Source organism: Oncorhynchus gorbuscha, linkage group LG16 (assembly GCF_021184085.1).
Source record: "Oncorhynchus gorbuscha isolate QuinsamMale2020 ecotype Even-year linkage group LG16, OgorEven_v1.0, whole genome shotgun sequence".
Lineage (NCBI taxonomy): Eukaryota > Metazoa > Chordata > Actinopteri > Salmoniformes > Salmonidae > Oncorhynchus > Oncorhynchus gorbuscha.
In genome coordinates, this window is record NC_060188.1 from 72,238,858 (window position 1) to 72,310,946 (window position 72,089).

The 72,089-nt window shown below is 42.6% G+C and overlaps 4 protein-coding genes across 8 annotated transcripts in view; 2 read left to right on the forward strand and 2 right to left on the reverse strand.

The window, feature by feature from the left end:
• Positions 1-631: 631 nt before the first annotated feature.
• On the reverse strand, positions 632-23,652 carry LOC124000321 (CUE domain-containing protein 1-like). 3 transcript variants are annotated; one of them, XM_046306597.1, is made up of 11 exons: positions 23,444-23,652; positions 6,531-7,247; positions 5,014-5,150; positions 4,272-4,434; positions 3,701-3,947; positions 3,328-3,399; positions 2,838-2,927; positions 2,245-2,338; positions 1,797-1,858; positions 1,562-1,631; positions 632-1,457 (listed from the first exon to the last, which is right to left on the reverse strand). In XM_046306597.1, coding segments are annotated over exons 2-11 (1,260 nt in total). In that variant the 5' UTR covers positions 6,855-7,247; positions 23,444-23,652; the 3' UTR covers positions 632-1,456. The 3 variants fall into 3 exon arrangements, with proteins under 3 accessions (XP_046162553.1, XP_046162552.1, XP_046162554.1); XM_046306596.1 differs by having other exon boundaries at positions 23,352-23,652; XM_046306598.1 differs by lacking the exon at positions 23,444-23,652 and adding an exon at positions 9,869-10,180.
• Positions 23,653-24,824: 1,172 nt separating this feature from the next.
• LOC123999939 (vascular endothelial zinc finger 1-like) lies at positions 24,825-41,550 on the reverse strand. 2 transcript variants are annotated; one of them, XM_046305986.1, is made up of 6 exons: positions 41,424-41,550; positions 31,406-32,160; positions 29,996-30,065; positions 29,429-29,591; positions 27,836-27,871; positions 24,825-27,275 (listed from the first exon to the last, which is right to left on the reverse strand). In XM_046305986.1, the coding sequence occupies exons 1-6, from the start codon at positions 41,454-41,456 to the stop codon at positions 26,926-26,928; spliced, it is 1,407 nt and encodes a 468-aa protein (XP_046161942.1). In that variant the 5' UTR covers positions 41,457-41,550; the 3' UTR covers positions 24,825-26,925. The 2 variants fall into 2 exon arrangements, with proteins under 2 accessions (XP_046161942.1, XP_046161943.1); XM_046305987.1 differs by lacking the exon at positions 41,424-41,550 and adding an exon at positions 32,486-32,782.
• A 4,577-nt stretch (positions 41,551-46,127) lies between these two features.
• Positions 46,128-52,193, forward strand: LOC124000677 (gap junction delta-2 protein-like). The gene is made up of 3 exons (XM_046307231.1): positions 46,128-46,246; positions 49,572-49,866; positions 50,024-52,193. Exons 2-3 carry the CDS (start codon positions 49,580-49,582, stop codon positions 50,850-50,852), a joined length of 1,116 nt encoding a protein of 371 aa, XP_046163187.1. The 5' UTR covers positions 46,128-46,246; positions 49,572-49,579; the 3' UTR covers positions 50,853-52,193.
• A 4,732-nt stretch (positions 52,194-56,925) lies between these two features.
• The window catches only part of LOC124000361 (unconventional myosin-XVIIIa-like), a 117,519-nt gene continuing 102,355 nt past the window's right edge, over positions 56,926-72,089 (forward strand). For both annotated transcript variants that reach the window (XM_046306667.1, XM_046306668.1), the window contains exons 1-2: positions 56,926-57,066; positions 58,318-59,462. In XM_046306667.1, coding sequence (XP_046162623.1) covers positions 58,467-59,462 — 996 coding nt within the window. In that variant the 5' untranslated portion in view covers positions 56,926-57,066; positions 58,318-58,466. The remainder of the gene's footprint in view (positions 57,067-58,317; positions 59,463-72,089) is intronic.

Here is a 72,089-nt window from a genome sequence, read left to right on the forward strand (position 1 = left end):
CGAGCTACACTGAACAAAAATATATAACGCAACATGTAAAGTGTTGGTCCCATGTTTCATGAGCTGAAATAAAAGATCGCAGACATATAACACAAGCACAAAAAGCTTATTTCTCTAAAATGTTGTACACAAATTTGTTTACATCCCTGTTAGTGAGCATTTTGCCAATATAAGGTGTGGCATATCAAGAAGCTGATTAAACAGCATGATCATTACACCTTGTGCTGGGGACAATAAAAGGCCACTTTAAAATGTGCAGTTTTGTCAAGCAACACAATGCCACAGCTGTCGCCCATGTTTTGAAGGAGCATGTAATTGGCATGCTGACTGCAAGAATGTCCAACAGAGTTGTTGCCAGAGAATGTTCATTTCTCTACCATAAGCATCCTCCAATGTTGTTTTAGAGAATTTGTCAGTACGCCCAACTGGCCTCACAACCACAGACCACGTGTAACCAGGCCAACCCAGGACCTCCACATCCAGATTCTTCACCTGCAGGATCGTCTGAGGGGGATGTGTGGGGAGATGCTGAGGAGTATTTCTGTCTGTAATAAAGCCCTTGTGTGGGGAACAACTCATTCTCCCCAGTGGGTGGGCCTATGCCCTCCAAGGCCCACTCATGGCTGCACCCCTGCCCATGTGAAATCCATAGATTTGGGCCTAATTTATTTACTTCAACTGACTGATTTCCTGATATGAAATGTAACTCAGCAAAATCTCTGAAATTGTTGCGTTTATATTTTTGTTCAGTATAAATATGTTCAAATCCATTCATATGCAAGTAAAATGCACTAGACTCCTGAGTCGTATCGGAATTACAACTCCAGCTTTCACTGTATCACCCAGAAATTATCAGGAATAATTCAAAATGAGTAATACATTAAAATAAAATCATAACATTATTCATATTCACCATCAATAACAATATATATTTTATATTAAAATGTCATTTAAATCATACAAAAAAGCATCTAACTAGCTAGTTTGTTGATTTCTGAAACAAGAAATCAAAAGACTGCCTTCAAATGCTACTCGGAATTGGGAAATACAGTGTTTCGACTGGGAAATAAGCACTTGAACGACCCTCCCAATTTGGAATTCGTAGAGGGAAAGTCGGAGATGGAGATGATACTCAATTTAAGAGTTGTGACGTTTCATCACTGACCTCTCACCTTTGATGCCGTCAAACTTATCAATGTGGATAATAGCTAAGCAAGCTAGCTAACTTTATCATTAGCAATATTAGCTCATTTTGCTAGCTAAAATGTCATTGGTTGAAGAATTGCTCTGACTTCCAAATCAGTCATGTTGGACTTACGACTTAAAAATTCCCAGTCCTGAAGAGCATCTAAAGGCAACAATATTCCATGGGACTTCGGACGGTCTGGTTCAGGTCCAGAAGTGTAGTGTGAACCATGTTGTTCTTCCATTGTCACAGGAGAAACAATATGAGAAATCTGTCAGAGAAATAGGTAAAATAACTGTTAGTTGAGGAAATCCCAAAAATACAAATGTACAGTTTAAGGCATGTTTTTTGTGGGTGGAGTTACTGCTCTCTCACCATGACAACACTTCCTGCTGGGGCACCTCCTCTTCCTGAGGGCCTGGTCTCTTAAGTTGGTTGTCCTTCTCTGTACAGACACATGAGTTGGTTTATACAAATAAGCATGTGGTCCACATTCATCTCCCCTCTTACAATTGGACTAGGCCTAAATGAAACAATTGACCGATCAATGTCTCATAGCATTCAATTCCGTTTCTTCACTAGAATGATATTAAAACATCGATAAACGTACCACTCAGGTGTCCGGCATCTTCGTCATCCAAGAGGTTGGCAGTGGAGGCAGCATTACCCAGTCTGATAGAGAATGTTAAGAGGACTGGCAGTGATTTAAACATAATACTAAGCCTGCTGGACCAGAGTCAAGGCCATGAGAGGACCTCCTAATTCAGCACACCCCTAATAAAGCCAGAATGGATACTAAATGGGACATTCCCTGGAATTCAAACCCACTAACATCAGAAACAAAAGGCAGATATTACAGCCACTCATCAACATGCAGGGATGTCTCTCAGGGATAGTTAATTACATCTTTACAATGCAAGCGCATCTGTTCAGTTCAATTGAAGCTCAAGGTCACTTCTGGCAAGGACAAAAGAACCATTGGGCAATGGAGGCCTGTCAGGGAGAGGAGGGGGAGGTGATGGGTGGGGTAGGGGACCACTGGTGAAGTGGAAGGATACGAATGGTGTTTCAAGAGGGCTCTCCTTTTCGTTTTTCTTCTTCTGGTCTTTTCAGAGAAAGCTCTAGCGACTTCAAAAAGCTTCTTCCGTGTAGCTGTGGAGGATTACAGGATCAAATAGAAAGTGGAGAGAAAACAGAATTGGTAAATTGAATAAAAATGTTAACAGTTTGGGCTGAGTTTGTTTAAATTAATATGACTGATTGGATTTGAGAAAGCATATGTCCATCAATACATACTTATATATTTCAGAAAACATCTTATTCTTAATATCTTATTTGCCGTTTTAAAGAGCAGGAATGGTGGAAACTTTTACTACTGTATACCTTTCAGGAGCACCAACTTTAAGAGGGTAATGTCCTACAAATGTATGTTGATTTCTAATAATGACCTTGCTGTATATAGACACCATCCCTCATTTCCAGTTCCATGCACTGCTAGAACCTTCTAGAACCATTTCATGCTAACTGGACATTCCCAACGTGGAAAGTTCTGATAACATTTGGAATTTGGGAGCGACAGAGAGACACATACATTGAGAAAAATATTTAGTTACGCCCCAGAGATAAAGCTAGAGATTGGGAGTGTTCTTACATTTGCCCATGTGCTTGAGTTTGTCACGGAACAAGGCATCGTCTGTAACATTGGTGCAGGCCTCCCCAGAGCCTGAGGCACAATTATCTCCTAAAACACAAACAAGAAGCGTGAAATAGACCCCACAGAGATGCGCAAGAAAAGAGAAAGACACACACACGTCTTATCAAGGCATGATAAGACGCACACAGAGACATGTGCTTCTACATCTGCATTGCTTGCTGTTTGGGGTTTTAGGCTGGGTTTCTGTACAGCACCTTGTGACATTGGCTGAAGTAAAAAATAAAAATAAAGTCTATAAATACATTTGATTGATTGAGTGATTGATTGACAAACAACGACTGAGATGCACACAGAGTCACACTTCCTCTGTGTGCCTTTAAAATAAAGCATTTCACTGCAGGAGCCTACATGAAACCTGGACCTTTTCAGAGCGAGAGAATACTAGGATGTAGCTGAATGCTATGGAGCGCAGATGAATGATATCTACCTGGAGTGGACATCCCCATGAAAGCTGTTGAATGATGGGACTTGGATGTCTTTGACTCATACTGCAGCCGATCTAAAACAGAGAGAGCCGATGTCTCAGTATCAATATGGTTATGGGCATAGAGGCACTTAGCAGGACAACCTGCAAGCCTTCCTTCATGCATTACTAGTACAGAAGTGGTGAAAATGAAGAGGAAAGCACTGCCATGACATAGAGACCCTTCTAATGACTCTTCATACCTTGATTGGGATGAAAGCATAGTGATATCATCACTTAGTACTGTAGAAGACATTTGGAAACGATGCAGAAAATAATCAGTGTGAGGATGTATTACTGAGTGTGTGCTTGGACGTGTGTGTGTGTGTGTGCACACCTCTCTCAAGGGCGATGAGGAACTCGCGGTTGCGCTGCAACTCCCTCATAAACTCCTCGTTCTGCAGGAAGAGTGCGATGCGCTCATCTCCCAAGTACTGCTTCAGCATCCTCTCCTGCTCCGTCTCCATGCCAACCTGGCCTGCCCTGGCCCCCGCCCCTGGCTGAACCTGCTGCGTCATGGACGACAGGGATGAGGAGGACGAGGGCTGGGTCAGACTACTCTGCATTAGGCTGGTGTATGAGCACTGCAGGGAGGAGGGAACAGAGAGAACATTGTTAGACATGTCAAAGTCCTATGTGGAAATACTCAAGTTTTTTATCAAATTGCACCATGAATTGAAAATAATATCTCGTTTTTTGGGTGGCGTCTTCATTTTTGGAAGACTACCAGGGAACTGATTATGTATAAATAGCTGAACTGTATTTTGCTTAGCGTGCAGCCTGTTGTAGAGGCTGGTAATTATCCAGCCAGTTGGTCATCAGAGCAGAGTGCCAGGCAGCCAGCAGTCTGTAAGTAATGGCAGTGTGGGTTAATGGTCCATTAGGTGCTGACCCATAAATCTACCTACTGGCAGACTATCCAGCTGCTGAGGCAGGATCCGCAGGAAGTCATCAGGGAGGTTGCCTAGTAACGGTGGGTTCCAGTTCCTGTAACTGCCAACCTGCCATTGACTGGCAGGGGGGGGTGGACAAGAAGGGGGCTGGCAGGGAGGAGTTTGACTGGCATCAAAGCTGGCAGAGAGATGGCAAAGGATATTGTTAGTTCCATTGATGCTACGTTCTGTAACAGTAAATATCAATCATTTTGTGTTGGTCATCTTCAAAGGATCCATCTAACATAAACATTACTGCTTTTCTTTCTTCTGAAAGGTTCTCTCCTTGGCACACATATACAACATTGTGGTCATATAACAAAACTATCACTAGTATTAGGTCTACAGATCTACCCAAAGTTAGAGCACAGTTAAGAATATGTACCTCGCATGGATTTCATAGCTTCTGCACTAGCATTCATTAGACAGCAGGTGGAGCATTGAATGCATTATGAACCTCTTAGCATTCAAAGCACTCACAGCATGAATCGCTGACGAGCCATATCATGTATTAGATATAGAGAAAGCACCAAAGAAGAATATGCATCTAAACACTCATGTAAATGATGGTTTCAGAGAAAATGTATTCATTAATTCACATTATCCCAACCATCTATTATTCTCCTTTAAGTGAAATGAGGTCAGAGCCAGCCAGGTGGCCCTGAGACCTCCCCCTTCCCTCCCTTCACTTCACTTCACTTCACTTCACTTCACTTGCCTGGGAGGTGGTGAGGCTGTGGGCAGGACCTCGTCTGGGTACTTCCTGTCGTAGATGTGCATGTCATAGGAGGGCGGGGAGTAGACCGGCAGGGGCTCCTCGTCAGAGCTGTCCGGCTCCAACGTCCTCTCCAGGATCTACAAGGTCAGAGGTCAGAGGAGACATTGAGAATGTTCTAAAGGACATGACAACCCCTTCAGATGGCACATATGAACACTTCAAAGAGCAGATGAAATGAATAATGACTCTGTATTATAACCGCTCATTGGAAATGCAGCTTGGCCTTTATGCCCTTAATAAGAGGCAATGTGAGGGCTTTCATTGGGCTGTTTTACTAACGTCAAGCAGCAGGTTTTCATCCTGTATTTAATCAATGTAAATGAACTTCACTTTCCAAATAACAGCCTAGCATGCGAGGTAGAACACGCTCCACTATAAATATTAAGTTCAGCTCTTCATCATTTATTAAGATAAACATTTCCTCCTCTCTCTCTGGTCATTCAGAGTGATAGAGGGAAATAAACTAAACAAAGTTCAATAATATCCTGTGTGGAGCATGGTGTCATTGGTGGAATACTGCCAGAGTGGACTGAGGCTAATAAAAACACAAAATATGGTTGGAATTGAGAGACCTGCAGTAATTGAATCAAATCCAAAGCGAACAGCTTGGCAGTCCAATAAGGCACTTGATACAGCCTTGTTACTACTCAGAAAGAGTTTATGCATCAGTACAAAAGGAGTTCATGAATGTCCAAAGGAATGGCTTGTCTTGGCTGTTCACAGCAGTCAACACATTGCTAGAGAGCATAACCTACCTCTGGGTATTGGCAAGCTTTTGAAGACCGCTTTAGACAGCCTATCTGTTGTAACTTTAATGTGTTTGAGTTAATGTTTAAGTTCATTCTTTGAGCTGAGATATTTGAGAATTCTTTAGATTTATTTGCATATGTAATTGTATTGGGTTGTGTTGAATTCTGTTTTTTGACTGCAAGTCCCAGAATGCCTTGCGAGGGGAATGAGTGATAACGCGCCAATTATGTGCAGGTGCGGGATTGTAGCTGACTTTCCGACAGCATCTTACCTGCATTGCTCTGTACCAAAACCATTGTTGTTAAATGTAACGTAAACAAGTATTCTTACTAAAAGAAGCTTTCGTATCAAAACCGACGTCCCGAGTCATTACTAAGAAGTTAGCAAATCTAATACTATCAAAGCTTTCTGTCCACAATAGCAGTGTATAATCACAGTGACCTCCAGAGAAATGCATGTCATCCACTACAACCGCATATTAAAAGCAACATCAAATACTTTTCCCTCCTCAGGAGCAACCATCTGGTTTGAAGAGGCAAACAAATAAATACAATGAAATAAGGTGTATGAATGAATATGGTGTGAAAAAGTAGCTTACAACTTTGACATGCATTTCATGATAAACTATAGTCTCAGACTTAGGTTGTGTTCATTTAGTTTAATCTGGGCTACCCACTAGTTCCTATACCAGTAGCCCCCAGACGTACCTCAGGAGGAAGGCTGTCCTCTGAGTCAGAGCTGTCGTTAGAGCCGTGTCCGTCTAGGCTCATCTGGAGCAGCTGGTCGATGGTGCAGTCCACGGCTCCGTGATTGGCCCGCAGAACACACTCTATCACCTCCTGTTCCATGCTGGGGAACATGGTCCTGAAGTCCTCCATGGCCTGGTTGAACTCCAGACGCCGCACCGTGCGCCCACTCCCACCGGGACGACTGTTGTTGAGTTCGCCTGGAGCAGGGCTTTCCTCGTGCGGCGCCACATCACCATGGTTACCACTGCTGTTGCTGTGGCGGCGGAACAGGCTGGTCATCATCCAGAGAGCCTCCAACCTCCGTACGGCGCCCCTCCTCCGCGCCGGCAATACCACCCGAGAAATGGTGGCTCCTAGTCCTTGGACGGTGGGCACCCACCGCCTGCCTCCCCTCCCCTGGCTTAACCCTGGCCTGCTGCTTCAACTGTGCCAGTCCACCTCAGGGCCCTCAGCGCTCGGCCCCGTTATCCCCTCATCATCACAACACCACAGACAGCCGGTCACACTTCTTCCTCTGTTTTTGAGCCAGCTGCATCCAATGCTGTGAGGATGTGGTGGCTGGTCTCCCCAGGCAGGCAGGCAGGCAGTGTGTTGAGGACACAGTGCTGCGTTCTCTCTGATCAGAGGTGGGCTAGCAGTGCCCTAGGACTTCCAGCCCACACATCCCTTCAGCACCTGCAGTGTTGGGAACAGGAAGAATTTCAGGAACAGCAGTCATGTTGTGGAGAAGCAGACAGACATCATGACTGAGCATCACAATGAGCAGCGGTGGAAATGAACATGTTCCTCTCGAGCAATAGCCGAGGTGTGTCCAAGGAGGCTATAGAAAGATAAGGCTATAGATTTCTGGGACACACACACACACACACACACACACACACACACACACACACACACACACACACACACACACACACACACACACACACACACACACACACACACACACACACACACACACACACACACACACACACACACACACACACACAAAGTGCGGTTACAATTCAGCTTGGGGCCGTCTCAATCAGAGTCACTGACTGATAACATTACTTCCTCAACAACGACACCCTGCAACAGCCCAGTCACCCTAGGTGTCCGCATTCCCACAGCAACGCTTATGTCCCCAGGCACCAGAAAAGCGTCAGCCAGTGCCAGCAGAGGAAAATGGTCCTCTATCCATCGTTTTTGATGCTCCCGGACTGTGTAGCTTTCATTTGGGTGATTATTAGCTAGCTGGACACAGTCAAGATATTGTATGAATGTAGGAGAGGCCATAAGAAAACATAATGGAGCACACAGGATGAAATGGGGAAGTGTGACGTGAACCTGTGAATCACAGTGCTGCACCAAGGACACAGTGCTCTGCCCTGTCCTATGGTCTGGCTGCTAAGAGTTTCTGCAATTTTTATTTATTTATATATTTTCTAGATGTCATGGCACGCCATATGATCTGACACAAACATACAATGCATTCAGAAAATATTCAGATCCCTTGAGTCCACCTGTGGTAAATTAATTTAATTGGACATGATTGCATGATTGCACACATTGTATATAGACTGCCCATTTTTTTTCTACTGTGTTATTGACTTGTTAATTGTTTATTCCATGTGTAACTCTGTGTTGTCTGTTCACACTGCTATGCTTTATCTTGGCCAGGTCGCAGTTGCAAATGAGAACTTGTTCTCAACTAGCCTACCTGGTTAAATAAAGGTGAAAAAAAAAATTGATTTGGAAAAGGCACACACCTGTCTATGAGGTCCCACAGTTGGCAGTGCATGTCAGAGCAAAAACCAAGTCACAAGGTCAAAGGAATTGTTTGTAGAGCTCAGAGACAGGATTGTGTCGAGGCACAGATCTGGGGAATTGTACCAAAATATTTCTGCAGCATTTAAGGTCCCCAAGAACACAGTGGCCTCCATCATTCTTAAATGGAAGAAGTCTGGAACCACCAAGACTCTTCCTAGAGCTGTCCGCCTGGCCAAACGGAGCAATCGGGGGAGAAGGGCCTTGGTCAGGTAGGTGGCCAAGAACTTGATTGTCTCTGGTCTGATGAAGCCAATATTGAACTCTTTGAATTGAATGCCAAGTGTCACGTCTGGAGGAAACCTGGCACCATCCCTACGGTGAAGCATCCTTTAGCTGCCTTTCCTTCCAGTTCTCTGCTGCCAATGACTGGAACGAATTGCAAAAATGACTGAAGCTTTAAGCATCAGCTGTCAGAGCAGCTTATCGATCACTGTAACTGTACACAGCCCCTCTGTAAATTGCCCACCCAACTACCTCATCCCCATACTGTTATTTATTTTTTTAACTGACAAGGCTCTAGAGTTCCTCTGTGGCGATGGGAGAAGCTTACAGAAGGACAGCCCTCCATCAATCAGGCCTTTATGGTAGTAGGCAGACGGAAGCCAGTCCTCAGTAAAAGGCACATGAGAGCCTGCTTGGAGTTTTCCAAAAGGCACCTAAAGGACTCTTAGACCATGAGAAACAAGATTCTCTGGTCTGATGAAACCAAGATTTAACTCTTTGGCCTGAATGCCAAGCATCACATCTGTTGGAGACCTTGCACCATCCCTATGGTGAAGCATCATGTTGTGGGGATATTTGTCAGTAGCATGGACTGGAAGACTAGTCAGGATTGAAGGAAAGATGAAAGGAGCAGAGATCCTTGATGAAAACCTTCTCCCGAGCGCACAGGACCTCAGACTGGGGCAGATGTTCACCTTCCAACAGGACAGCAGCCCTAAGCACACAGGCAATACAATGCAGGAGTGGCTTCGGGACTACTCTCTGAATGTCCTTGAGTGAGCCTGGACCACTCAAAAATAGCTGTGCAGCGACGCTCCCCATCCAACCTGACAGAGCTTGAAAGGATCTGCAGAGAAGAATGGGAGAAACTCCCCAAATAAAGGTGTGCCAAGCTTGAAGCGTCATACCCAAGAAGACTCAAGGCTGCAATCGCTGCCAAAGGGTGCTTCAACAAAGTACTGAGTGAAGTGTCTGAATACTTATATAAATGTTATTTCCATTTTTATACATTTGCAAAAAAAATGAAAATAACTTTTTGCTTTTCCATTATGCGGTGTGTAGATTGAGGATTTATTTTTTAATCCATTTTAGAATAAAGCTGTTAACGTAGCAAAATGTGGAAAAAGTCAAGGGGTCTGAATACAGATTAGCAGAAGCCAGAGACTGAACATACAAAAGACATAGCCTATCTTTACATTAACACTTACTCCTTAGCATAATAGATTCTATGCTAAACTGACTGAAAGAGAGGATTGACTTACAGCAACCAATCCACAAAGTAGAATCACTCGTTATGCTCTTCTTCCAGATACCTCTCTAGGAGAGGATAGGTCTTATCAAACATCCTGCAGGCAGACATCAATTGAAGCCAGTGAGCTGTCTGGGGGAGAGCCCACGTTGTCAAATCAATCATTGCCGAGCTGGCTGAATGATATTCCCCACACACTGATCCCTCACTTTTCACTATTCAACACTAATCTGTACCTAGCACCCAGCTATATTTAGCACCACAATCCACCACAGCTCTTTGTCCTCGTGTAGGCTGCATAGCTGGAGCTGCTTACCGATACGGGAGCCAGGGGAGGACTGCTTTGCCCTTGTGAATTACATAGAGCATAGGGCTTGCTTACGTCACTCATAACTAATGCCTGCTGGTCAGGCCCTGAGCTGATTACAGATACCGGGGGTAGGCAAAGGACAGTTTCATAATTCTCTGTGATGAAAGAGACAATGCACAACATATGGTGCTAGATACACACAAATATTATCATCTTTGGCGAGCTAGGCCTAGCTGTTTTGTATTTCACCAATAAATATGAAAAGAGGGGGTCTCTTCCAGGAACCTCAATTCTCCTGACTATGCTAAGGTACCATTGTAGGCAGCGATGTTATCATATCATAAGAAAATGACAACCTGGTATCACTATGTATGAAGTTATTTACAGTATGGCATCCTCTTCTGCAGTGAAAAGCTTGATAGAAATATGACACTTCCCCTACCATTCTAATCATTGCCAACCCAATAAAAATTCTGTCAGACCCCAGTTCCATGGCAATGGAAACGGAAAACAAACCTCCTGCCTGGTGCCGTAGGCGATGTCAATCTGATTTGTGCAAGTAGTCAGAGACAAATTCAAGACGCAGACCAGCTGTGAACATGCTTGATGAAAACAACGGTCTTACCTTCATGCAAAGCAAAGCAAAAAGGCAAATGCTATATACAGTGCATTAGGAAAGTATTCAGACGCCTTGACTTTTCCATGTGTTGTTATGTTACAACCTTATTCTGAAATTAACCAAATGTTTTTTTCTCTCCTCAATCTATACACAATACCTTATAATGACAAAGCAAAAACAGGTTTTCAGCAAATGTATAAAAAATAACTGAAAAACTGAAAAATACATTTACATGCAGTACCAGTCAAAAGTTGACACACCTACTCATTCCAATGTTGTTCTTTATTTGTTATATTATTATACATTGTAGAATAATAGTGAAGACATCAAAACTATGCAATAACACACTCTCAACCAGCTTCTTGAGGTAATCACCTTGAATCCATTTCAATTAGAAGGTGTGCCTTGTTAAAAGTTCATTTGTGGAATTTATTTCCTTCTTAATGCGTTTGAGCCAACCAGTTGTGTTGTGACAAGGTAGGGGTGGAATACAGAAGATTAGCAAATAAGGGCTAAAGACCAAATCCAAGAACAGCTCAAATAAGCAAAGAGAAATGACAGTCAATCAATTCTTTAAGACTTGAAGGTCAGTCAATCCAGAAAATGTCAAGAACTGCACTTCAAGTGCAGTCGCAAAAGCAATCAAGCGCTATGATGAAACTGGCTCTCATGAGGACCACCACAGGAAAGGAAGACCCAGAGTTACCTCGGCTGCAGAGGATAAGTTCATTAGAGTGAACTGCACCTCATATTGCAGCCCAAATAAATGCTTCACAGAGTTCAAGTAACAGACACATCTCAACATGAACCGTTCAGAGGAGACTGTGTGAATCAGGCCTTCATGGTCAAATTGCTGCAAAGAAACCACTACTAAAGGACACCAAAAATAAGAAGAGACTTGGGCCAAGAGATACGAGCAATGGACATTAGACCGGTGGAAATCTGTCCTTTGGTCTGTTGAGGTCAAATGTGCGATTTTTGGTTCCAACCACCGTGTCTTTGTGAGACATAGAGTAGGTGAACGGATGATCTCAGCATGTGTGGTTCCCACCGTGAAGCATGGAGGAGGTGTAATGGTGCTTTGATGGTGACACTGTCTGTGATTAATTTTGAATTCAAGGTACACTTAACCAGCATGGCTACCACAGCATTTTGCAGTGATACGCTATCCCATCTGTTTTGCGCTTAGTGGGACTATCATTTGTTTTTCAACAGGACAATGACCCAACACACCTTCAGGCTGTGTAAGGTCTATTTGACCAAGGAGAGTGATGGAGTGCTGCATCAGATGACCTGGCCTCCACAATCACACAACCTTAACCCAGTTGAGATGGTTTGGGATGAATTTGACCACAGAGTGAACGAAAAGCAGCCAACAAGTGCTCAGAATATGTCGGAACAGCTTCAAGACTGTTGGAAAAGCATTCCAGGTGAAGCTGGTTGAGAGAATTCAAAGAGTGTGCAATGCTGTCATCAAGGTGGCTACTTTGTAGAATCTAAAATATAAAAAACACTTTTTTTGGTTACTACATGATTCCATGTGTGTTATTTCATTAGTTTTCATAACAAATAAAGAAAAAACCCTTGAATGAGTAGGTGTCCAAACTTTTGACTTGGTACTGTAAGTATTGAGAGCCTTTACTCAGTACTTTGTTGAAGCGCCTTTGGCAGCGATTACAGCCTCAAGTCTTCTTGGGTATGATGCAACAAGCTTGGCACACCTGTATTTGGGGAGTTTCTCCCATTCTTCTCTGCAGATCCTCTCAAGCTCTGTCAGGTTGGAGGGGAGCGTTGCTGCACAGCTATTTTCAGGTCTCTCCAGAGATGTTTGATCGGGTTCAAGTCTGGGCTCTGGCTGGACCACTCAAGGACATTCAGAGACTCGTACCGAAGCCACTCCTGTGTTGTCTTGGCTGTGTGCTTAGAGTCTCTGTCCTGTTGAAAGGTGAACCTTAACCCCAGTCTGAGGTTCTGCGAGTAGGTTTTCATCAAGGATCTCTCTTTACTTTTCTCTGTCCATCTTTCCCTCGATCCTGACTAGTCTCCCAGTCCCTGCCTCTGAAAAATATCCCTACAGCATGATGCTTACACCACCATGTTTCACCATAGATGTAACCAAGATGGCATAGCAGTTCAGACGTCTTTTGTCCTCGTCTTGTCGTGTCCTGTATATATATATATTTACAACTTTTTTCACATACATTTTATTTTTCATCAACTCATCTTCAAAACACTCTCCTGCAACCCGCCTCACCAATTAATATTTATAAAAAAGTATTATTTACCTCAAATCTGTAATCCTCCAAGAAGCTAGCCAGAAACTAGCCAGAAGCTAGCCAGAAGCAGCCCAGACGCTAATCCAGAAGCTAATCAGAAGCTAGTTAGCTTTTTAAAGGCAAATCGTTTGTATTACGCTAACCACGGTTTGTGGTCATCAGCTATCCTTTAGCTCGAAAATCTATCGCCAATTTTGTACGGCGCAGCGCGGCTCGGAACGGAACATACCGGACCAATTTTTCTCTCCATGTCCCTGGATTTCAACTGATCTCTGGACATTCATACTCGGATCTTCTCACAGCTAGCTAGCTACTATCCGTGTGACTATCGGCTTTCGTCGATTCCGGAGATAGCCAGCTCCGTCAATCACTCCTGAGTTCCATCAATCACTCCGGGGCTGCAGTCACCTATCCGGACCCGTTTTACTGCCTACGCGGAGCCCCACCGGGCCTTCACAACTGGACTGCCGACGTTATCTACCCAAAGGAGATCCGGCTGGCTCCTCCGTCGCGACGTTACCTGAACGCCCATCTGCGGCCTGCTAACCGTTAGCTGTCTTATCGGCTGCTATCTGAATAGACAATCGGACAATTTATTTATTTTTTTATTATTATTATTATTATTATTATGTTTTCTTCTTGGGCCTCTATAACTATATCTATTGTTTTTATTTTTGTTGTTGTTGTGTGATTTGGATTAATCCCCTCTACCACACGGAACCCCACTAATCTACTGACGGAACGCAAGAGGTGGCTAATAACAGACCTCCATCCTATGCTAGCTTGCTACCGATGGCCTGGCTAGCTGTCTAAATCGCCGTGACCCCCAACCAACCTCTCCACTCACCGGACAATTTTGATCACTCGACTAAGCATGCCTCTCCTTAATGTCAATATGCCTTGTCCATTGCTGTTCTGATTAGTGTTTATTGGCTTATTTCACTGTAGAGCCTCTAGTCCTGCTCACTATACCTTATCCAACCTATTAGTTCCACCACCCACACATGCAATGACATCTCCTGGTTTCAATGATGTTTCTAGAGACAATATCTCTCTCTTCATCACTCAATACCTAGGTTTACCTCCACTGTATTCACATCCTACCATACCTTTGTCTGTACATTATACCTTGATGTACATTATACCTACCATGCCTTTCTAAGGTCTTCAAAAGCCAAGTCAACAAACAGATTACCGACCATTTAGAATCTCACCATACCTTCTCTGCTATGCAATCTGGTTTCAGAGCTGGTCATGGGTGCACCTCAGCCACGCTCAAGGTCCTAAACGATATCTTAACCGCCATCGATAAGAAACATTACTGTGCAGCCGTATTCATTGATCTGGCCAAGGCTTTCGACTCTGTCAATCACCACATCCTCATCGGCAGACTCGACAGCCTTGGTTTCTCAAATGATTGCCTCGCCTGGTTCACCAACTACTTCCCTGATAAAGTTCAGTGTGTCAAATCAGAGGGTCTGCTGTCCGGACCTCTGGCAGTCTCTATGGGGGTGCCGCAGGGTTCAATTCTTGGACCGACTCTCTTCTCTATATACATCAATGAGGTCGCTCCTGCTGCTGGTGAGTCTCTGATCCACCTCTACGCAGACGACACCATTCTGTATACTTCCGGCCCTTCTTTGGACACTGTGTTAACAACCCTCCAGGCAAGCTTCAATGCCATACAACTCTCCTTCCGTGGCCTCCAATTGCTCTTAAATACAAGTAAAACTAAATGCATGCTCTTCAACCGATCGCTACCTGCACCTACCCGCCTGTCCAACATCACTACTCTGGACGGCTCTGTAAACTCTCCTTCCAGACCCATATCAAACATCTCCAATTCAAAGTTAAATCTAGAATTGGCTTCCTATTTCGCAACAAAGCATCCTTCACTCATGCTGCCAAACATACCCTTGTAAAACTGACCATCCTACCAATCCTCGACTTTGGCGATGTCATTTACAAAATAGCCTCCAATACCCTACTCAACAAATTGGATGCAGTCTATCACAGTGCAATCCGTTTTGTCACCAAAGCCCCATATACTACCCACCATTGAGACCTGTACGCTCTCGTTGGCTGGCCCTCGCTTCATACTCGTCGCCAAACCCACTGGCTCCATGTCATCTACAAGACCCTGCTAGGTAAAGTCCCCCTTATCTCAGCTCGCTGGTCACCATAGCATCTCCCACCTGTAGCACACGCTCCAGCAGGTATATCTCTCTAGTCACCCCCAAAACCAATCCTTTCTTTGGCCGCCTCTCCTTCCAGTTCTCTGCTGCCAATGACTGGAACGAACTACAAAAATCTCTGAAACTGGAAACACTTATCTCCCTCACTAGCTTTAAGCACCAACTGTCAGAGCAGCTCACAGATTACTGCACCTGTACATAGCCCACCTATAATTTAGCCCAATCAACTACCTCTTTCCAACTGTATTTAATTAATTAATTAATTTTGCTCCTTTGCACCCCATTATTTTTATTTCTACTTTGCACATTCTTCCATTGCAAAACTACCATTCCAGTGTTTTACTTGCTATATTGTATTTACTTTGCCACCATGGCCTTTTTTGCCTTTACCTCCCTTCTCACCTCATTTGCTCACATTGTACATAGACTTTTTTATACTGTATTATTGACTGCATGTTTGTTTTACTCCATGTGTAACTCTGTGTCGTTGTATCTGTCGAACTGCTTTGCTTTATCTTAGCCAGGTCGCAATTATAAATGAGAACTTGTTCTCAATTTCCCTACCTGGTTAAATAAAGGTGAAATAAAAAAAATAAAAAAATGGGAATGGTGCCAGGTTTCATCAGACCAGATGATCTGGTTTCTCATAGGTCTGAGAGTCTTTTAGGTGCCTTTTGGCAAACTCAAAGTTAGCTGTCTGGTGCATTTTACTGAGGAGTGTCTTCCGTCTGGCCAATCTACCAAAAATGCCTGATTGGTGGAGTGCTGCAGAGATGGTTGTCCTTCTAGAAGTTTCTCCCATCTCCACAGAGGAACTCTGTCAGTTACTATTGGGTTATTATAGTCACCTCCCTGACCAAGTCCCTTCTCCCCCGATTGCTCAGTTTGGCCAGGCGGCCAGCTCTAGGAAGGGTCTTGGTTCCAACAGTCTTCCATTTAAGAACAATGGAGGCCACTGTGTTCTTGGGGACCTTCAAGGCTGCAGCCATGGTGCAGAAATATTTTGGTACCCTTCCCCAGATCTGTGCCTCGACACAATCCTGTCTCAGAGCTGTACGGACAATTCCTTCAACCTCGTGTCTTGGTTTTTGCTCTGACATGCACTGTCAACTGTGGGATCTTAAATAGACAGGTGTGTGTCTTTCCAAATCATGCCCAATCAATTTAATTTATCACAGGTGGACTCCAATCAAGTTGTCAAAACATCCATTTTAGAATAAGGCTGTAACTGAACAATGTGGAAAAAGTCAAGGGATCTGAATATTTTCCGAATGCATTGGATGATCAATGGAAACAGGCTGCACCTGAGCTCAAATTCGAATCTCACAGCAAAGGGTCGGAATACTTACTTAGTAAGGTATTTCTGTTTTCAATGTTTTATACATGTGCAAAAAAATATATAATAATAATGTTTTTGCTTTGGCATTATGGCATATTGTTCTTAGATTGATGAGGAACAAAATCATTTAATCAATTTCAGAATAAGGCTGTAAAGTAAAAAAATGTGGAAAAAGTCAAAGGGTCTAAATACTTTCCAAATGCACCGTATCAGTGATGAACTACATTCAGCTGCGGGCCAATTTTTCTTGAGCGGAGGCTCGGGGGGCCGGAACTACAAATAAACTACAAATAATTGTAGACAGCAAATTGACCGCAAGAAGCCCAAACAGATATATTTGACTAAAACATCATTTTAAATCTCGCTTACATTTGTATACGATCACATACATCTCTCTATTATGCTTTGGAACAAAAAAATTGCATATATTATTATATTATAGTAGAATGGACAGATACTGTTGAGGTTGTTGCCCTAAGCATGTGCAGATAGCTTTGATGCTGCTACCCTTGGGGTAGCTACTGTAGCATAAGGGGCATATAAGACTTCCTTGTCTTACACTCACAACTATGATGAAATAATAATCTGCAAAAAAAATGTCATGCCCAAATATTACAAAAGCCAATTATGATGAATTATGATGAATTAAAAGCTGATCATATTATTTTTCAAATTGTAATTTTCCAGGCTGACAACTTCCCATCATACCTCAGAGACTTTTGGAACCTGATTAAGACGGAAGTGGAGAGCAGCAAAATCCCTGTCAGAGAAATACAGTGTGTAAAGCAACAGAACAATGGCCTAATAGCAGTGGATTGCCTAAGCCAAGCTAACATGGGACCAGGCTACTGCTCTCTTCATACAAAAGTGCTAGCCTGCAGCACCAGCACCATCACTGGCCAAAATTACTGTGGTGTTCAGGTGAAACGGACATTGTGCTGCAGAAATAAGAAGAGCATTCTGAAATGAAGCCAATTTGAGCAGCTTACAGAGCTGCACTGGTCCTTGATATGAGTAGCGGACTAGCGGTCATCAATTCGCTTAGAATGATTATGATGTCCGCCTACACAAAGGACTGCATGTCTGTTTTCAGTTAACACAATACTGTAACCCTACGTAAACACACAGTCTAACACTGAGGTGCTAGGCTAGAGCTCAGTCCTGGACCAAAATGGGATTACCCTGACATTGAATATGTCCCTTACTTTTGTATTTTTCCTCTAACTTAGGCCTAGAGACAGGAACGAAAGCAACTCTGGCTCTAATAGGCTAATTAACGAAAATATGTCCTAACTCCAAAGACCTTGCATCAGTCTGTTGTGCCAGTGAGTGATAAAAGCACTTTACATCCAATAAGATCTTATGATGAAAAAGACCAATATTCATGATAGGTCCATATATTCTGGGCCTTCTGCCAAATGAGATAGAGAGCAGAAGTTTACTTCTCTCCCTGGAGAGGTTTAAAAAACACACACAGGAAATTCTTAGCTCTCCCATACTCAGGAAAACAGTGGGGACAGCATTCTTGCCCCTGTAGTCACACTTTCCACAACAACAATCCTAAAGCTCTCCCCAGGGCGCTTCTTAGTCGGGTCCCCAGCCTCTCTGGCAGCCAAGCACAGGGAGGAGACTTACTTCACTCTACAGTCCTACCATTTTTTGTTGTTCTGGCTTTGTACTCCAGCAATGATACAATGACTATGAGATTAAAGTGCAGATTGTCAACTTTAATTTGAGGGTATTTCATCCATATCGGGTGAAACATTTAGAAATTACAGCAGTTTATGTACATAGTCCCCACATTTTAGGGGATCAAAGATATTGTGACAAATTCACCTGTGTGTATTGAAGTAGTCAAAAGTTTAGTATATCAAAAATCCCATATTCGTAGCACGCAATGATTACATCTAGCTAGTGACTCTACAAACGGGTTGAATACATTTGCTGTTTGTTTTGGTTGCATTTTAGAATATTTTGTATCATTTTGGAGTCACTTTTATTGTAGAATAAGAATATAATATTTCTAAACACTTCTACATCAATGTGGATGATACCATGACTACATATAGTCCTGAAAGAATAGTGAATAACAATGAGAGAGAAATGTACAGATATACAAATATCATACCCCCAAGAAATGCTAACCTCTTGCAATTGCAATAACTGGTGAGGTTAAAACATTGTTGTTTTTTACAGTCAGCAGTCAGCAAGCAAGAGCTAGCTGTAGTAGTAAATATAATGCACAAAATACCTGTACAACACGCTGGGACTCCAAGAGCAAAATATTAATTATTAGGAATAATACTGCAGTGAATAGCCTATAGGCCTACACAATGAATTTACACACACCCATTCAAAAGTTTGGGGTCACTTAGAAATGTCCTTGTTTTTTAAAGAAAAGCAACAAAAAAAATTGCCCATTAAAATAACATCAAATTGATCAGAAATACCGTATAGACATTGTTAATGTTGTAAGTGAAGAGGAAACTCCGGGATGCTGGCCTTCTAGGCAGAGTTGCAAAGAAAAAGCCATATCTCAGACTGGCCAAAAAAATAAAAGATTAAGATGGGCAAAAGAACACAGACATTGGACAAAGGAACACTGCCTAGAAGGACAGCATCCTGGAGTCACCTCTTCACTGTAGACGTTGATACTGGCGTTTTGCAGGTACTATTTAATGAAGCTGCCAGTTGAGGACTTGTGAGGTGTCCGTTTCTCAAACTCGACACTCAAATTTACTTGTCCTCTTGCTCAGTTGTGCATCGGGGCCTTACACTCTTTCTATTCTAGTTAGAGCCAGTTTGTGCTGTTCTGTGAAGGGAGTAGTACACAGCATTGTATGAGCTCTTCGGTTTCTTGGCAACTTCCCGCATGGAATAGCCTTCATTTCTCAGAACAAGAATAGACTTACAAGTTACGGAAAGATTGTAAAGAAACGCTTACATGATTGTGAAAGCTGTTTTCATGAGTTACAGTCTGTGTAATTATGCGATGCCATGCTTGTTGGTGGTTTTAAGACAACTGGGAAAAGAGGTCAAGTCATGACTTCAGTGATCTTCAGGTCTTAAAAGTCTGAGCTCTAGAAAGATGCCAGAGCTTCCGACTTTAAATTACTAGTTACTGTTCAAAATGATTTTCCCAGTTGGCCCCAATTTTTTTTATTTTACCTTTATTTAACTAGCCAAGTCAGTTAATTAAGAACAAATACTTATTTTCAATGACAGCCTAGGAACGGTTGGGTAACTGCCTGTTCAGGGGCAGAACGACAGATTGTACCTTGTCAGCTCAGGGATTTGAACTTGCAACCTTCCGGTTACTAGTCCAACACTCTAACCACTAGGCTACCCTGCCTCCCCAAATGTTATTCTGAGTTCCTAGTTGTCTTGAACAGACTGAAGTTGAAGATTTCCGAGTTGCCAGTTGTTTTGAACACTTACTTCATCACTACAAGCACTGTTTGATTTACAAGATATTCATCACTACAAGCACTGTTTGATTTACAAGATATTCATCACTACAAGCACTGTTTGATTCACAAGATATTCATCACTACAAGCACTGTTTGATTCACAAGATATTCATCACTACAAGCACTGTTTGTTTGACTACAAGCACACAAGATATTCATCACTACAAGCACTGTTTGATTCACAAGATATTCATCACTACAAGCACTGTTTGATATTCATCACTACAAGCACTGTTTGATTCAAGATATTCATCACTACAAGCACTGTTTGACTCACAAGATATTCATCACTACAAGCACTGTTTGATTCACAAGATATTCATCATCACTACAAGCACTGTTTGATTTATTTCACAAGATATTCATCACTACAAGCACTGTTTGATTCACAAGATATTCATCACTACAAGCACTGTTTGACTCACAAGATATTCATCACTACAAGCACTGTTTGACTCACAAGATATTCATCACTACAAGCACTGTTTGATTCACAAGATATTCATCACTACAAGCACTGTTTGATTCACAAGATATTCATCACTACAAGCACTGTTTGACTCACAAGATATTCATCACTACAAGCACTGTTTGACTCACAAGATATTCATCACTACAAGCACTGTTTGATTCACAAGATATTCATCACTACAAGCACTGTTTGACTCACAAGATATTCATCACTACAAGCACTGTTTGATTCACAAGATATTCATCACTACAAGCACTGTTTGATTCACAAGATATTCATCACTACAAGCACTGTTTGATTTGCAAGATACTTGTTCTGGATACGCCAAGCACAAAGACTGATCAAACAGCCAATGGATAGGAAAAGTGAAATGCCCACCCATCCGGGCAGAAGGGTTGTACACCAAAGTTACAGTCTAATTCAATACGTAAATTACAAAATGCTAACAAACACTGGCATTTAATCTTTTACAAATAACACAACCTCCCCTGGACATTTAAAAAAAAATACTAAACCTCCCTCTGAATGAAATTGAAAAAGCCTGAACCTCCCCCATTTCCCCCCGGGTAACAATTGTGAAATTTCAACCGCTTGTCATGCCCTGACTTTAGTTATCTTTGTTTTCTTTATTATTTTGGTTAGGTCAGGGTGTGACAAGGGTGGTTTGTTTAGTTTTTGTATTGTCTCGGGGGTTTTGTATGTTTAGGGTTTTTTGTATGTCTAGGGGTTTATATGTCTATGATTGCCTCGATTGGTTCTCAATCAGAGGCAGCTGTTTATCGTTGTCTCTAATTGGGGACCATATTTAGGTAGCCATATTCATTGGGTATTTTGTGAGTTATTGTCTATGTATAGTTGCTTGTGTCAGCACTCAATGTTTACAGCTTCACGTTCCTTTTGTTGTTTTGTATAGTTTGTTAAGTGTTCTTCGTTCATTAAAAGAAGAATGTATTCTAATCACGCTGCTCTTTGGTCTCCTCGTTACGACGAACGTGACACCGCTCCCTTACATCATCAACATTTCAAGAATAAAGTTCTATATGAGTGCTAAAATGGCAGCCAAACTCTCTCTATATACAGTGCATTCGGGAAGTGTTCAGACCCCTTGACTTTTTCCACATTGTTACGTTACAGCCTCATTCTAAAAATGATTACATTGCTTTCGCCCATCAATCTACACACAACACCCCGTAATGACAAAGCAAAAACAGGTTGAGAAATGCTACAAGCTTGGCACACATGTTTTGGGGGAGTTTCTCACATTCTTCTGTGCAGTTCCTCTCAGGTTGGATGGGTAGCATTGCTGCACAGCTATTTTCAGGTCTCTCCAGAGATGTTCGAACGGGTTCAAGTCCGGGCTCTGGCTGGGCCACTCAAGGACATTCAGAGACTTGTCCGGAAGCCACTCATGCATCATCTTGCCTGTGTGCTTAGGGTAATTGTCCTGTTGGAAGGTGAACTCTCGCCCCAGACTGAGGTCCTAAGCGCTCGGGAGCAGGTTCTCTTTACTTTTCTCTGTTCATCTTTCCCTCAATCATGAACAGTCCCCCAGTCCCTGCCACTGAAAAACATCCCCACAGCATGATGCTGCCACTACCATGCTTCACCGTAGGGATGGTCCCAGGTTTCCTCCAGACGTGACGCTTAGCATTCAAGCCAAATAGCTCAATCTTGGTTTCATCTGACCAGAGAATCTTGTTTCTCTTTGTCTGAGAGTCCTTTAGGTGCCTTTTGCCAAACTCCAAGCGGGCTGTCATGTGCCTTTTACTGAGGAGTGGCTTCCGTCTTGCCACTCTACCATAAAGGCCTTCTTGCTGGAGTGCTGCAGAGATGGTTTTCCTTCTGGAAGGTTCTCCCATCTCCACAGAGGAACTCTAGAGCTCTGTCAGAGTGACCATCGGATTTTTGGTCACCAAGGCCCTTCTCCCCCAATTGCTCAGGTTGGCTGGGCGGCCAGCTCTAAGAAGAGTCTTGGGGGTTTCAAACTTCTTCGATTTAGGAATGATGGCGACCACTGTGTTCTTGATGATCTTCAATGCTGCAGAAATGGTTTGGTACCCTTCCCACTCCCACGTCCAACTATTCTCCACACATATGCCAACACAGTACACTAGGTTTAAATTATGCCCTGATCTTGTGCACTAACAAGGTACAGCCAGAACCGTACTGTCATATATGTATAATTTGTAATCAATTTAATTCTATAATGCACATCATATGATTTTTATAGTATTTTTCTGAAACACAAAAATGCTTTAAGATAATGCAATACAATTATAGGGGAAAAAATAAATGACAAAAATCAGCTGACCAGAAATAACATGATAGGTGATGGTATGCACCTGACATTGAAATAGAATTGACCCCAGCTATGGACATCTGTGCCAGGAGACCCTTGGGGCCTGGTGGGCAAGGCAGCAGCACAAGATAAATTGCACTGTGATTGCTCGTGCCCGTGGTACACCCGGCTGCGTGGCTAGTGAAGCACGCGACACCATTCACCAAAAGGTCGCCAACTTCATCTCATAACACTCTTCAGGTGACAGTTAGCTGGTTGGTTACCTGCTAGCCAGCTAAGACGAGTTAATAAACATAAATTGCAAGCAGAAACATGCAAACCTGTAAAACAAAAAATCTACAGGACAACTAACATGGAATAACTTAAGTATTTAAAACAAAAAACGACATTTGAAATGGTGTATTGTATTTGCGCCATTGAAATGTAGCTAACGTTAGTGAGCTAGATTTTAGCAAGCTACGTTAGCTTTGCTAGCTAGCATTTGTGATGTGTGAAATGTAAACTCCCAACCCTTACCAGGCAAAGAGCGGACGCCAACATCTGCAGCTAGAAAAGGAAGTAGCTACCCCATTCCTACTATCGAAATTCAAAAACAATGATTTGTTTACCCAAGGGGCGATGGTAAACGTTGACGGAAAGTGTTTTCTCTGGGCGCAAGTTGCAGTTGCGACGGAATACTGTGCTGTCTGTCATCCAATGATGCTCTTTCTCCCACTTCTCCACGACGATCAAGCTATTGCACGCAAATTCAGTCGAGCATGGATAGCTTTGCTTGACGGTGGAGTTGGATAACCTGACCGCAATCCGTCACTGTAGTTCGGAGTCACGCGCGGCGCAGACACATGGACACAGAGAGCCGCCTAGTGGAGAAATATGGGAATCACAGAGGCACAATGATACTTTCATGAGGTTTTTGTAAATAAGGATATTTTGATAAACGAAAACAGCAATTATGTAGCCTACATGCTATCATACACTTTTGTAATCCCCAAATGCTTTATTTTTCATAAGCAAAATTGCAATAGCTGAATAACTTGTCCTAAAGTTAATACATTTCTGCAAAATAATTGTATTCGTTCATGAAAACAAGAGGCAACTCATGTGCGACAGTGGCCTCTGACTTAATCCTCTTTGAGAGGAGGGGGGACAAAAGGCTCCAAACAAAAAACACCTGCTTCTTTACTAGCTTGCTTTTCCCTTGGGGTACTCACAATTCAGATCTAAACTGAGCCTCTAAGAATGGTCGGTCACGCTTGACTTAAATAGTTTTCAGTTGGATCTCATAAATAATGTTGGCAGCAATAGAACACTGATTTCATCCTCTCATTTGGTCAGATGAGATAGCCTAATACTGCAACACTGGAGAATGTTGGCCAACATTTAGTTACACTGAATTATTCAAATGAATATAATTTTCTTAATGAAAACACGCAATATCTAATATTCATCTCCTTTATCTCTTCATAGATTTTACCATTTTAAATAGGGTGCATCATCCAGCCACCTTGAACTGTGTACACATCAGAAGAGGATCAGTTGAAAAGGAGGGGGAAATTGACATTTGACCTGAATAAACAGCACATCAATTGTAATTTATTCTGCAGCAGGCCATACAGACTGGAAAGGTCATTTCCGTGACATCAGTAAATCAATAGAGCATCTATGGGTTGGTTTCACAGACACTGATTAAGCCTAGTCTTGGAGTAGGTAGTGATTTCCATCGTGAATCTCTGTTGACAAATATTTCTTTGTCTAGGACGAGGCTTAATCTGTGTCTGGGAAACGGGCCCTTGGTGTCTCTATCGCTGAAAAAAGGAACATTTTTTGTTGTTGCCTAAAATCCAATATGGCACAAAGCAATCTGACAAAAGATTAAACACTATTGCTGTCAATTAAGCTGTGGGTGAAAGTAAAAGCTCTAATGAGTGGAATAGTTAGCATCCCACTGCTGGCTGACTAATCAGGAAATGGCACACAGCCACCCAACCATCATGTTTTAGTCATTTTATTTAGACATCCCAAATAGAAGGCAAATAAAACATTGCGCATGTTTACATAATTTGACAAACATACATTTAAAAAAATGTAGGAATGTTTTACCTTTCTGCTAATCAGAAAGTCTTTATATATACAAAATGACCGCTGTTAATGTTCTAATACAAAAGATTATCTTTCACATGTCTAGTATTTTAACTACCACATCCTCAGAACTAAAATTGTTTTGTACAAAGATATACATTCAACTGCCTTCACAGGTGTCCCAATAATTTCCAAATCATTTTTTAAATTTTTTGTTAAAAATGCTGAAACGTTCAATTCAAAATATTCACTTAGTTGCATCTCATAAGTGTATAAAATTTGGCAAGCAGAATAGGCAATTACAGTGCATCTACTCAATGCATAAGAAAACACATCATTGGACTTTCTTTGAAAAAACTCAGAGGGAAATACAACTCACATGCATCTTGTGTGTGTGTGTGTGTGTTCTTTCAGGACAGAGTATACTATACCTCACACAGCACAAAAACCTTGCAATGGTGATATGGCATTCAACAAAGAAAACTGTTAGAGAGAACATCCTTAGGTTTAGCCAAGTAAGAAGTCTTATCTAGTAATGGTACTATGGGTCTTAACAGCCATAATGTCAGAGATGTGCTGCCCAGGACATGCTGGCCCGACTTACTGCAGCAACACTACAACATGATCTAGTAACTCATTATTTTCATACCCTTCTCAGAAATCATTAGTGTTTTGTTCTTCATACATCAGTCCATAAATCACCATGACAAGGTGGAGACTGAAATGGATTACAAAATTATTAAAATGGACGGCTATGTTAACAAAAATAAGAGTTCTTGGATCCCTAGTCTTTGAAGGACTTCTACTTTTTTCTTTTAACAAAGATATATGGTGAGTTAAATATTAAAAAGTAACATGGGAAAGACCAGGATTAAGTTAGACATGTATTCAATTAAAAGCTCAAATAAAGTTGACTGGGCTACTCTCAGCGAGTTTCCTGAGCAGAAGGTCCAAACTTTTGGGGTCCTCAAAAACAAAATTATAAAAGGTTACAAAATATTTCTAACAAAACTAATCGGTCACCAACATGATAATAATAGTTTAAGAAATAAACATTGGTGAACTTCAGGACCATTCCCTCAATGGCATTTGTAAGCCACTAGATGGCCCTGGTATTATGTAGGCTGGTTACCTAACACTCCAATTTGATCTTTGATAATACTGCTGTTTAGTTACACATGGGATATGCTTTCAGTGCAAGACTAGTTCCTTTCTCAGTTTGTATAAAACAATTGACATCAACTGATGACCAAATAAAAGAAACACCTCTGCCATCCCTAATAAAGAGAAAAATAACTATCCTAATTATACATATTTAACAGTCAACAGGGACAATGTCCAGATATCCACTTCAACAAAATACAGAATAAATTGTTGACGGTGATAATACATTAACATGACAACGTACCTCAAGAGCATACATCCAATTTGAAAAACAAGGATACACAGATGTGGGAAAAAATAATAACCTTCCGTCCAAATGGAAGTCTTTGTCCCTTTTGTTGATCTCATCTCCTAAAAACATTAAATACGGATTAGCAGGCTATAGATAAAACATAAGAAACACATTGTCTTTGCAAGATAACTTGTGGAACAATAAAACCAACAATTCATACTTATTGCATTAGTCCTTTTAAATGTTGATTTTTTTTCTCCCATTGCAAAGGTATGGGTGTTTACGTGAGGCTTGTGTCCCCCCCCCCCTTGTTAATCCTACTGTGACTGGAATGTTGACATCACTGTTTAACACTATCCGACTCACTACATCTAGGTTTGACATCCTTCAGATAGACAAAACCCTATCTAACTTGTACACAACTGTTCTGGTTCTCTCTTTTGTGATGTAACATTGGTTGGGGTGGAGCCATGTGACAGGGTAGTTCTCTCCGCTGCATGGCACAAGTAGGCTAAACGTTCATTTCCATGTCTGAGGAAGGGGCACGGGGTCAGGGGCCAGAGGGTTGGGGAAAGATGGTTCATTTTTCTCCTTTTCTCTCATCTCGTTTTGTTTTTACCAGGGTGGGGACGAAGGCAGGACCTGAGACAGAAAAGACATACTCTCCATGGATCTCATGGCGATATTGAGGGGCCCGGACATTGTCATGGACATGGGGGTGCTGATGGCCAGAGGGTGGGCGATATTCATGTGTGCCGTGGTAGGGATGTTGACCGAGGCGATGTTGACGGGCCCAGTGATGGTGACTGGGTGTTGGAGGCTGACGTTAACCGTATTGGTGGAAATGTTCATTTGCGCCGCTATTGTGACAGGGTTGTTGATGGAGTTGCCCCGGTTCATCGTGGTGGTGATGGGGGCGGAGGCTGTTACAGGTGTGGCTGAGGCAGAGTTGTGAATGTCATTATCTAGAGAACAGGGGATAGAGGATATAGTATTAAAGATGTCGTCCTTTCCTTCACTGCTAAACCAATCGAACAAAAGCTTTACACTGATAGTTATTGGTTATTCTCCATCATTAAGCAGAGGGAGGAATGCTCTCCATACACTGCAGAAAATTGATCTCCACTCTTAAATGTATGCGAAATAGTCCAGAGATTATTTTAGCAGTATATGCAATTGGAATTCCTCTCCATCTTTACTGCAGCACACTGACTGAACTAAAATAACCTTTATATTAATAACCATTAACCTTTTTAAATGCGGCAAATACATGTTCTTCTAAAACAAATACCGAAGCAGGTAATCACGTATAGGCAAAACATTAACTTGGTCATTCTTGCTGTGCAAAGTATAATAAAACAGTTTTAAAATTAGAACAGAAATCTACAAGACAACATTTCCATGGATGCAATGATGATGAAGTGGCACACTGGCATAAGTATTTATCCTTGCGTGTGTGTGTGATGTCACTGTATTCTTGGGAGGAGGTTAGGGTTAGATTCACACGATGCTATGTTATCATTACCTTTTCGTCCCCCTGAGGAGTTCCACTGCCAGTCCCCTATTCAGAAATACAGACACACATGGGTTATAATGGACTGTCTGCAGGCCAGCCAAGGCTGCTCCGCTAGGACACCTCTCAGTGCACTCTACAGGCCCCACTTCAGGTGGGTACACACTACCCGGCTTGCTCGTCCCCAGGGGGAGGGAATGGGCCATACGCTTACTGTGGTGACAAATAATATCCTACTTGTAGTTCTCTGTGCTGTAGGTGGCAGTGCTCATTCAGGTGGCAGCTAACACAGAGTGAAAACACAACACAGCAGTGAAGCTTTCCTTTCAATGGCCAGGGAAAGAACTTGTTGCATCTTCTGTCTATGTGTAACTGAAACAGGAAACTTAGAAATGTTGATTAGGTGGCCTGAGCTAGGCTATACTTTGTTATTGACTACACCTCTGAGCAGTGATCCATGTGTAATGGCGTTATGATGCAGTGTTTTCTGGATGGGAAGAGATGAACAGGGTTGTACATGTTCCACAGGAGAATCACAAAAACACATTGGCTTACGGCCTGAATCACCACAACTCCAATACAGCACTTTCACAAATGGAAATTCACAGATGAATAAACAAAACAGGAAATACAGACAGTAATAGCACGAGGGCTGAGGAAGAAGCCAGTTATTGGGCTGAACTTGACCGCCATGTTATGTATTATACATTTATAGTATATATTTAAACAGTTACAGTGCCAGTGATTTCTCTGAATGATTTACTGAGCAGTAATACAAAGTAAGAGTCAATACCACCAAATATATATCAATAACACTAATGAGAAAGACTAACGGAAGAGCAATACTCTGAGAAAAACCCTGCCCTCCCTCTTCTAATTATCTTGCAAGCTGCACAAATCAATTGAGTGGAGGAGCTGTAAGTTTGCTGTGGTTGGATCAGATATCATTGTCTATGTTCCACTTCTCTCTGCTCCAACACGAGCCAATTGCTGAAAGCGCTTTAAATTTAGAACATATTTCTGCCACAGGCCATTCACTTCTGTCAACGAGAATACATGTCATCAGATTACATACCTCAAGCAGAAGACCCACAAAAACCAGCACAGCATATACATCTCTCCACTCAGACAAACATCTAATTCATGTTTAAAAACTGAATGGTACTCAAGGGAATTGGGGAAAAATGTAACCAGCGAAGAAGACATGGTAATGCCCATCATGGACAATGTTCAGTGGGACTTTCCATGTCCTGTAGTGCTACTCTAACTACACAGAGACTGAAACCTGCCTGAGGATGAAGTCAGCACCAATCAATCAGATGATATTTTCACTGTCATGTAAGGTTTGCCCAGACACTGGCCTCTGGCACACTGTCTTGGTATGGAGTAAAAGACAACTTCTAGGAAAATGTCAGTTATGGATTGAAGAGTGTGAATGTTCAAAGTGTGTACAAAATAATTAAGTAAAATGACTTAAAAAGGCTTCAAAAGTTGTCATTTTAAAACAGTTTCTCACTTTTTAAATTTATTTATTAGGAATGTAAAACCTGAAACAATTTTATTTGAGTTGGGAGGGGGGAGGTGGTTGGTGAGATAGGACTGTACCTTTGTTACAGGAGTTAAAGTTGGTCTGGCCGTGTGTCTTTAGATGGCTGGTGATGTAGGCTGCGCTCAGCATCTTGCCGCAGATGTTGCAGGTGACCTTCCCTTCATGTCGGATCATGTGGGAGCGCAGCCTGTCTTTGGTGGCGAAGGCAGAAGTACAGGCCTGGGAGAGGACAGGACAGGGTCAGAAGGTCAGGCCAGAGGCACACTACTATTCATAGGACAACACAGCTTCGTGCTCCAGCTCGATGCCAAGTGAAGCCTGGATGGAACATGTCCAACTTTAAAGGCTTATAGATAGTCATAAATCTCTACTGGGGCCACAGGGTATACTGCAGTGTGGTGTTGTGGACAGACTGCCATTACAACACTATGACTAATGGGCTCATTTTAAAGACACTAGTCTAGCATAGGAAACTAACAATTACTGTCCGTGCCGACAGAAAGGAAAGTGCAAAGTGGGAGAACTGATGCTAGACGACAGACATGCAGCTCAAGTTGTCAATAATGAGCTGCTGACAAGTGGCCCTAATGAGGCCACACAGTACAGTTGTAACTCTTTCTTACCGTTACTTGGCATTTGAATGGTCTTTCTGAAGAGTGGACATGCTTCACGTGGCAGCTCAGGTGGTCTGGCCTGGAGGAGAGAAGAAAAGTTACAATCTTGCTGTAGAATATTAATGGACACACAACACACTGTACTTTTGACCTTTTCTTGACTCAAATGTTCACTCAGCCCACTCATCGCAGCACCCAGAGGTACCATTAGTTAGTTTGACTGAAAACCTGGACTACAGCAGACAGGCTGTGAACTAAATCATTTCATCACCGATTATGGTGTGGAGAACTATCACAGGCAGCTAGGCCAAAGCCAAACACTCACACTGGTAGTGGTTTTGTTACAAAGGAGAGGAGTCAATTAGAATATTTTCAGGAGTGCTGTGAACCGGAATGGCTGTTCTCCTCGTTTCACAGTTAACTGAGGAGGACAGCAGCTTCCAGACAGACAGAGTGCCTGTAGAACTGCCAGTGACTAAGAGTTGCGTTATTCTGCCAGCCGGCCTCTCACTTTTCAGTGTCCCGATAAACCTCTGCGTCACTGTGTTGGAACCAAGCCGGGCTCTGAGATTATAGTTTGGACAGAGAGCATAATGTTTACATCAGTTTGAGATAATATAGATGCTGGAATATTCACTCACACCAAACTTCTGTTGTTATTTGAACAAGTAACAAGCTGTAAGAGTTCTTTGCTTCTTGGGTTTTCAATGGTCATTTGTTATATATTTTGCCATTACTCATGCCAATGAATTGCACATATGACTAATGATGCATAACTGGAAGTAGTGAGTGGATGTTGCCGTAAATGTTGAAAGAGGCCATCTTTCAAGGCCACTGTTGGCTTTGCTTGGAAAGACAGGAATGCTCAGTCATTCCAGGTGGCTCAGACTTAAAACAAACAGGACCCTGTAAGCAGCAACACCCGAGCAGAGCGGGAAAACTAGGTGCTAGGTTAAAGGAAATCCCAGGCTGCTGCCTCCCAGGCCTGTTTTAATGGCATTCCCAGGGGAAGGGGAAGTGGTGACAAGCTGGCGGGAACCACAGCCCCCCCCCCAGCCTAACTCCTCTCCTTTGCCTGTCCTCGCAAGAGGGAACTCTGGGACACAAATTGAACTGCTCTCTAAAAGCGCAACTGTTTAAACATGCTGGGGACCACAAAGGCACCGAGTCAAGATTATTCAACACTCCTATAAATCTGTGAGCCTGAGGGCAGCTGTCAATGGGACATGTAAAATGTAACATTGAACAACAGATGGTCAAACACTCCATCTCAGTGCTCGTCTAACACCACACAGAAATTGTAGACTAAAAATTGGTTGATGTTGGAGTTCAATTGAGTTTGTAATAAATAGAAAGCACTTTTATTTGAAATATAAAACAGCTAGCCAGGGTTAGTGAAAGTGCATGGCTGGAGCCTACCTGGAGAAGCCTTTCCCACACACAGAGCAGACGTATGGCTTGTGGACTCCACCGTCGTGAGAGCGCACATGGTATGTCATACGGTCCTTCCTCTTGAAGCGCTGTTGGCAGATGGGGCACTGGAAGGGCTTCTCGTCCGAATGGGACAGCTTGTGACGGTTCAGGTGGTATACATCTCGGAAGGCCTTGCCACACATCTCACAGCCATGGTTTTTCTTCACAGGCTTGGCAGGCTTCTTGGGCTGGCTCTGCTGCGGCACGTTGATCATAGAGACTGGAGACATGATGCTGGAGGCTGAGGACACAGAGGTGGTGGCCGTGGTGAGGATGCCTGCGATGGTGGAGATGTAGGAGGGCTGCCCACTGTTCTCCCTGGGCAGGCTGGAGATGAAGGGCACCATGGTGGGGGCCGTCTGGGCCGTCTTCTTGGGCCGCGACACCATCTTGATGCCCGTGTGGCAGGACTCGTGGCGCCGCAGGTGGTAGCTGTCACGGAAGGCCTTGTTGCAGTAGCCGCAGATGAAGGGTGTCTTGCTCTTGTGCTCCTTCTTCACCACGGGCATGGGTCCCCTGCCGCCACCTGCCCCGCTGGCCACGTTGTCTTTGAGGAGCTCTGCGGCACTGGCGGGGGGTTTCTGGTCCAGGGGAATGGGCATCACAGGCTTCTGGTCCACTGGCTCATTTCCAGAGTTGAGCAGCGGCAGCAGGCTGTTCTGGGCCACCTGGTGCTGGTGGTGGAGGGCTTCATTGGCCTGCTGTAGAGACACAGCACAGCAAGTTTAAACACTGGTCAACAACATACAGTGCATTCGGAAAGTAGTCAGACCCCTTGACTTGTTCCACATTTTGTTACGTTACAGCCTTGTTCTAAAATGGATTATATTGTCCCCCCCCTCATCAACCTACACCCAATACATGATAAAGACAAAGTAAAAACAGGTTGAGAAATGTTGAAAATCTATTAAAAATAAAACATCTACATAAGTACTCAGACCCTTTACTAAATACTTTGTTGAAGCACCTTTGGCAGCGATTACAGCATTGAGTCTTCTTGAGTAGGACACTACAATCTTGGCAAACCTGTATTTGGAGAGTTTCCCCCATTCTTCTCTGCAGATCCTTTTCAATTTTCAGGTCTCTCCAGAGATGTTTGATCGAGTTCAAGTCCGGGCCGGGCCACTCAAGGACATTCAGAGACTTGTCCCGAAGCCACTTCTGCGGTGTGTTGGCTGTATGCTTTGGGCTGTTGTCCTGTTGGAAGGGGAACCTTCGCCCCACTCTGAGGTCCTTAGCACTCAGAAGCAAGTTTTCATCAAGGATCTCTTTCTACTTTGCTCCATTAATCTTTCCCTCAATCCTGACTAGTCTCCCAGTCCCTGCCGCTGAAGAACTTCCCCCACAGCATGATGCTGCCACCAGGTTTCCTCCAGACGTGACACTTGGCTTTCAGGCCAAAGAGTTCAATCTTGGTTTCGTCAGACCAGAGAATCTTGTTTGTCATGGTCGAAGAGTCCTTTAGGTGCCTTTTGTCAAACTCCAAGCGGGCTATCATGTGTCTTCTACTGAGTGGCTTCCGTCTGGCCACTTCCATAAAGGCCCGATTGATGGAGTGCTGCAGAGATGGTTGTCCTTCTGGAAGGTTCTCCCATCTCCACAGAGGAACCCTCAGAGCGACAATCAGCTTCTTGGTTACCTCCCTGACCAAGGCCCTTCTCATCCGATTGCTCAGTTTGGCCAGGCGGCCAGCTCTAGGAAGTCTTGGTGGTACCAAACATCTTCAATTTAAGAAAGATGGAGGCCACTGTGTTCTTGGGGTCCTTCAAAGCTGCAGACATTTTTTGGTACCTTTCCCCAGATCGATGTTGACACAATCTTTTCTCTGAGATCTTCAGACAATTCCCTTGACCTCATGGCTGGGTTTTTGCCCTGACGTGCACTGTCAACTGTGCGACAGGTAGTAGTGGTTAGAGCGCTGGGCCAGTAAACTGAAAGGTTGCTAAATCGAATCCTGGAGCTGACAAGGTAAAAATATGTCATTCTGCCCCCGAATGAGACAGTTAACCCACTGTTCCTAGGCCATCATTGTAAGAGTAGAACTACAGGTTGAAACTACCACGAGCCTTCCTCGCTCTGCCTGCTACAGGCTTGTTATAAGAGAGCGCACTGAAAGGTCAGGTTTTGTTTGTTACACAACACAGCCAAATGTACCTCACATCCTTGTAGCTCTGCCTTTCTCCTTTATGTAACCCGGCACTTTTTGGAGATTAGCCTATGTCTTGACATTCCTCCTTTATATAACCGCTCTTGCAGTGAGAAAATAGTTTGGGAGGAAATTAATTTAGCATTAGGCTCTTTGTGTTGTTTTACTGGCTCACACGGCCTACTGGGAATAGCCTAATCTGGGAGACATTCACATGCAACAACTAGGCCTATTGAGAACAGCTTAATCTCACTGCCATTCACAGGCCACGTTTTAAAATGATCCGGTGCTGCTAGGAAGGCTTTGCTTTGATGACTTGTCCGCCTCAGCCTTAAGCATGAAACACACAGAGAATCTCACTAACGATAGACTGCCGAAAGTTACTTATCACAGTGGGAGGCCGTTCCTTCTCTTGACAAAACAAATGTGATACCTACTGCGTGCCGATCCGGTTGCGACGAACCTACCGATTCTACTTGCAGACTCCCAATGCTAATCAGTGCACGTCCGTACATCCACAAATGAGCCAGTCGTCACACTTCATATGCAATGTAGGCTATGGGATGGTAGCTAGCTAAGTGCACAACATCAAATACTTCCTCCAAGCTAGCTAGCCACTGTAGCTAGCTAGTACTGACATAATTAAATCACAATGGATTAGCTAGTTTCCATGAAGCTGCTGCCTGTGTTAGCTAGCTAAGGACACTGCACTGTTGTGCTAGTTAGCGAAGATGCTAAAGTTCGATAGCTGGCTAAACCATTGGCTTTGGGAGGGCACTGGCAGTATGGGATTCTGGAGAGTCAATTAAATAGTTTCTTCATTTTGATAGCTAGTTGTGACCTTCCGGCTAGTATCAACAAGGGCTTTTTTTAAACTGCCGACACTGTTCAGATGTGCTAAATACTGTACTGGCAGGCAAACGTTCGACAATAGTAGCGTTGTCTGAGCTTTTAGCCTTGGGCCTCGTAGTTACATGTGTTTACACAACACATGGAGATTTAACACTGGCTTTGTACGGTGCCCTTTCTGACGTGATTTCACAGCTCTTCCACGGAATTGACGCTGCAAAGAGTTGAAGTGAAAGCGCGGCTGCCTGCCGGTGTGATTGCGAGGCGCAAGCCACTGCGTCTGAAGCCACACCGAAATAGACAGTGAGTCATTCTGGGCGCATGCGTAGCAGAGTAGACCACGGGAGCCAGAACAGAGCAGTGAGCAGACTGAAAGTATATCAGCGGGGGTTCTAGTCAGCACTTCCGCCCCTCTGCTGAATGACTAATGACATGCAAGAGAGACAGCCGAACAACACAACAAAGACAACCGGAGGAAATGCACTGGAAGATCTGAAAACATTTAGCCAGATAATCATCACAATAACCCTTTAGTCTAAAACCACACTGACTGGGAAAATCATTTGCTAAAAACCCACTGCAAGTAGTTGCTTGGCTCTGTTGACTTCCAAGTCCCATATAAAGAATCATCTTTGTGCCGAGCAACAAGTATTGACGTTTGAGGCATCTATTTGACGAAATACGCAAAAAAAAGCAGGGTCAATGACTGTGGATGTTTTACAAGGACAAAAATAGGCCCTGGCTGTGTCATTAGTGAGGCGGCACACAAACAGCCTGCTGCTGCTGAGGAATCTAAATCTGCTATATGAAAAATGATCCCTGTCATGGTGTTGCTCATTTGTCATGTGTGCAAAAGTAGTCTGCCAAAATAGAGACAGGCTTGGAAGAATCCAGCTTAGTGCCCCCAGCAGCAGCCTGTGCATGAGTTTAGCTAAACCAAACAAGGTGCTCCCCTGGTTAGCTAGTAGCGCAACATTAAAATGGACTTCATTCCAAACGTGTCCCTAAAACATGAACAAAAAAACTATAGAATTAACAAATGCAGTGGTGTAAAGTACTTAAGTAAAAATACTTTAAAGTACTACTTATGTTGTTTTTTGCAGTATCTGTACTTCACTATTTTGGACAACTTTTACTTAACTACACTCCTAAAGAAAATTATGTACTTTTTACTCCATACATTTTCCCTGACACCCAAAAGTACTCATTACATTTTGAATGCTTAGTAAGACAATAACATTATCTAATTCAAAAGAACATCCCTGGTCATCCCTTCAGCCTCTTATCTGGTGGACTCACTAAAACACATGCTTCGTTTGTAAATTAAGTCTGAGTTTTGGAGCGTGCCCATGGCTATCCATAAATGTTTTTAAAAAGTACCAAAAATTTGCCATCTGGTTTGCTTAATATTGAAATGATTTATACTTTTTTACTTTTGATACTTAAGTATATTTGAGTAAGTATATTTAAAACCAAATACTTTTGGACTTTTACTCTAGTAGTATTTTACTAGGAGACTTTTACTTGAGCAATTTTCTATTTTTTTAGGTTGAGTATGGCAATTGGGTACTTTTTCCCCACCACTGTAGAAATGTGTGCATTAGACACAGTCCACCCACTCTCCTCCTCAGCAGTGTGACTGCATGGGCTCTGGGGCTGTGCAGGTTAAGCCCCATCTCCTTAGCCACACATCAGGAAACAGAGAGCCACCAGGTACAGGCAAGAGCCACAGGATGCCTCCATGTCTAACCACAGTGGTGAATCTCTGCCATATTACGCTGAATACACTAAGTGAAATCTGCCATCCACATAAAGAACCAGATTCAGCCACCACCCAAAGTAGCCCAATTAGAGGAGCTGGCAGAGGTGAGAGGCCTTGATGTACTGTTGCTAAATCAGTCAGTTTCAGTTTAAAGAGTACATGGTTGTGCTGCACAGCAGACAGAGCAGAGGTCCCCCGCTGTGAGAGAAGGTTAGTGACGTCAAAGCGGGAAGCTACCCGACTGACATGAATAAATAAATCATGCAGCGCTGGAATACGTTGTCTGCTTGTCTGCTCCTTGGCTTCAGCGCAGACTAAACAGCCCTCTAGATCAGGGATAAGCACTACACTTGAGGGGAGCACAGACACCGCACCAGACAGGGATGTTTTTAGGAAAAGGATGTGACTGGGGATCCTCCGACTGTGGCAGCACTGTGTCTGCTTACAGACCCACAATGTACTAGAAAATATGTATAATGTTGATCATAATTTAACATGTTTATCTAGCTAAATATACTAGGTTATGAGAAATATGACCCTCAGGTGATCTATCATTAAATTATGCAGAACGCAGGTCAATGTATTCTAATCTAGCGTAGTTCAGTCATGTGATGGTAGCCAGTGTGACATCTGCAGAGCTGATAGGCCTGGCTGGATGGATTTAACATCCCGCTCTAGAACATAATCGGCAGAACGGCACTAGGGCTGCTGTGCACAAAGAGAGCCAAGCATGCCCGTTAAGGGTCATTATTGCTGTTCATTGGAGCTTCTTAAATTGAGGAGGAGGACCCCACAAATAGTGACCGTTATATTTAGTATGTCTGGGAATTGCCAGGGACCTCGCGATACGATATTACACAATACTTAGGTGCCAATATGATTATGTATTGCAATTTTTGCTATCACTGACATTTACTTGCAATTTGATGTTCCAAACATATTGCTTATGATATGTCTGCTGCAGAGAGGAAAAGAAAGTATGAGAATATGAGTTGATCAGTCAATGAAATAAGTGCTGAAAAGATGTTGGCTCACCATTTAAAAAGAAGATAGAGAATAAGCTTTGGGATGAAATATAACATATTTTGGTGTTAACGTTTTATTTTATTTATTATTTTGCACAAAAAAATCTATCAATCCCCCCATCACTAACGTGTAGGCTAGCCTACAACTTGACTGTCATTCATCAGCTTCAGAGCCCAGATTGGGTGCTACTCAAATATCTTGACATCTGGAGAAAAAAAAAGTGTATCCAGTAAAAGCTGCTGCCAGGTCCTACAAAAATGTACATTCATATTGGTCAGGTCACACGGACCATTTCCATCTGAGACCAAAGGCAGGCATAATAGAGTAGGATGGAGAGGAAAAGTCTTCTCATCTGGGTCTTTCTGATGTGAACACTTTATTGAGTTAATAGAAACATGGCCATTTCATCAGATGAAAAATAACTGGAAACAGACAAACACACACACACACATCCTCACATTGACCAACTGAAATGAAGAGGGACGCTGCAATTAAGACAACTGCGTTCTCTTCCGCAAGGTCAAATAACTGACCCTTCCCTTTCACGGTCAGCCATCCATCGATCCACCCACCAGGGCCAGCCAAGAGAGAAGTTGGAAGAGGGGGAGGAGAAAATAAAAATAAATCCCACATTCTCCTCCTTATTTCATCTGCCCCATTGTGGAAGACAAATCCAACCAGTGATGCACTCAGTGCTCAACAAGAGGTCTTTGTAAGCACATCTTCACCCATTTGGCTCCTCTATTCATGGGCCAGGGCCTGCATTTCTACACACACACACCTCAGCCCAGACGTGCTCTCAGACCCAGGAACTCAGGGAGAACGCCACCGCACCCTCCCGCCTCCATTGTCTGCGCACCTGCTCACACTCACTACCATCCAGGATTAGTCATCAATATCATGATTTTCTAGCCCTCTCTCGGCTGTCTGAACAGGACCTACTGGCCCAGAGGGGGGGGGGGGGGCTGTACACTGCAGACAGCAGAAGACACAGCCACTGCTGCTGCAGACAACCTGGCCCCAAGAAAGACGTGCAGGGCCTGCAGCGCTTTCACGCTGCTCTGACCATTTTGATACAAATGTGCTTTGAAGGCTGGGGTCACTCCAACGCAAATAATATCAAAATGGAAGGCCGGGAGAATAAGCAACTCTGAAAAGACACTAACAACACTACTGATCTGTGACTGGCTTAGACTTATTATGTAGCAAACAGTGATTCATGTAATGGTTTATTAACTATTTGCTGTAAGAACAATTACATGTGAAATAGGAAATAACATTTTGAAAGTCTTTGTTGCATTTCCTACACCGATTTGAGAAAAATTAACTATATGTAGCCATCTGAAGAACATTGATGAATGACCTTAATTTGAGTGCAAATGTATTGCCTTGCCACTGTTTTCAATGTCAGATTAGCTAACAAGTATGTCCTAAAAACAGAAATGAACATCGTTATTTTTGGAACATTACATTCCTGCCTGGGGTTTTCCCAGTAAGCTATCACTGCTCAGACAGTTCCAACATTCTACTGTGGGATAAAAGCTATAGGCATAACTGAAGGTATTTTACAGCTCTGGTACTTGCAGGACGTAGGTGGAGCAATAAAAATACCCTAGACGTAGGCTAAACTAGACGAAATGAATACTTGTGGTAGCCTATTCAAGCATACTCCAGGGACAGATTGAGTCATATAGGAGAGGTTGTTCTGGCCATTCTCATTATCATGCTACCCTGCTGCCAACATCCTTGGGATCAATGAGCGAGTTAGGGCTCCAGAGGAGAGAGGCGTTCAGCGTGAGTCATACGGACGCAGAAGCCAGCGTCACACAGCCTTTCTGTCAGGAACAAGGCATCCAGTGACAGACGCACCTCTTATTATGCGCTGTTGCAGATGAGTAATGAAGGATTATGTGTACTTTAGCTCTCTCAGAAAGCACAATAGCCTTTGTCAAGCACCACTTTTTTCATAAAAGGGGAATCAAAGTGAAAGTACCCCCCCCCCCCCTGCTCTGCTCTTGAGTAGTGACAGGTGGTTGATCCCTCTGGCCCTGAGCTACAACCGTTTGATTAAACAGTGGTTGATAGTCTGATGAGATGGGCTAAAAGAAATCTACATTGAGACAAGAAAAGAGTGCTCCTCCATAGGGGTGAAAAAATCTGATAGGATCAATGAATCATCAAGATAACTAAGATTATAATAATAATGTTAGGATAAATAGACAGTATTTTGGTTTCCTGCACTGACCGCAAGATGAGGGGGGGGGGGGGGAATCCTTTAAAATCTCACTTAAAGTGAAAATGAGTCACATGAAATGACACAATGATTCATGGCAACTAGCAGTTGCATGGGAGAATTCAGCAAGATGGCTGCATTTAACATCAACTTTCACCCCATTTGCCACTTCCTAACTTCTACTGATCAATGAGGGACTGTTAACATTAGCATCATCACATCACACAACACCATACTACCCTCAGTAAAATTGCTGCACTGTGCTCAGTATTTGGAGACTGACTGCCACTTAGCCTCAACTTGGCCCTGCACACAGGCTCTGGGCCCACTCCAATTAGCCAGCAACAGCTGCACATTTCCAATACTTCAGGAATAGAACAGAGTTAGCTGTACCAGGGAAAATTACAGCAATCACTTCAAAGCAGAAAGCAGGGCTAAAAAGGGATTGCCCGTAGAATAAGAATTTTAAACACTCAAACAATCTGAGCTCCCATTCAAAAAATAAATAATCTATCTTTCAAGATGGAGCCATGTACCACTTGGGGGGGGATAAGGCTGCTCCGATTTCAGACTGTTAAACTGATCCAGTCCTGCTGGGGGCCCAGGCAATACTTTTATGAGTGAGGTCAACTCCAAGGAATGTTTATAATATAATGTATAAAACGTGTGATACTAATATTATGACGGGGACAATTTCTATTCAGGTGTGAACCAGGATGCCCAATTGAACACAACCATCATTATTTTAATTGCAACATTGTAGGCCCAGCTCTGAGTAGGTCAAACGGATTGAATAGTGTGGTGGTTGTGGAACTTGACACAAAAAGGACTAGCTATGATGACAATTTATTCCAACAGTCCCCAAGGATCCAAATCAGATAAAATACAAGAAGCCAGCTAACGGATAAAATCTTAGCTGCATGAGGTTACCTTGGCCTTAATTTGTTTAAAAACTAACAATCGTTCCACTACAACTGTAGGCTAGACCTTTGATAACCTGCTTGAAAAAACTATTTATCGCTATTATTAATGCCCGACCCAATAGGCTAGCAGAAATATGTCCAATTTTATAAACCAAATATGATACGTTGGTGCAGTGATGCTGTAATGCAAATCTGGAAAGAAACTAAGCTTGAATGCAGTCCAAAAACAAAAATAGTAACGTTAACTTTGCTATAACCAGCTGACAATGTTGCATAATATAATGGTTAGTTAGCTAAAACTGAGATAGTTATATGGATTGAAATCTCCTTTTCGCAAACTGAAATAAATCACTTTTTATTTTGTGTGCAAATTGAATTCCTTCTTTACTCGCGGTTAATATAATGTTAGCTAGCTTGTAGGTCTAACTTAGCTGGCTATTTAGAATCATTGAGGGGGAAGGAGAAACTTAAACGCTGACTGGCGAAAAAGCAGCGAAGTAACGTTAAACGTCAATCGGGAAAGTATTTCTCGCTTTCTAGTGATCCGAGATTCGATTATTTTAGTAAACTAGGCAACTGGCTAGCCATTGTTTATAAAGTAAAGTTATACCGTCAGACAGAAAAAAAACGGATCAACGGTTCCGGGCAACAACAAAAAAAAAACAAGGCTGGCTGTGGCGTTCTTGGAGCCTGCGAATGATCGATCTATGAATAACGTTTGCTGGCTTTGATCTATCAAGCGAACTTACATAACATAAACAAAGCTTTACGTTAGTTATATAACTAAGCCAACTAATTTGTGTTTTTCCATCACCATAGTAATACAGAAAAAGAGAGAAAAATAACATTTTTCCAAACGTCATGCCCAACCTCTCAGCTGGAAGCCTGGATTGATGTACCATTGTTTTGCTTGGATAGCTTTACTTAAAATTATACATTTGAAAAACGTCAGACTGTGAATGTCTTTAGCTTCCTACAGTTATTCCATCAATGACCTTACTTTTCGGGTATCAAAGATCACTTACCTGAAATAGAAATGTACTCCAGCTCGGTTCCATTGCAACACCTAAAAAAAATCTGCAGGAAACCTACAAGAAACCTACAACAAAGCAGCCAAACATGGCAGCTGCTACAACTTCCTGTAACCCTTGGACTGTTCCACTTTGAAAGAATTTTAGGGCGGAAATAATGGAGTTTTCATAAGAAAGTATATCACTTGTTTTCAGCACAACAAAGGTTTAAAATATGATTAATTTACATAACCTAAATATCCAACTTATATTAAGTAGAATATGAAACTGGGTGTTAATATTTCTGGTGTAGGCTACTAAATGTATCAAACACCCCTATGTCTGTGTTTCCCTGATTCTGCAGGGGGCATTCAATAAACAGCAGAGGTAATCAATGGCTCCGCAGATGGCATAATGTAGGAATACTGGGGAGCTGTTCTTAATAAATCTTGAGGAACATTTTGACCTCGGAATCGCATTACACATAATACAAGCACCATGGTAATACTTTTTGCATAAACTCGTAATCTCCGTGGTAAAACTACAATAGATAGCCCCAAGGTTCGCCAAAGAACGTCGTATGGTCTAATACAAAACGTAATGGAAGAACTACGCCCTCTAGGGGTCTCGGCGCTGGAAGTACTAGTTTAGCTCTCGGCTTTTTTTAAAGCGTTTCGTTTCCTAATGAGGACAATCTTGTTCTAATGTAATGTATGCCATTTCAGGCTTTTTTCCAAAGCGACTTAAGTCATGTGTGCATACATTCGTTTGGTCCTAATGAGGACAATCTTGTTCTCATTTGTTAGCGGATAGTCTACAGTTATACAACAGTCTGTATAGGCACTTAAATATTTCGTCTTTCCCATTCACCCACTGAATGGCACACATACAATTCATGTCTATATATTTTTTTAATCAGGTACCTTTATTTACACTGTGTACAAAACATAAGGAACACCTGCTCTTTCCATGACAGACTGACCAGGTTAATACGTTATTTTATTTTTTAAATGTCACCTTTATTTAACTAGGCAATTCATTTAAGATCAAATTCTTATTTACAATGACGGCCTACCCCGGCCAAACCCAGGCGACGCTGGGGCAATTGTGTGGTGCCCTATGGGATTCTCAATCACACCCAGATGTGATACAGCCTGGATTCAAACCAGGGACTGTAGTGACGCCTCTTGCACTGAGATGCAGTGCCTTAGACCGCTGCGCCACTCGGGAGCCAAATCCACATGAAAGATGCTTTCACGTGGATTCACCTGATCAGTCTGTCTGTAATGGAAAGAGCAGGTGTTCCTTATTTTTTGTACACTCAGTGTAAATAAAGGTACCTTGATTAAAAATAATATAACCTGCACATCACTTATAACCAGTGGTGGGAAAAGTGCTCAATTGTCATACTTGAGTAAAAGTAAAGATACCTTAATAGAAAATGACTCAAGTAAAAGTCACCCAGTAAAATACTACTTGAGTAAAAGTCTAAAAAATATTTGGTTTTAAATATACTTAAGTATCAAAAGTAAAAGTATAAATCATTTCTAATTGCTTATATCAAGCCAACCAGATGGCACAGTTCTTGTTTTTTTCCCATTTATGTATAGCCAAGGGCACACTCCAAAACTCCGCCAGATCAGAGGCAATGGAGATGACCATGGTTGTTATAATAATAATATAATATATGCCATTTAGCAGACGCTTTTATCCAAAGCTCTCTTGATAAGTCTATGAATTTAACTATGTCCCTGTGCTGCTAAGAATTCAATATGTAATGAGTACTTTTGGGTGTCAGGGAAAATGTATGGAGTAAAAAGTACATCATTTTCTTTAGGAATGTAGTGAAGTTAAACTATTCAAAAATATTAATAGTAAAGTACAGATACTCAAACTCAAAGTAGGACTTTAAAATATTTTTACTTAAGTACTTTACACCACTGCTTATAAGTACACACATTTATTTGACTCTTATCAATATAACAACAGACCTCATACCTATAAGGTCAATTTAAATCAAATCTTATTGGTCACGCACACATATTTTGCATATTTTATTGCAGGTAGTGAAATGCTTATGTTCCTAGCTCCAACAGTGCAGTAATACCTAACAATACAAAACAATACACGGAAATCCCCCAAAATAACAAAACTGCACATCACACAATGAGCATGTTCGGGATGCTCTGGATCGACATGTACGACAGGATGTTCCAGTTCCTGCTAATATCCAGAAACTTCACACACCCATTGAAGAGGAGTGGGAAAGCATTCCACAGGCCACAATCAACATCCTGATCAACTCTATGCGAAGGAGATGTGTCACACTGCATAAGGCAAATGGTGGTCACACCAGATATTGGCTGGTTTTCCTATCCACACCCCTATTTTTTTAAGGTATCTGTGACCAACATATGCATATCTGTATTCCCAGTGATGTGAAATCCATAGATCCTAATTAACAGTGGTGGAAAAAGTACCCAATTGTCATACTTACGTATGAGCCGTTGAATTGCAACTCCACTTTGTCTTTGGACTGACATTTTGCCTGTTTGATTGTCTTACAGAAGGAATATCTGGTCTGTTTGTACTCATCCATGTTTCCAGTCACCTTGCCTGTGGTTCGCGCTTTCATTTAACATAACAAACCTTTGATTTTCAGATGTAAGAATGTTTTTTAAACCTTTTCACATTAGTTACATTGAAATGCATTGGTTGTTGTGCCTTTCGGTTTTCTAAATCCACCCTGAATCCACCCTTCCAGTGAGATCAAGATTATCCTGATTTTCGGCATCAAAGCTATGCTAATCACTACCTTTGAGTTTTGAATAACGCAAAAATGACGTTTAATCCTGATTAAAGGTCAGATTGAATTGCGAAATCCCTATCCGGAAGATCAGAATCACATTTTTTTGGTTTGAAAAACCCAATTCAAATTTTTAATCCTACCTGATTGCCAAAATCCATCAAAGTGACTTTTGAAAAACTGGGCCCTTGTGACCAAGGTGAGAGGAGAGAGCATGCCGTTCTTAACATCAGTAGAAGGTGAATAGAATGCACCTCTCTTCAAGTTGTACAGTAATTATATATGCACAGTAGCTGTATGTCGTTTATATTTTATATGTGCAATAAATGGAAATATCACCTGACAAAAGATCTATATGTCTGGAAAGCCAATTCTATGTGGAAGGATCATTAACTGTTCTCAACTTGTGCCAATGGCGAGAATCGTCATTGGCCTACACACTCAAATGGAGAATCTTTGTAATGAATTTAAATAAATAATTTGAGGATTAGAAGTGTTAAGGATACTGTTGTAATAGGAGTTGGGTTGGAGTGTTTGTAAGGTGTTTTTCAATGGATGGAAGTTTAGATGGCAATTGATAGGACAACATCTGGTGATTTCACTTTCCTAAATCATGTATATTATAGAAAATAGTTATATGCTTTAATACAAAATATCTAAATGAAATAGAGAAACACATATTGCCAGTGTTAAGCCCTGGTCGAAGTATTTTGTGTTTTTCTTCATGTATTTGGTCAGGCCAGGGTGTGACATGGGTTTTTGAATGTGGTGTGTAGCTTAGTGGGGTGTTCTAGGAAAGTCTATGGCTGTCTGAAGTGGTTCTCAATCAGAGGCAGGTGTTTATCGTTGTCTCTGATTGGGAACCATATTTAGGCAGCCATATTCTTTGGTTGTATTGTGGGTGATTGTCCAGAGGGGCTTGGTCGATGTTAGTCGATGTTAGTCGATGTTAGTCGATGTTAGTCGATGTTAGTCGATGTTAGTCGATGTTAGTCGATGTTAGTCGATGTTAGTCGATGTTAGTCGATGTTAGTCGATGTTAGTCGATGTTAGTCGATGTTAGTCGATGCAGGTATAGGCTGTTTTTGGGTTTTGTAGTGTTTAGTCGTGTTTATGTTTGTCTAAATAAACATGGATCGCAACTGACACGCTGCAGTTTGGTCCGACTCTCCTTCACCATATGAAAACCGTGACAGCCAGTGTCTTTTGTAAGGGATTGTACACCTATTGATTTGACCTTGTGTCCTGAGTGTTCCAAACTGCTAACTAATGATCTACACTAAATTAGGCCTGACCAAGCCAAAATACTAACAAGATGGAAAATTAGAATATTTGCAGATTAGACTGTTTGTTTTTACTTAGAGGATGACTGATAACTCAACTGGTATAAGGTTTCAGGGCATTGGGATAAATGAATCTGTAAAAACAAGGACTGACTCAGCAAGTGGATCTGTGGATAACTATACATCCAATAGTATACCTAGTAGTACTGCCACCTGCAGTTGTCATTGTAAATTTAGCTGGGTATGTTGAAATAAAGACATGGTTATGAAGATGCTTTAGAATTATATTATCCCAAAGGTTGACCATTACTTTATTTTATTGCAATTATCCAGCAAATTGTAAATAGATAGGTATGGGTGTCTTATATGATTGATTTTTATCCCATTTCCTCAGCTCTACCTTTTAAAAGCAGGCAGATATCCATTCACAAATCAGTATTCATGCAATTTTTTTCCAGCATGTTCTTTCAACTCTATGCTTCACTGTGAACAGCTGTTCAAAAAAGGTGCCCCCCATTGTACATTTAAATCTTTGTCGCACTGTATGTTGAAAGCCTTTGTTCACATACAGTACAATGAGTGTTTCAGAGTTTGGGAATATGTCTGGTCAGCCCATTCTCTCCTCATCCAGCTCAATAGACTCCATAACGTCCAGCAACCAACCATCTCCCACATCAAATATAGTTATGCAGATTGCTTGCTTTGGCATTTTTCCAGATTTGGATAGGAAAGAAAGACATTTTCCTAAGGTACGTTCCTCCAGAAATCATTTATTAGGATCTGTATGTGCCATGTGGACATTTTCAGCTGTTTTTGCATTTTGGCAATGACAGAATTTCCTTTTCACCATGGACTGTTGTTGAATAGGTTGAGTGGAGGGGTATGGTACATTTACAAAGTGTACATTTATTAAATTAGTGAGTTATTATTAGTTATGTAGTTTGTGTCTGTCGGTATTATGGAGAGCGTAACGTACTTTTCATTTTATCTTTCTACTTCTACATAATTATTTAAATTAAGCATTTTTTTCCATAGTATTTAGAATAACCAAGATCACTAAAACAACACATACAGTTGAAGTCAGAAGTTTACATACACTAATGTTGGAGTCATTAAAACTCATTTGTCAACCACTCCACAAATATCTTGTTAACAAACTGTAGTTTTGGCAAGTCGGTTAGGACATCTACATTGAGCATGACACATGTAATTTTTCCAACAATTGTTTACAGACATATTGTTTCACTTATAATTCACTGTATCACAATTCCAGTGGGTCAGAAGTTTACATACACTAAGTTAACAGTGCCTTTAAACAGCTTGGAACATTCCAGAAAATGATGTCATGGCTTTAGAAGCTTCTGGTAGGCTAATTGACATCATTTGAGTCAATTGGAGGTGTACCTGTGGATGTATTTCAAGGTCTACCTTCAAACTCAGTGCCTCTTTGCTTGACATCATGAGAAAATCAAAGGAAATCAGCCAAGTCCACCAGTCTGGATCATTCTTGGGAGCAATTTCCAAACACCTGAAGGTGTATAAACACCATGGGACCACGCAGCCATCATACTGCTCAGGAAGGAGACGCGTTCTGTCTCCTAGAGATGAACGTACTTTGGTGCGAAAAGTGCAAATTAAACCCAGAACAACAGCAAAGGACCTTGTGAAGATGCTGGTTGGAAACAGGTACATAAGAATCTATATCCACAGTAAAACGAGTCCTATATCGACATAACCTGAAAGGCCGCTCAGCAAGGAAGAAGCCACTGCTCCAAAACCGCCATAAAAAAAAGCAGACTACGGTTTGCAACTGCACATGGGGACAAAGATTGTACTTTTTGGAGAAAATCCTCTGGTCTGATGAAACTGTTTGGCCATAATGACTATCGTTATGTTTGGAGGAAAAAGGGCGAGGCTTGCAAGCCGAAGAACACCATACCAACCGTGAAGCACGGGGGAGGCAGCATCATGTTGTGGAGGTGCTTTGCTGCAGGAGGGACTGGTGCACTTCACAAAATAGATGGCATAATGAGGGAGGAAAATTATGTGGATATATTGAAGCTACATCTCAAGACATCAGTCAGGAAGTTAAAGCTTGGTCGCAAATGGGTCTTCCAAATGGACAATGACCCCAAGCGTACTTCCAAAGTTGTGGCAAAATGGCTTAAGGACAACAAAGTCAAGGTATTGGAGTGGCCATCACAAAGACCTGACCTCAATCCTATAGAACATTTATGGGCAGAACTGGAAAAAAGCGTGTGTGATTAAGGAGGCCTACAAACCTGATTCAGTTACACCAGCTCTGTCAGGAGGAATGAGCCAAAATTCACCCAATTTATTGTGGGTTTGACCCAAGTGAAACCATTTAAATGCAACGCTACCAAATACTAATTTAGTGTATGTAAACCTCTGACCCACTGGGAATGTGAGGAAAGAAATAAAAGCCGAAATAAATCATTACCTCTACTGTTATTCTGACATTTCACATTCTTAAAGTAAAGTGGTGATCCTAACTGGGGCAGGGAATTTTTACTAGGATTAAATGTCAGGAATTGTGAAACTGAGTTTAAATCAAATCAAATCAAATCAAATTTATTTATATAGCCCTTCGTACATCAGCTGATATCTCAAAGTGCTGTACAGAAACCCAGCCTAAAACCCCAAACAGCAAACAATGCAGGTGTAAAAGCACGGTGGCTAGGAAAAACTCCCTAGAAAGGCCAAAACCTAGGAAGAAACCTAGAGAGGAACCGGGCTATGTGGGGTGGCCAGTCCTCTTCTGGCTGTGCCGGGTAGAGATTATAACAGAACATGACCAAGATGTTCAAATGTTCATAAATGACCAGCATGGTCAAATAATAATAAGGCAGAACAGTTGAAACTGGAGCAGCAGCACAGTCAGGTGGACTGGGGACAGCAAGGAGCCATCATGTCAGGTAGTCCTGGGGCACGGTCCTAGGGCTCAGGTCCTCCGAGAGAGAGAAAGAAAGAGAGAATTAGAGAGAGCATATGTGGGGTGGCCAGTCCTCTTCTGGCTGTGCTGGGTGGAGATTATAACAGAACGTGGCCAAGATGTTCAAATGTTCATAAATGACCAGCATGGTTGAATAATAGTAAGGCAGAACAGTTGAAACTGGAGCAGGAGCATGGCCAGGTGGACTGGGGACAGCAAGGAGTCCTCATGTCAGGTAGTCCTGGGACATGGTCCTAGGGCCCAGGCCAGTTGAAACTGGAGCAGCAGCATGGCCAGGTGGACTGGGGACAGCAAGGAGTCATCATGTCAGGTAGTCCTGGGGCATGGTTCTAGGGCTCAGGTCCTCCGAGAGAGAGAAAGAAAGAGAGAAGGAGAGAATTAGAGAACGCACACTTAGATTTACACAGGACACCGAATAGGACAGGAGAAGTACTCCAGATAAACAAACTGACCCTAGCCCCCCGACACATAAACTACTGCAGCATAAATACTGGAGGCTGAGACAGGAGGGGTCAGGAGACACTGTGGCCCCATCCGACCTACCCCTGTTTAAATGTATTTGGCTAAGGTGTATGTAAACTTCCGACTTCAGCTGTATATAAAAACAAAAGCATCGACATAACACATAGAGAAAGGTTCAAACATAGTTTGTAAACAGTTTGTCTTTTTATTTGAAAATAAATTCTGTGTTCACATAAAGACACTAATCTGTATCAAAAGGAAAGTACAAAAGGCCGACATGAAAAAACAATTCGGCTCAGTATTTTGAGACTCCTCTTATGGATGTTGATGTGTTTGATGTGTTTTTATGGCTTCATGGTTCTGTTGACTGAGCATGAGCCCATCCTGCATTAGACACTACATTTTCAGTAGTGAGACTAACATGTATTGATGGCTCACTTATTAAAAGATCTTGATAAAGTACAAGCAAATAAGACAGTGTTTCAGATGAGCAGGCTCCATCGATGTCTCACTCCTTCAAAAGATTCATGATGTAGCATTAATATTGAGTTGTCTGTGGGGCATAATGCTGTTATAGTGTGGTGAGTTCAACACAGCATAGGCCTGCTGCTGTTTATTCTTCATCTGTCTTCCCCCAGGTTAAGAAATGGGAGACTGGTCCATTCTTGGCCGCTTCCTAACTGAGGTGCAGAACCACTCCACGGTGATCGGCAAGATCTGGCTGACCATGCTGCTTATATTCCGCATCCTACTGGTGACCCTGGTAGGGGACGCGGTGTACAGCGATGAGCAGTCTAAGTTCACCTGCAACACCCTGCAGCCTGGTTGCAACAACGTCTGCTATGACACCTTCGCCCCTGTCTCACATCTGCGCTTCTGGGTCTTCCAGATCGTACTCGTCTCCACACCGTCCATCTTCTACATTGTCTACGTGTCCTTACGTGTCCTTCTGTAGCTCAGTTGGTAGAGCATGGCGCTTGTAACGCCAGGGTAGTGGGTTCGATCCCCGGGACCACCCATACGTAGAATGTATGCACACATGACTGTAAGTCGCTTTGGATAAAAGTGTCTGCTAAATGGCATATATTAGTATTATTGCCAAGGATGATAAGTTAGAGATTGAGAAGATCCAGGTGGTTGCCAAGCACCCTCCTGCATGTGAAAGGCTCAAACATGTAGGGGTGGAGGGTGGGGAAGCCGTGGGGGCCAGCAGCCCCTCCTTCAACTCCCACTATGAGGAGGAGTGGGGCGCCCGGGAAGGGGAGTGTGTGGAGCAAAGCCTGCTGGAGGAGGACTTGAGGGAGGTGGGGGAGGACCCCACCGAGCTGTCCAGCCAGGTACTACTGACCTACATCATCCACGTGGTGCTACGCTCCATCATGGAGATAGCCTTCCTGGTGGGCCAGTACTACTTGTTTGGCTTTGAAGTGCCTCACCTGTTCCGCTGTGAGACCTACCCCTGTCCCAACCGGACTGACTGCTTCGTGTCTCGTGCCACGGAGAAGACCATCTTCCTCAACTTCATGTTCAGCATCAGCCTGGGATGCTTCATCCTGAACATTGTGGAGCTGCACTACCTGGGCTGGGTCTATATTTTCCATGTGTTGTGCTCGGCCTGCTCCACATGTTGCGAGCCAGAGAGGGACCCTGTGGAACGCGTGGACCTGTATCACAACCACAACCCTCTGCTGCTGCAGCTCAAACTCTTCCTACGAGGCAGGGTGGTCCTGCAGACCCCCCCTCCGATGTCCCAGGAGAAGAGCAGTGGCATCTTGTCAACCCACACCCCTGCCATCTCCTTAGAGACGGACTCCACAGTAGAGTGCACCTCCAAGAGGAGCCCAGATGAGAAAGAACGCACTAAGGCCAAACTGGTCAACATGTCCAAAACAGGCAGAGGCAAGAAGTCCTGGCTGTGAACTATCAATCTGTCCTTTCCTTTAAATATTCTTCCTTTGCTTCCTCCTCTGATTGCATTTGTTCATCTGACGATTGATTTCATTTTTTTACAGTAAGACAGAGTACAAAAGCAACAGTCATTTGAGTCTTTTGCAGTTAATCTTAAGAAATTCCCATAGCACACAAAAGAAGAGAACCTATAGTATGCAAAAGCATACAGACTACATGCTCACATTTCTGTGTACAGGGCCGGACCCAAGCCTTTTGGGGGCCCTTAGCGAGATTTAATTTAAATGTTTTGCCCGAGAAGTGGGGTGAACCACTAACCAAATCCTGCTTAGGGTCCCCAAAAGGCTAGGGCTGGCCCTGTACAAACAGAAATGTGAGCACATACAGTCAGTGTGCTTTTGCATACTATGGGTTCTCCTCCTTTGCGTGCTATGGGAAAACTTTATGTTTAAATTTAAATTTCCTGTAATTCTACACATTTTACCTTAGGGAGTAGGGAAATGTTCCAGTTTTAAAGCAAGCTTTCTGCAATTCTACACATTTTACTTTAAGGAGTAGGGAAATGTTACAGTTTTAAAGCAAGCTTTCTGCAATTCTACACATTTTACTTTAGGGAGTAGGGAAATGTTACACTTTTAAAGCAGGCTTTCTGTAATTCTACACATTTTACTTTAGGGAGTGGGGAAATGTTACAGTTTTAAAGCAAGCTTTCTGCAATTCTACACATTTTGTCAATACTTGACATGTTAATGATATCTGAATGAGAGGGCCCCCTGGATCAATGAGGTTCCCCCTGGAGGTCACGGTCCCTGGACACCTGCTCTGCATGCCTGGTCAGTATTTGGCCATGATTATTACATGTTTAGATAACTGGCTAGAATAACTTACTAATCAAAAAATTGTTAGCTGACATGGCTAATTGAATGACTTTCAGTGACTGATAGAACAAGAGAACATCTTCTGATGCACAGCCAAATTTCTAAATTGCACCTTGTGTATTCTACTACTCTAACTAAAAGAAAATGTGCTGCTTATGCCTGGAGTGTACAGGGGTACAAATGCAACCACCTTGGTAACTATTCATATAACATCTATAATATAACCAATGATATGGTTTCAAAAGGAAATAACACTTGCCACTATTACAACATATTCAGTGCATTCGGAAAGTATTCAGACCCCTCAACTTTTCTCACATTTTGTTACGTTACAGCCTAATCCTAAAATGATCCTTAACCTATTTTTTCCATCAATCTACACACAATACCTAATAATGACAAAGCAAAAACAGGTTAAGAAATTCCTGCAAATGTACAAAAAAACTCAAACTGAAATATCACATTTACATAAGTGTTCAGACCATTTACTCAATACTTTGTTGTAGCAGCTTTGGCAGCGATGACAGCCTCAAGTCTTCTTGGGTATGACGCTACAAGCTTGGTAAACCTGTATTTGGGAGTTTCTCACATTCTTCTCTGTAGATCCTCTCAAGCTCTGTCAGGTTGGATGGGAGTATCGCTGCACAGCTATTTTCAGGTCTCTCCAGAGATGTTTGATTGGGTTGAGTGGCTGGGCCACTCAAGCACATTCAGAGACTTGTCCCGAAGCCACTTCTGCATTGTCTTGACTGTGTGCTTAGGGGCGTTGTCCTATTGGAAGGTGAACCTTCGCCCCAGTCCAAGGTCCTGAGTGCTCTGTAGCAGGTTTTCATCAAGGCTCTTTCCCTCGATCCTGACTAGTCTCCCAGTCCCTGCCGCTGAAAAACATGCCCACAGCATGTTGCAGCAACCACCATGCTTCACCGTAGGGATGGTGCCAGGTTTCCTTCAGATGTGACGCTTAGCTTTCAGGCCAAAGAGTTCAATCTTGATTTCATCAGACCAGATTATCTTGTTTCTCATGAGTCCTTTAGGTTCCTTTCGGCAAACTCCAAGCGGGCTGTCATGTGTCTTTTACTGAAGAGTGGCTTCCTTCTGGCCACTCTACAATAAAGGCCTGATTGGTGGAGTGCTGCAGTGATGATTGTCTTTCCACAGAAGAACTCTGGAGCTCTGTCAAAGTGACCATCGGGTTCTTGGTCACAGCCCTGACCAAGACCCGTCTCCCCTGATTGCTAATTTTGGCCGGGCAGCCTAAGAATAGTCTTGGTGGTTCCAAACTTCATATCTCGGAGTTCTAGGGACAATTCCTTCGACCCCATGGCTTGGTTTTTGCTCTGACATGCACTGTCAACTGTGGGACCTTATATAGACAGGTGTGTGCCTTTCCAAATCATGTCCAATCAATTGAATTTAACACAGGTGGACTCCAATTAAATTGTTGTAGAAACATTTCAAGGATGATCAATGGAAACCGGATGCACCTGAGCTCATTTTCAAGTCTCACAGGAAAGGGTCTGAATACTTCTATAAATAATGTATTTCTGTATTGTGTGTAGATTGATGAGGAAAACATTTACTTTAATCCACATAAGGCTGTGACGAAACAAAATGTGGAAGAAGTCAAGGGGTCTGAATACTTTCCCGAATGCACTGTACAATAAACAAATTATTTTGACCATTTATCAAGCTATTATTATTAAAGTTTTTGGGGGGCATTTTGTCATAAAATGATTTTCTCAGTACCATACCAGTTTTACCTCATGTTAGAATCTAGTGATTCTTAGAGAAAATTGCCCTTTTCCTCTTGATTAGAAGATGACTTGATTAACTTTAACGAGGTATCTTTTGAGCAACTGAGTACTGTTTTTTGATGAGAATGTGCTCACTCGGACTGTGTTCACATGAAAAACAATAAGAAAAACAAAATTGCCCAAAATTCCATTAGGGAAGGAGAGCATCTGTAGTGAACTAGTTGTGAACTTCGTAGCAAAGAATGTATCAAGAATACACTGTTGAGCAGTGAGCACATTTCAGAACCAAGCACTAACTTTAGATGCCTTGGTTTGGTAAATTGGATCTCCAGGAAAACAATGTCATACATTTGTGTAGATCACTGAATAAAATGATTCCAGAATTAACACTGGATACTATTGTGTTTTGTTCCATGTAGCCTATGAAAAGAAACATATCATCGAAACAGGCAAAGAATAAAGGAGATATGCTACACCTACATCTGAACTCTAACCAAGTAAAGTAGGACAGCTGTTAAAGGGATAGTTCACCCAAATTATCAATTATCACATTGGTTTCTTTACACTGTAAACAGATACTGGACAAGGTATTTCAGCAATCCATGCTTTGTTTTTTCCCCTTGCATGGCTTCTAAATGCTAACGTTTTAACATTTGTAACACAAATCCCATTCAAGTCATGGGACCGATATTAGCATTTTCCGTGCATCATGTCCAAATCGTCCAAAAGTATCTGAAATTGATTGTAAAGCTCAACAAAGTCACTTATAGATGATTTTAACATGATGCTTGACAAATATTGGTCCCATGACTCGAATGAGATTTGTTCCACAGATGCATTTGGTGCCAAGGAAATGAAGCATGGATTGCTGTCATACCTTGTTCAAAGACTACTTACAGCTTGTGTCAAATTCATTCCACCGAGGGTCGAATGTCTGCATGTTTTTTCTCCACCCTTGTATTGGATTGTTGAATTAAGGTCACCAATGAGTAAGGAACTCCCCTCACCTGGTTGTCTAGGTCTTAATTGAAAGAAAAAAACACAAACACAGACACTCAGTCCTCTGTGGAATGAGTTTGACACCCCTGGCTTAGAGGCTAAGGAAACTGAAGTGTTATTTTGTCATTTGTGTTAACTATCCCTTTAAATGATGAACAGTTAGGGACTATGCTTTTCTGAAATGCCTTTATCATGGTCCTTTGTATATGACGAACCACATGCCATTCAACTTTAGTCCAGATGAGGATTGTATTTTTTTTAAAACACACACTTGATTTGTTTTCCTAAATGGTCATGTAAGATATAAACTCAGCAAAACAAGAAATTTCCCTTTTTCAGGACCTTGTCGTTCAAAGAAAATTAGTAAAAATCCAAATAACTTCACAGATCTTTATTGTAAAGGGTTTAAACACTGTTTCCCATGCTTGTTCAATGAACCATTAACAATTAATAAACATTAATTGAGTGACTTTCAGTGACTGATATAACAAGAGAAAAACTTCTGGTGCACAGCCAAATTTCGAAATTGCATCTAGAACGTCATTAAGACACTAACAGTTTACAGATGTTAGGCAATTAAGGTCACGGTTATGAAAGCTTAAGACACTAAAGAGGCCTTTCTACTGACTCTGAAAAACACCAAAAGAAAGATGCCCAGGGTCCCTGCTCATCTGCATGAAGGGCAATAAATTGCAATGTCCGTACTGTGAGATACCCAAGACAGCGCAACAGGGAGACCGGATGGACAGCTGATCGTCCTCGCAGTGGCAGACCACGTGTAACAACACCTGCACAGGATCGGTACATCCGAACATCACACCTTCGGGACAGGTACAGGACAACAACTGCCTGAGTTACACCAGGAACGCACAATCCCTCCATCAGTGCTCAGACTGTCTGCAATAGGCTGAGAGGTGCTGGACTGAGGGCCTGTTGTAGGCAGGTCCTCACCAGACATCACCGGCAACAACGTCGCCTATGGGCACAAACCCACCGTCGCTGGAAAAGACAGGACTGGCAAAGAGTGCTTTTCACTGACGAGTCGTGGTTTTGTCTCACCAGGGGTGATGGTCGGATTTGTGTTTATCATCGAAGGACTGAGCGTTACACCGAGGCCTGTACTCTGGAGCGGGATCGATTTGGAGGTGGAGGGTCCATCGGCGTGGGTCAAAGCATCATCGGACTGAGCTTGGTCCTTCTGTAGCTCAGTTGGTAGAGCATGGCGCTTGTAACGCCAGGGTAGTGGGTTCGATCCCTGGGACCACCCATACGTAGAATGTATGCACACATGACTGTAAGTCGCTTTGGATAAAAGCCTCTGCTAAATGGCATATATTATTATTATTTATTATATTATCTCAATGTTGTGCTTTACAGGGAAGACATCCTCCTCCCTCATATGGTACCCTTCCTGCAGGCTCATCCTGACATGACCCTCCAGCATGACAATGCCACCAGCCATACTGCTCGTTCTGTGCGTGATTTCCTGCAAGACAGGAATGTCAGTGTTCTGCCATGGCCAGCGAAGAGCCCCGATCTCAATCCCATTGAGCACTTCTGGGACCTGTTGGATCGGAGGGTGAGGGCTAGGGCCATTCCCCCCAGAAATGACTGGGAACTTGCAGGTGCCATGGTGGAAGAGGGGGGTAACATCTCACAGCAAGAACTGGCAAATCTGGTGCAGTCCATGAGGAGGAGATGCATTGCAGTACTTAATGCATCTGGTGGCCACACCAAATACTGACTGTTACTTTTGATTTGGAACCCCCCCCCCTTTGTTCAGGGGCACATTATTCCATTTCTGTTAGTCACGTCTGAGGAACGTGTTCAGTTTATGTCGTAGTTGTTGAATCATATGTTCACACAAATATTTACACATGTTAAGTTTGCTGAAAATAACTGAGAGTATTTTCTTTTTTTGCTGAGTTTAACTTTCCAAACTTTTGTTTAGTTGTTAATGATCCTACATAATATTGTCTCTCAAAAATGAGCCTGTTCAATTGGAAAACAAATGGACAAAGTTAGGAAGTATGGCTACAATAGCCTAGGCCAGGCCTATAGACTAGGCTACTTTTGACATGATTATGTATATGAAATTACAGACAATAGCCTGGATCATTAGCCTACAGTAGGGACCTATAACCTACTAAGATAATATATATTTTTTGCACACAATCATTCGATGCCGGGCTCTCTAACCCTATTCCTGGAGAGATACAATACTGTAGGTTTTCACTCCTGGTTAATTACAACTGGGTTTGGAGCAAAAACCTACATGAGGGTAGCTCTCCAGGAACAGGGTTGGAGAGGCCTGTTCTAAAGTACGCTAAGGGCACAGGTTAGTCAACAGACTACTTCCACACCGTTTCCCAATCAGTCTATGATCCCTCCCATATTTTGGGTCCCTATATGTCCTCAAATCAGCCAGGAGGGGTCACTGCGAACCGGCTGACGGTAACTATTCCTTTAAAAGACTGGACTTCTCGACTGCCCTGCATTGACACTGTACAGTAAACTGGTGAAAAGCTACTGACAATTACGCTCAACCCTTCATCGGACAGTTCACCAACTCTAAACCTGCATATCACTGAGTGGTGAGTAACCTACAAGTCCCCTGATAAAATACATAAATAGACCCGGGCGTGTACATCTTTCCTCTCTCGATTAAACTGTTTGTCATCTGAAGCCACCGGTGTGATAATGAAGGCAAAGTAGCTTAATGTGAGCGCATTATGACCAAACTGTTACTAGCCGCGACAGTAACCTATCCATAGTAGTGAATACACGAGTAAACAGCGACAATGTATCAATTATGTTAGGTATATGTTTCAGGTGTAACCAAACTGGTTACATTGATTTACGTTGTCATTATTTCTCACTGTGGATAGTTATGGGGTAAGTGGCTCGCATACGCTATCGTATTGCAGTCATTATAGACTACTGTGATATTGCCGGTTTGTATTTCGTTTATATCCTTTCGTTTTTAGATCGTCTACTCAGTGTTTGCATGCATGTGCTTCTCAATGCAATGCCATGCGGCACGAAACGCACGGGGAGGATCAGTAGCTTAGTTGATGTGTAACAGTGAGGCTGGAGTGAGGTGGCCAGGAAGGGAATGGCTCTTGAATCAGCAACCTGATTGGAAGATGATGATGATTCATACACAGATTTATAAATTGTTTCGCTGTAACAGCTAGCCATATTCTTTGGCCCCTCAGGACTGTACTGGTGTAAAGGGGGTCTACTTCAGAAACGCAGAACTCTTACTGGTCTCTTTTCTTCGAGCACATTCGTTTTTAATGAAGGGTCCACAGGGACACACTCTCTTCGCATTATTAAGTGCCATATCCTTCCCACTGACAACCTGCAAATAATAGTATTTGTCACATCAATGAAATGTTACACAAGACATCAGCATACCAACTTCCTTAGGAAACCACATAATCTGCTTTAGAAAAGTGTCCTCTTAAAATCACGTGTCAGTGCAGTGGTTTTGAGAAGTTTCACAGAGAGAAGAAGCAACATTGTTATTTAATGAATGGCATCCTCTAACACATGTGATACCCTCACTACAACAACAGTGTCGGGTTTCTCCTACCTAGCCCTCTGTGATTTTAAGTTAATTGACACATTGAAATGCATTGCTTTGTAAAGCTGACTCATACCCTTATGTTCTGGATAAACATGCATGACACATTATATTTCACAGGTTTCTTGCATGTCATGAGGATTTGTCTTTAGCCATGGGCATGACACATGATCTGTAATGATCTCTCATTGCCATTGTATTGGATGATTGTTGGATTATTGCCTGAGACTTACTTTATAGTCTCCTCTCTCCTCAGGGCCCCTCTGTTGATGACATTCCTAACTGTCACCCAGATGCTTTCAACCAGGGTTGAAAGCCTGAACTGAAACCTCACTTGTGTATGGAACCCCCCTGGTTTAAACTTACACAAACCAACCTTGAGGGGGTTACTATTTGGAGCTAAATATGTTTCATCTGATCAAGAAAGACAAAGACAAGGATGAGAGGAAGAAGGACAAAAAGGACAAAAAGGAGAGGATGTCCCAGGCAGAGCTGAATAGTCTGGAGGAAATGAGCCAGCGGCGGGGCTTCTTCAACCTCCACCGAGGAGGCTCTAAGCGGGACAACAAAGGCAAGCTGGAGATCTCCAGCCCCATCCCTATTAAGGTAGCCAGCAACACAGAGCTCAGCCTTACTGATCTAGATGCTGATCGCTTCAGCAACCGTGGCAGCATGGTCCTGGACTTGGGCCAGATGAGTGCCGCCAGCTCCAGTGATGACATCAAGGGGGAGTGGGGACAGGATCCCTGTCGCACCTCTGTTAAGGAGCGAGCGGCAAAGTTCGGCAGCCTGGCAAAGCAGAACTCCCAGGTGGGCCAGGTCATGAAGTGCTTTTCCTCCCAGAAAAACAAAGAGGAGAGTGTCTCTGAGGCCTCCACACCAAGCTCAACACAACCATCTCCCCAGATAGAGAACAAGGTGTTTGACCACCACAGACATGACTCCCATCTGCATCTCCAGGGCCACGGCAGGGCTGGGAAGAGGGTTCATATCCCAGAGGTGGTGGAGAAGACCTTCCCGGCAGACTTGCAGCTGCCTGGAGTCTTGGCGCTGCCCATGCCCGAGCCCAGGGAACTGGAACTACAGCGCCGCAACACAGGAGACTTTGGCTTCTCCTTGCGCCGCACAACCATGTTGGACCAGCAGCCTGATGGTGGGGCCTACCGCCGCGTGGTTCACTTCGCTGAGCCTGGAGCCGGGACCAAGGACCTGGCGCTGGGGCTGGTGCCTGGAGACAGGTTGGTTGAGATCAACGGGCACAACGTGGAGAGTAAGAGCCGGGACGAGATCGTGGAGAAGATCCGTCAGTCTGGGGACTCTGTGAGGCTGAAGGTGCAGCCCATTGTGGAGCTGAGTGAGCTGAGCCGCTGCTGGCTGAGGAACAGCAGAGAGGCCTACGATGTAAGTACCTAACTTAGCATGATTGTTCAACATGATCAACAATGTTATAGCAGTCCATTTGAAGAACCAGCCTGACTGAGCTGCTGTTTCTCTGTGCGATTCATGTTGCTGAGATATTGCCAGTAATAGATTCCACATATCAGTGGTGTCTTTGCTGATGATGTCATCGAGATAATTTGTGAAGGTTCTGTTGGGAAAGGATGGTTCCTTCCGAATGATTGTGGGTTTTTAATTATCTTACAGATTGACTACTGCACATGTTACATACTTTTATCGGATGCTTGCTTCTTATGTAACCACACATCTACATGGTTCCACAGTCATGTCACATGGAGGGTGAATGCCGGGTGTGAGGAGATTCCTCCTTTGGAAAGGCTTGATGACCCTGTTCTGTGTGCACTGTACAGTGTATGTAATTCCCCCCCCCCTTGACACCAAACAACAAAGGAGAGTTGGAGAGGAGTTTTGTAGGACAATAGCACAATGACTACAACGGCCCCATGGCCATATGCCCTTGAAATGACAAGTCAAGGGCCAGTTTTCTGTAAAATCTCATGACATAAGTTTTTGGTTCCAAGTTGCACTGCAGTAGTTAAAAAAGAAGCATATTGTTATGGTTTTCATCATGATTTTAAGGACTGTTGGTCATTACTATATGTCTATTTTACAGTGTGTTAGTTTGCCGATTGGAAGTGTGGACACAATCTCTGTTCTGAACCTCCCACTTCTAACATTTCAACCCCACGCACACTCCCATGTACCCGTGTAGCAGGTCTTTCTACTGTCATCTCTCTGGCAGGACTCGTCTGTCACTTCTGCAGCAGAATATCAATATTTTTTCATTTCTCCTTTATTGGGGCCTATTCTCAAAGATCATTCTAAAATAAAGCAGTGGCTATTGCATGCCCATTTGTCCTGTAGAGATTTAGGGACATCACGAACTCAAGTAAGGACCTTGCAGATTCTTTGCGGCTTTGTTCCATAAACAAATGCAGCAGTGTCAGGGCTTCAGCAGGAGTTTGAGTGAAGGGTAAAGGCCTGTGAAAGCTGGTCATCACTCAAGTCTCTAGACAAGATGAATAGGAGGAGGGTCTCTAAGCCTTTGCCACTCCCTAGACTGAGTATAAGTCTGTATCCTGGTTCACTGCTGCTAGGGTGATTCTGAGGTTCTACACATATGTGTACCCAGATCGCACCCCCCCCCCCCCCCCCCCCCTACTGGGCCAGGTTAGTGGGTATGTCAGCTATGAAGCTTAGTACCTACCACCCAGCAGGCCCATGGCCTATAGTTACAGATGTCCCACTGACTCAGGCTCCAGAGAAAGCACTGACTGGGGTATTATTGGCAGGTTCAATACACCAAGCAGGTCTGGACTGGTCTTATGGTTTACACAATGTGCTGTAGTTGAACATATCCCGGTGGCATGTATTCATGGATGCCAAGGGAAGCCAGCCCCCCCCCCAAAAAAATATTTGACCTAAAAATAAAAAAAAACATAGATTGAATCATTTTTCGTCTCTGTGTTTTCATACTGTTCCTTCAATTTTCAAGAGGCTGAATGTATCTCATAGGAGAAAGCATCTGAGTGAGTGAAACAGCGCCCCTCTGTCTTCATGTGTAGGCCATCTATCTGATGATGTCTGCTCCAAACCAGTATGACATTGTTGCTGCTCGTAGCATTGTAGGCAATAGAAGCCAGTGAGGATCTGGCCTCCCATGACAAAAAAAAGCATTAAAAAAATTGCCATCAGCATTGAGCTGAACTGTGAATGGTCCTGGCGCATTAAAAAAATTAATTAGCCATGGATGGAGATAGGGAATTGGACTTGTGGTTTTACTTAATTCTGGGATAACAAAAAATAAAAGCGTGTACTGTATGACCGAGTGATATACCGTTTCATCAACATGAGAGAGAGGAGGATGGCATTGGTGAGTCAACATGTTTTTCTACTTACACGAACACACACATAAATCAGAACAATGGACAGCCATATATTTAGCTTACATTGAATGGACTAGATTGTTTTTGGTATCTTTTAGTTGTTAGTGTTAAACTAAGCAGAGGTGATTTGATGACTGTGAAATGGTGCTGGAATAGTGGAGGCAGCTCATGTTTCCTTTGCGACTTGCAGTAACTCTCTGTGGTTCTAAAGCAATTGTTATTTAGTTTTCCAACAATATTGGAAACATTAACTTGCTAATGTTACTGTACATGCAATATGCTTTGTGTTCTTCACTGGACAGAGGTTCCTATCCCGTTCTGTGATAAAACAAAGTTTGGTTGAATTTATTCTGCTGCTGTCTTATTGTCCCAGCCTGTTGGCATATATATATCACAGTTGCAAGGCATATGAATTTACAGGTTATATATATTTTCTTGGGGGGGGGGGGGGTTGTGGTTTGGCTTCCCCAGTGATTTTACCCACGCCTTGTTACTGGCATATCCATTTTTTTTTTTAAATATTTGTATTGTGGACATCCTCCACTGTTCCTCTTTGGCCAGCTTTGGGTTTGTAATGAGATGTCATGGGAATGTGACTTTTTTTCCAGATGGTTAAAGCATCTGGAGGGAGTTCTAAAGAGAGGATCTTCTCTCTGGTTCCTGTTTTCTCGCTGGTTCCTGTTCTAGCTGGTGAACTTCAATCATCTGTAGCCACCAAGTTGTGTGATTTAATTTACTTCATAATGTACAAGCCAACCAACTGAATAGTACCTGTTGCAATAGATGTATAATTTGAGAGTATTTATAGTATCAAAGTCCATTTCCTTATTTTTTGGCAAGGTGTGTGGAATGTTGGATTTCCACCTGCATTGCCCAGTACTACAGTCTATCTGAAGTGTAAATTAAAATAGAACTGCACAGAAAACGGCACTATCCATTTTGACATCCCAATTCCTCAAAAGTAGTCAATAAGCTATTTAAAAATAAATATACACTGCTCAAAAAATAAAGGGAACACTAAAATAACACATCCTAGATCTCAATGAATGAAATATTCTTATTAAATTGTTATAAATATTTTCTTTATATAGTTGAGTGTGCTGACAACAATCGCACACATTATCAATGGAAATCAAATTTATCAACCCATGGAGGTCTGGATTTGGAGTCTCACTCAAAATTAAAGTGGAAATCCACACTACAGGCTGATCCAACTTTGATGTAATGTCTTTAAAAAAAAGTCAAAATGAGGCTCAGTAGTGTGTGTGTGTGGCCTCCACGTGCCTGTATGACCACGTGCCTGGGCATGCTCCTGATGAGGTGGCGGATGGTCTCCTGAGGGATCTCCTCCCAGACCTCGACTAAAGCATCCGCCAACTCCTGGACAGTCTGTGGTGCAACATGGCGTTGGTGGATGGAGCGAGACATGATGTCAATTGGTTTCAGGTCTGGGGAACTGGCGGGCCAGTCCATAGCATCAATGCCTTCCTCTTGCAGGAACTGCTGACACACTCCAGCCACATGAGGTCTAGCATTGTCTTGCATTAGGAGGAACCTAGGGCCAACCGCACCAGCATATGGTCTCACAAGGGGTCTGAGGATCTCATCTCGGTACCTAATGGCAGTCAGGCTACCTCTGGCGAGCACATGAAGGGCTGTGCGGCCCCCCTCAAAGAAATGCCACCCCACACCATGACTGACCCACCGCCAAACCGGTCATGCTGAAGGATGTTGCAGGCAGCTGAACGTTCTCCACGGCATCTCCAGACTGTCATGCATGCTCAGTGTGACCCTGCTTTCATCTGTGAAGAGCACAGGGCGCCAGTGGCGAATTTGCCAATCTTGGTGTTCTCTGGCAAATGCCAAACGTCCTGCACGGTGTTGGGCTATAGGCACAACCCCCACCTGTGGACATCGGGCCCTTATACCACCCTCATGGAGTCTGTTTCTGACCGTTTGAGCAGACACATGCACGTTTGTGGCCTGCTGGAGGTAATTTTGCAGGGCTCTGGCAGTGCTCCTCCTTGCACAAAGGCGGAGGTAGCGGTCCTGCTGCTGGGTTGTTGCCCTCCTACGGCCTCCTCCCACGTCTCCTGATGTACTGGCCTGTCTCCTGGTAGCGCCTCCATGCTCTGGACACTACGCTGACAGACACAGCAAACCTTGCCACAGCTCGCATTGATGTCCCATCCTGGATGAGCTGCACTACCTGGGGCACTTGTGTGGGTTGTAGACTCCGTCTCATGCTACCACTAGAGTGAAAGCACCGCCAACATTGAAAAGTGACCAAAACATCAGCCATGAAGCATAGGAACTGAGAAGTGGTCTGTGGTCCCCACCTGCAGAACCACTCCTTTATTCGGGGTGTCTTGCTAATTGCCTGTAATATCCACCTGTTGTCTATTCCATTTGCACAACAGCATGTGAAATTTATTGTCAATCAGTGTTGCTTCCTAAGTGGACAGTTTGATTCCACAGAAGTGTGATTGACATGGAGTTACATTGTGTTGTTTAAGTGTTCCCTTTATTTTTTTGAGCAGTGTGTATATATATATATATATATATATCCTTGGAGAAAGATTTGGTGTGGTCGATTTGAAAACTAGTGCCCTTCTCTTACAAGGATTGTAATAAACATTTGTATTTATTATGGATCCCCATTAGCTGCTGGCAGCAGCTACTCTTCCTGGGGTCTGGCAAAATTAAGGAAGTTATACAATTTTAAATCATTAAAATACATTCACAACACATGAAGTGTGTGCCCTCAGGCCCCTACTGTTCTCCACTTCCATATCTACAACACAAAATCCATGTGTGTGTATGCATGTGTCTGCTCCTATGTTTGTGTTGCTTCACAGTCCCTGCTGTGGAATAGAGTTCCATGTACTCGTGGCTCTGTGGTACTGTGAGCATCCCATAGTCTGTTCTGGACTTGGGGTCTGTGAAGAGACCTCTGGTGGCATGTCTTGTGGGGTATGAATGGGTGTCTGAGCTGTGTGCTAGTCATTTAAACAGACAGCTTGGTGCTTTCAACATGTCAATACGTCTCACAAATACAAGTAGTGATGAAGTCAATCTCTCCTCCACTTTGAACCAGGAGAGATTTACATGCATATTATTCATGTTTTCTCTCTGCGTACATCCAATGGCCAGCCGTGCTGCCCTGTTCTGAGCCAATTGCTATTTTCCTAAGTCCCTCTTTGTGGCACCTGACCACATGACTGAACAGTAGTCCAGGTGCCACAACTAGAGCCTGTAGGACCTGCCTTGTTGATAGTGTTGTTAAGGCAGAGCGGCGCTTTATTAGGGACAGACTTCTCCACATTTTAGCTAATGTTGTATCAATATGTTTTGACCATGAGTTTACAATCCAGGGCAACTCCAAGCAGTTTAGTTACCTCAAATCATGTGGAAATTTAGCAAGTTATCACAGTATTTAGTTTAGGTTTTAGTGAGTGATTTGTCCCAACTACAATGCTTTTGGTTTTTGAAATATTTTGGACTAACCTATTCCCTGTCACCCGTTCTGAACAAACTTCAGCTTTTTAAGTGTTGCAGTCATTTCAGTTCCTGGCGTGTATAATGTTGAGTCGTGCTCATACATAGACACTCTGGCTTCACTCAAAGCCAGTGGCTTGTCATTAGTAAAGATTGGAAAAATGTGTTAATATTGCCAGTGTGAGCAGGTCACCTCTAGTTATAGCTAGAATCTCTAGTTGCTACATCTATTTTTGGACTTCTAAATTAATTATATGTACCCCTTGATTCTTAAAGAATATAACTTATAAATGCATCATGAGCTTAGTTCAACTGTCTTACCCCATCAGAACCCAAAATATAAGCTTGTTTTATTACAATGTTTGTAAAAACGGTATAGCCTCAACATGGTTAAAACTATAATTTTGATATCATGGATGGTCAGCCCCTTAAATTCATAGAGCTATGGATGCGAGTGGTTACATTCCTGCCAGGTCCATCCCTCAGCTTTTTACCCCTCTGTTATTGTTTCAATGAAGCACACTAGCTTTAAATGCATTGGGGTGGGTGGGAATGTTGTACTTTGTGACACTGGACTGCACATCAACAAGCAGTGTGAATGGGTTGTGTTTTCCCGTTACTCTCCCATAGCCACCACCAGTTTCAGTCTTGACAGGCAGGATCCACACGCCTGGCAACCAGATGCTCAGAGGCTTCCACGTAAGGGAACTGTGAACAAGACAATCTACTCATCACATGTGCTGTCTCACCACAGTCTTGCTTTTTTCATTACCTAAACCAAAGAAATTATGAATTTATAAAAAATGATCTGATGTGAACGTAACTAGTTTCATGCCAAAGCCCACACAACTACCAACGATTCATTGTCCATTTCACCGATGTCTTTTTCTACCCCGAGGTATCCTCTTTGATATAGTGGGACAAAATTCTGGGATTTCAATCTGCTGTTCATTCTATCCCTGTGGAGAGGAAATGTCAAGTATTTCCTGAATTCTGGTGTTGTGCGGGTGTCAAGGAGAGGTACCTTGAGTTCTTACTTTTCTGCTGTTACTCTGACTGGGTAATTTATTCTTTAATGAGCCATCCCTGACCTGCAAGGAACTTGTCAAGAAAGATGCAGCCAGACTAATTTCTCCACTCAGATCAGTGAAGAGATGTGTCTGTTTTAACCTCTGACCATGGAGTTGTTAACTGGACTGAATTCAGCTGGCTGCCTTTCAGGTTTCACCACTTCATTCAATTCAGAGGTGTCCTCTGGGAGGGAGAGCTCTATTTTGACTGTTTCATAATAACATGCGTCTCCATTCTAAACCTCTGTTAGCTCCTCCGTAGACTTTGGTCTGAACCAACACATCCCATCAGAGCACCTCCATTTTTAACATTTGTAAATCTGCATCACATTGGCTCTCTGCAATTTCAATCTATTGTTGATGGGGTACCAAGATGTTGAAATGCAAAAGTGTTTGACATCTGGAGTGCGATTTCCCTTTGTCACAGGAACAGGACTGTCAGAAACTGTTTTGTTGGATGCACCATGAAACAGGTGTGTGTACTTCACATGGTCCAGTTTTAATGAGTGTTCAAACTGCCCATCTCACCACACACCTAGGCAACCAGAGATCTTTAGGAGCCTATTGATGGCTAAAATGAATTGGTCTATGGTGTCCTCTAGTAGTATTCCTGTCCCTGGTACTGTGTCCCAGATACCACTGATCATGACGAAACAGTAAGAAATGATTGCTTGAGTGTGACCTAGAAACAACCAGCAGCTCTGTTAACCTAGATCTTATTATAACCTATTAAGTCAGTGGTGCAGTATGTAGAAGTCTTTTTAGTTTATTATGGGGTGGCTATTTGTGCAAGAGTGATCAGGCTTTAATTGCCCTCGAACAATAAACAGACGATCCATTGGCATGGATACCATGTATGTAGTAATCTGATGAAGAGGACATTAGTTGCAGTTCACTAGTAAGGCTGACCCCATTTAGTCTACTGGTCGATTGTTTGGTCAAAAGGCTGTTGGTGGACAGATTTATTTTGTCGAACCGTAAGCAAAACAAATAAATATATCTCTCTCAAGGTGTACGATATATCTGTCTGAGTGGACTGTTCCATTGTGGAGGCTGTGGGTATTGCACAGTCCATCAGTCTAAGACATGTGCTACTGAAATGATATATGGTTATATTATGTGAGCACAATGGTTCAACACAATTAAAATTATATTATTTTATAACAATTGTTTTCTCCAGCTTTTGATAGTGGTCGCTGTCCGCGGTCCTGAAAAACATTGCGCTGTTGAATTGGTGCCTTTTCCTAGACCACGTTGTTGTTTGCATAATAGCAAAGTTAACCAGCATATTGGAGTTGTTCTCAATGTGGTGGAGGCAGCGTCAGATTTAGGAGACGAGAAAACAGCCCTTATTGTCTAAGAAAAGTGAGGGGGGGAAACCCCAACTTAATTAGGTCTAGGATATTGATTGAGTGTTAAATGTGCTCTGCTTTATAAGTCATATCTACGGCCATAAGACCGATCCAGGTTCTGTTGCCTGTTTTGAGTGTTTGTTTTTATAGCCCTCTGATTCCGTGAGCACCTGATTCTGTGAGCACCAAGCCTCACGCAACCACATGTCTGAAACAATTTCACAAATTCGGCTGTTTTTAATCTTTGCAATGCTGTAATAAATGATTTATCCTTTTTTTACTTTAGACCAGCCGTTCTGGTATTGTAAAAAATGTATTTGCGGTTTACACTCTTCCAAATGGTCTGAAATTATATTTAAAATAATAAGCCTCCTTTTTCATTGATCTTCCTATCGTTATTATCATTATTATAATAATATGCAATGTCCTTATCATTAGGCTTAGTATAGCAGCCTTGTATACCATCATTGATCTACAGTTGTGGCCAAAAGTTGAATGACACAAATAATAATTTTCAGTCTGCTGCCTCTGTATGTTCACAATTTGCATATACTCCAGAATGTTATGAAGAGTGATTAGATGAATTGCAATTAATTGCGAAGTCCCTCTTTGCCATGCAAATGAATTGAATCCCCCCTAAAACATTTCCACTGCATTTCAGCCCTGCCACAAAAGGACCAGCTGACATAATGTCAGTGATTCTCTCATTAACACAGGTGTGAATGTTGATGAGGACAAGGCTGGAGATCCCTGTCATGCTGATTGAGTTCGAATAACAGACTGGAAGCTTCAAAAGGAGGGTGGTGCTTGAAATCATTGTTCTTCCTCTGTCAACCATGGTTACCTGGAAGGAGACACGTGTCGTCTTCATTGCTTTGCAGAAAAAGGCAAGGATATTGCTGCCAGTAAGATTGCACCTAAATCAACCATTTATCGGATTATCAAGAAATTCAAGGAGAGTGGTTCAATTGTTGTGAAGAAGGCTTCAGCACTGTAAACTTGATTCAGCTGTGGGATTGGGGCCCCACCAGTAATGCACAGTGAGGGAAAGACTTTTGGAGGATAGCCTGGTGTCAAGAAGGGCAGCAAAGAAGCCACTTCTCTCCAGGAAAAACATCAGGGACAGACTGATATTCTGCAAAAGGTACAGGGATTGGACTGCTGAGGGCTGGGGTAAAGTCATTTTATCTGATGAATCCCCTTTCCAATTGTTTGGGGTATCTGGAAAAAAGCTTGTCCGGAGAAGACAAGGTGAGCGCTACCATCAGTCCTGTGTCATGCCAACAGTAAAGCATCCTGAGACCATGTGTGGGGTTGCTTCTCAGCCAAGGGAGTGGGCTCACTCACAATTTTGCCTAAGAACACAGCCATGAATAAAGAATGGTACCAACACATCCTCCGAGAGCAACTTCTCCAAACCATCTAGGAACATTTTAATGCCTTTTACAGCATGATGGAGCACCTTGCCATAGATATTTTGGGTCCATGGCCAGGAAAATCCCCAGACCTTAATCCCATTGAACTTGTTGTCAATCCTCAAGAGGCGGGTGGACAAACGAAAACCCACAAATTCTGACAAACTCCAATCATTGATTATGCAAGAATGGGCTACCATCAGTCAGGATGTGGCCCAGAAGTTAATTGACAGTATGCCAGGGCGGATTGCAGAGGTCTTGAAAAAGAAGGGTCAACACTGCAAATATTGGCTCTTTGCATCAACTTCATGCAATTGTCAATAATAGCCTTTTGACACCTATGAAATGCTTGTTACTATGGAATACTGAAGTATAATTACATCTGAAAAAAATATCTAAAGACACTGAAGCGGCAAACTTTGTGGAAATTAAGATTTGTCATTCTTTCAACTTTTGGCCATGACTGTATAGGCCTAAGAGCTCATCCTGTTTAGTCTTAGTAGTTTAACTAACTTAGGCCTATATTTCAATAATTTTATAGGCTACTGTATCTATCAATCATTCATTTGTTCATGTCATCACCCAGCATAGGAGTCATTCATGATATGAAATGCAATCAAGCATTTTGTTTTAAAAGAACAAAGCGACCATTTGAATAATTAGCGTAAACAATAAATAGGCTTAAAGCGCTCCTTTTTGGAAATTGCATTCATGAATAAATGTGACTTTTTATTCTTTGCTGTAATAAAGGCTTGGCAAAACCTCTTTACAGTAGACTTTCTGGTGCACTCATTTAGGGTTTACATTGTTCCAAACGGTCAGAAAAATTGTCATCTTGTTTGGCACACAATATGCACGCAGCTCTTGCTCCTTACATTATTTTTCTTGATCTCCAGTATTTTTCACAACTAGTCAAATGTATTGACCAGTAAACGTTCCCCTGTTTCGAGTTTATTTGCCACGTCCTCTGAACACCGTAACACGTGACATCAAAATGGATGCAGAGTTTGTTATAACAAATGTATTATTTTGATTATGATATACTATAGGTCGAGCCATATTGGTCAACCAGCTACACGAGGTAGTCACCTGGAATGCGTTTAATTAACAGGTGTACCTTGTTAAAAGGTAATTTGTGGAATTTCCTTAATGTGTTTGAGCCAATCAGTTGTGTCAAGGTAGGGGTGGTATACAGAAGAGAGCCCTATTTGGTAAAAGACCAAGTTCAAATTATGGCACGAACAGCTCAAATAAGCAAAGAGAAATGACAGTCCATCATTACTTTAAGACATGAAGGTCAGTCAATACGGAAAATGTCAAGAACTTTGAACGTTTCTTCAAGTGCAGTCGCAAAAACCATCAAGCACTATGATGAAACTGGCTCTCATGAGGACCGCAACAGGAAAGGAAGACCCAGAGTTACCTCTGCTACAGAGGAGAAGTTCATTTAGTTTTACCACCCTCAGAAATTGCAGCCCAAATAAATGCCTCCATAGAGTTCAAGAAACAAACTCATCTCAACATCAACTGTTTAGAGGAGACTGCGTGAATCAGGCCTTCATGGTCAAATTGTTATTAAGAAACCACTACTAAAGGACAACAATAATAAGAGACTTGCTTGGGTCAAGAAACACAAACAATGTACATTAGACCAGTGGAAATCTATCCTTTGGTCTGATGAGTCCAAATGTGAGCAATCAGAGAAGGGCCTTGGGTTCCTGGTCACCTCTCTGACCAATAGTAACTCTGACAGAGCTCCATAGTTCTACTGTGGAGATGAAGGACAACCGTCTCTATAGCACTCCACCAATCAGGCCTTTTATGTTAGTGGCCAGACCGAAGCCACTCCTCAGTAAAAGGCGGTAAACAGCCCGCTTTGACTTTGCCAAAATGTACCTGAAGACTCAGACCATGAGAAACCAAGATTGAACTCTTTGGTCTAAATGCCAAGCGTCACGGCTGGATGAAACATGGCACCATCCCTACGGTGAAGCATGGTGGAGGCAGCATCATGCTGTGGGGATGTTTTTCAGCTGCTGTGACTGGGAGACTAGTCAGGATTGAGGCAAAGATGAACAGAGCCAAGTTCAGAGATCCTTGATGAAAACCTGCTCCAGAGCACTCAGGACCTCAGACTGGAGCGACTGTTCACTTTCCAACAGGACGACCTTAATCACACAGCCAAGACTACATAGGAGTGGCTTCAGGACAATTCTCTGCATGTCCTTGAGTGGCCCAACCAGAGCCTGGACTTGAACCCGATCAAACATCTCTGGAGAGACCTGAAAATGGCTGTGCAGCAACGCTCCCCATCCAACCGTACGTAGCTTGAGAGGATTGGCAGAGAAGAATGGGAGCAACATCCCAAATACAGGTATGCCAAGCTCGTAGCGTCATACCCAAGAAGACTCGGCTGAAAAAGCTGCCGAAGGTGCTTCAACAAAGTACTGAGTAAAGGGTCTCAATTCTTAAGTAAATGTGGTATTTTTTGACTTTTTATTTTTAATAAATTAGCAAAAATGATTGGGTATTGTGGGAATAAAATAATGTAATCGATTTTAGAATAAGCCTGGAACTTAAAGAAAATGTGGGAAAGTCAAGGGGTCTGAATACTTTCCGATGGCACTGTATCGGCGTCTGAGCAGAATGTCTGCATAATAAAGTAGCAAGCTGACATTTTCATCACGGTAATGTCTCAATCAGCATGCATGTTGGTTCTTTGCAAATAAGGGCTAGGCATGCTAGTCGGTGTTTATCCAGCTGCAGCTTTACTAGATCTTTCTTTGGTGCACTAGAACATATTACGGGACAGTAATCAAAATCAGAGCATGAACAACTAGTGCGGTTGATTTTTTTTGAATCAAACACTTTTTAAAACAGACAAACCCGTCAATCTTCACAACAACTGTCATTAAGACTTAACCATGATAACTGACCATCCAATGTTACTACTAGGAGTTCAGCTTCCTCAACTTGTTCAATGGTCACACCCTTTATGCACATCTCCAGTTGAGGTTTAGGTCTTAAAGCATTGTATTTGGTTCAAAACATTATCTAAGATGTATTTAAGACCTGTTTTTTGTTTGTCACCCATTCACATACTGACCAAACACAATGCTATCGGCTTACCAAGAACAGGCAACAAACTGATTAAGTGACTTAGAGCCAGCAAAAGGTGCTTAACTATTTTTAGCCAGTGGAATTACTTTAGCTTCCTTCCACGACTGTTGACACAAACTCCTTTAGGCTTTGGTTAAATATATAGCAAATAGGGGTGGCAATACATTCTGCTACCATACTAGAGTTTCCCCATCAAGATTGGCTATACCTGGTGGCTCATTATTGATGG

Coding starts and splice junctions, on each gene's coding strand:
- LOC124000321 (XM_046306597.1), bottom strand. CDS start 6,854: ATGATGACCAGCCTGTTCCGCCGCCACAGCAACAGCAGTGGTAACCAT. Junction 4,435..5,013: donor ACAGCCTCACCACCTCCCAG/GCAAGTGAAGTG, acceptor TCTCTCTGCCAG/CTTTGATGCCAGTCAAACTC. Junction 2,339..2,837: donor ACTCAAGCACATGGGCAAAT/GTAAGAACACTC, acceptor AATCCTCCACAG/CTACACGGAAGAAGCTTTTT.
- LOC123999939 (XM_046305986.1), bottom strand. CDS start 41,456: ATGGAACCGAGCTGGAGTACATTTCTATTTCAG. Junction 29,592..29,995: donor CATTCAAATGCCAAGTAACG/GTAAGAAAGAGT, acceptor GTCCTCTCCCAG/GCCTGTACTTCTGCCTTCGC. Junction 27,872..29,428: donor CTTTAACTCCTGTAACAAAG/GTACAGTCCTAT, acceptor ATTTCTGAATAG/GGGACTGGCAGTGGAACTCC.
- LOC124000677 (XM_046307231.1), top strand. CDS start 49,580: ATGGGAGACTGGTCCATTCTTGGCCGCTTCCTAACTGAGGTGCAGAAC. Junction 49,867..50,023: donor ATCTTCTACATTGTCTACGT/GTCCTTACGTGT, acceptor GGCATATATTAG/TATTATTGCCAAGGATGATA.